The following is a 72089-nucleotide window of genomic DNA, read 5'->3' on the forward strand; positions in this document are numbered from 1 at the left end:
GAGGAACTCTGAAAGGGTTTTAAACAGCTAAAACTATAGTAGGCCATTAGCCAGAGGGAAATGCAGAGGAATCCCACGTGGTTTAAGAGTCACCACTATATCTTTCAACCCTCTTGCTCTGACCTGCAGAGTCCCACTAGTCTGGATTATGCCTCTTCACCACTCAGAATCTAGAACTTATTCCTGCATTAGTTTTGTTTAATTATGGAACCAATCATTATATTTAACAATTGTGTCTGTGGGAACAGGAGACAAGTCCTCAAATTGTAAGGGATCTCCCCAGTTGTCCGTAAGTCTGAGGTAACAGCAACTGGGACAGTTTACAGCAGTGTAAGACAGGGAAATGCCAGGACCTGGGACAGAGTTCTCACCAGGGGGAATGAATTGCCCAACTGATACATTTAAAGGTATCGAAATTATGATGATTACGTGCAGCAGTACATACAACCCAAATCTCAGACTTTCTCTAACGCAGAGACTTTATTTTCCTCACAGCGATGATCATGTGTCGTAGCTGTCTTTGCTTTCAGAATCTTCCAACAGCTTGCACCTGCAAAGGAGCTCCATGGCGGCAGTGCCCGCGTCTGTCTCGGTCTCTCAAGTATGCCCAAAGTCCAGAGAATTGCGGGGGATGGAGCGGGAGCGGCCGCGGCTACTGCCTCCAAGGAGGCCCGGCGGTGCCTCCAGCCCCTGGATGACCTTAGTGTCAGGGCAGCTATGAAGGGCAGGAGGGGCGAGGCCCACGGCCCGCAACAGCAGCAGAAGTGCGCGGGCGGCGGGGCCGAGCCGCCCCCGCGCGGCGCTCTGGGAGTTGTAGGCACTTTCCTTCCACTCTCCTTCAGCACTCCCTCTCGAAAACCAAGGACGTCCAGACGCGACTCGCAAGCTGCGAGCTCCGGGAGCTCCGGCCCCTCCTAGGCGCCCGCGTCCCGGCTGCGGCTTCCGGCGCGCGGCATTGTGGGCTCCGTAGTTCGGCGCGCCCCGGGCCGCGCCGCCCGGCTGCCGGCCGGACTACATTTCCCCTCGGCCCGCCCGCCCGCCTCGGCGCTAGACACGGGCGAGCCGAGAGTCTCCAAGATGGCCGCTTGGGGAAGGAGGCGTCTGGGCCCGGGCAGCAGCGGCGGCAGCTCCCGAGAGAGGTGAGGTCCAGCGGCTTGCTACTGCCGGGAAAGTAGACCCGGGAATCGGGGAGCGCGGCGAGTCCTCCCGGGGCTGCGCGTCTCTTTGCCGAGCCCCGGCTCCTCGTCCCCAGCCGGGCATAAGGGTTCCAGCCCGGGAGGAGCCGGGATCCGGAGGGAGCGGGCGAGCGGCCTCCAGGCAGTGCCGAGGACTCCAGAAGGGTGGCGGTGGGGCAGGGCCATGCGCCCAGCCGTGCGGGCGGGGGCGAGGGCCCGCCGCGCGGGGAGGACCGGCCGCCCCGCCGGGCAGAGCACGTGGCGGTCTCGGCCCCCGACGTGGCGAGGAAGGGCTATCCAGAGAGAAGGGAGGGGAAGGCCTTGCAGAGCCTGGCGGACTGGGGGCAGGGCGCGCGAAGCGCAAGTTCGGCCGGGAGACGAACCTTGGCAGATGTGCCTTTCCCGGCTGAGGGCCGACCGCTTCCTCGAGGGGCTGTGCTTGACTTATAGAGGGCTCTCAGCAAGTGCTCCTACTTTGCAAGTCCTTTAAAGTGACCTTTCCCAATGAATGGTGTGTTGTTAGGACGCTTAGGAGCTTGTTTCTTCCAAGGTGGACCTCGATTTGAATAACCAATTTTCAGAAGATGGTACTGGAGTAGTTTCCGTATCGAACTTGCAGGTTTTGCTTCAGAAAAGCATTTTCAACTAGTAGAAGCTACTAGAAACTGTTCAACCTCTAGAAGTTTGGGTGTATATCAGTGGAGCCAATAGGATTAAACTGTCCTATCCATTTTGCTAAGGATTGATTGGTATCAGAAGAAAGTAAAGTTTTGGTTTTCTTTTTTTGGTCTTTCGATTGTCAGCAAAAGTTTTGTCTGTATTGTACCTTTTCTTTAACTGATTCCATCCCATGTTCATTGACATTGCCTGCAGATGGCTTTCCCTACCTAGAAGATTATTTCTTCCTGTTTGGCAGTGGTGATAGTTTCCTTTTTTTTTTTTTTTTTTATACCAGAGATTGTACCCAGGGACACTTAACCAGTGAACCACATCCCCAGCCCCCCCCCTTTTTTTTTTTTTTTTTTTTTTTTTATTTAGAGACAGAGCCTTGCAGAGTTGCTTAGGCCCTCGCTAAATTGCTGAGACCGGCTTTGAAATTGCCATCCTTCTGCCTCAGCCTCCTGAGCGGCTAAGATTACAGGTGTGTGCCATCACACCCGACTTCCTTTTATTCTTGAAGTCCAAGTATTCTTTTTTTTCATTGACTCTTCCTTAAAAGCAGTGGCAATGAATTTGTCTTTTCAGTTCCCACCTGGTATTTCTTACTGGACTGATTGGACTGTCAAAAGAAGTTACCTTTGTGATTGCCAGATGCCCTTAAAACCTAACACTTTTAAGACCTTTAATGCAAACATTGATTCTTCAGTAATAGCAAATGACCTGACTTAGAAAACTCAGTATCAGAGAGAAAGGCTTTCTTCCTCACTAAGTAAGAACAACTCAAAGGGCCAAATAGAGATGACTCAAACATGGTACAGAAGCTTGCCAGCAAAGATTAAATGTTTATAGACCTAAGAAAATAATATTGGGAATTGTTTTTATTTTGGCTTGAGATAAGTTAATTCAAAACAGTTTTGCCAACCACAGCCCATAGACTGAATAATCCAGTCTTCCATGGTTGGACCTCAACACCTTTTTTTTTTTTTTTTTTTTTTTTGGTAGTACTGGAAACGGAGCCCAGGCATGCTCTACCACTGAGCTACACCCCCAGTCCTTTTTATTTTGAGACAGGATCACACAGAGCTGCAGAAACTAACTTCAAATTTGTAATCCTACTGCCTTGGCCCCCCAGGTCACTGGGATTGTAGGTGTGTGCTACTGCGCCTGCCCCTCAACAGATTTTTAAGAGAATTTGAGTTGCCAAAAGATTTCACATAAAGGTGCCTGCAAAGCTGTATAGTGTCTTTCTCTTTGGTTAGGGCAAGTGCTCTTTAGTTCATTATTCCTGACAGCTTGACTCATTGCAGTTACCTGCCTGGTCTCTGTAGATGTTTAGGCTGTGACCTTTGGTTAGGAACTGTACTTGCACTTGTTGCCTGTCATCCAGGAATGGGCATCTGGTTTTTTTGTTTTCTTTTTTTGTTTCAGAGTCACCATCTGCCCTCTTTCCAGATAACATGGTATGACTGGAGGTCCCCCCCCTTGAGTTTTGCTATAAGGCCCTAGCCAGGTTCCTTCAGAGGAGTCATTTGCCTGTGCACATCTTTCCTAAGATCCTCCCACGCTGAGCAGTGCTTGGAAACTTAACCCGCCCCTGGGCTATGAAGCTGACTTCTGGGCATACCTCCATTCCTCAGTTAGTGGCAAGAATTTGGGTGGAGCAGGCCGGATTAATTGATTGCCCTAGCACCATAGATTATGAGGCCTGAGTGTATTATTGGCTCTCATGACTAAATTAGGCTGTTTATGGCTCCTAAATGACTTTGTTCCATGTCACATTCAGACTGACTCAAATTTCACCTCCACATTATAAGAGCACTATCCCAAGTCACTGCTTACATATGGATGGTATCTGCTTCATGTTGAAACTGAAGGCCACATCGTGTGGTCTGGGATGGGCTGGAGCAGAGCAATGCTTTGGAACAATTTGCTGGATTTGCCAGTGGCTACAGATTCTGCTGCATGTGCTGGAGGGGTTTTTGCTCTGCCTGGCTCTTGAGTGTTTCTAGACTCAATTCTAGATTAGAACTGAATTACTGAACTATCACAGAAATTTCATAGTCATTAGCCACATGTGATTACATTTAAATTAATTAAATTAAATGAAAAATTTAGCACCTCAGTCCCACCAGCCGCATTTCAAGTGCTCAGTAGCCACTTTTGGTTAGTGGCTACCATATTAGAACAAAACTTTCCACCATTGCATTAAGTTCTGTGGCTGTGGACAGTGCTGACCTAGGAGGGGTGGAAATACCAAACTGATAGCTGCTTACATGTTGATTTTTTTTTCTCTGCACTCCATTAAATTTAGGGAATCAACAGTTTTTATAAGGAAGAACATCAGACTCTGAGCTATAACCTAAATTCTTGTCCAAAATTCAGCATACTGGCAGTAAATACATCAAACAGATTGCCACTTGTCCTGCTAGTGTCATTGAGGTACACTCACTCATCTAGGAAAGCACAGAGCAGGTATCTGTGTGTTTTGCCACCCTGGTGCCAGCCTGGACTAGCTCACAGTCCCACCTATCTTATTTGGACTGCTTGGTGCCTCTCTCTCTCAGGACTCCTGAGCATCCCTGAGTTTTCCGTGATTGTTGGAATGTGAGTCTAGCCATGTGCTCTGAGTTCTTGTTCTTATAGTCATGTGAACATGCACCAGTCTGCATCTAATCATGATGCATGGCAGCCTGGAGTCTTCAGCTTTTAGGGTTTGATCATTTTCGGCAACCTTCCCTCCCCTGGCCTATGCAGCCGTCTGCCCAAGCATATGTTACCGGCCAGATTCATGGAATTACTAGAGTCAGCACCACATCCTCCTCTAGAGGGCTGTATTTTATCTGTGCACCCAGATGATGAGGTCTAGGCTGTCAACGTAGTTTAGTGCCCTCTCCAGCTCAACAGATGGCCACATGGGGCAGGTTGGTTCACATTGCTGGGGCTACAGACCCCTTTCTGATCTGATCCTTCCCTTTTAGTGCTGAGGACTGTTGGGGTTTTTTAATGTCTCTTGAGTGATTCCCATTCTGGCCCTCTTGTGTGATGGAAATTTTTTTCTTCCTGGTCTGGATGAGATGAACAGGCACAGGATTTGTACTCATGTCATAAAAAGCCAATAACGGCCTTAACAGTTGAGGTAAGGGCTGTGCAGAAGAACTTGGCACCATGGCAGAAACGTTCTCTATCTCTGTTGTGCATCAGGGCAGCTGTGAGCCACATGTGGCTATTGAATGCTTGAAATGTGACTAGTGTGACTGAGGGACTGAACTTATTTTATCTAATTGTAATTAAATTCAACAGTCACAGGTGCCTCACACTGGGTGGTGCTTTTCAAATTAGATTTGTACACCTGGCCCAGGTCCTGAGGGCATTGCAGTGCTTTGGGAGAACCAGGGCCTTTGGCCCCTTTTGACACAGGGAAACTGGCACAGGTTAGCAAGGTGTTTTGTCCTTGGACACAAAGCTAGTGAGAGAACTTGAACCCAGGCCCCTTGACTTCCACACTTAGTGTATTGTGTTCTTGTTCTTGAGGCAGAATTACTGCTTGATTACCAGACTGAAGAGTAGGAAAGTGGCCTCTTGCACGTGGTTTTCTCTGAGATGGATGAAAGCATCAGGTGCCCTGTGAAAGTTCCTTGGATTTTTGGAACTGTTTTGGGCCTATGTGCCTGTGCTTCTCTTGGTGACACAGGATTTTCCTGCCTAATCTGTTTTCTTTAGGGCCCTAAGGAAGCAGTGGTTGGTTAGCCAAAAACACGTTTCCTGGCCCTGGTGACTGAGGTAGAGTCCCGCACCTCATGTCACACATGGTAATCAAATGACACATATAAAGTAAAAAGCAGGCTGACAGTGGACCTAATTTAATTTTTCAGGCATCATTTCTCTTAATTATATCATTGTACCATCATTTTCTCTTCCTGTCACTCATTAACAAATGTGCATCTACTTTCTTTTGGGAACCTGTTACATTTAGGCCCAGTGCTGGGGTGTCATGATGTAAAGTCTTAGCCTTCAAGGAGCTTATGCCCTTTGTTTTGTTTTTCTTTTGTGATATTGTGGGTCAAAACCAGAAGCATTCTACTACTGAGCTATACTCCCAGCCGTTTTTGTTTTGAGACAGGGTCTTGCTAAGTTGTTAAGGTTGGTCTTGAACTTTCGATCCTCCAGCCTCAGCTGGAATTATAGGCATGCATCACTGTGCCCAGTTCTCCCCTTTTTAGAGGTGAACTCACACTTGAACCCGGCCTGAGAAAGTCTTGATCCCCACTTCAGGAAATGAGCTAAAGACATTGCTTGTACTGTAGTTAGGTTGAGTTCTTTTGGGTCTAGCAAGACCAGGAAATGATGGAAGCATGCAGGGCAGTGTGGCCATTGCTTGCTTGAGTGAAAAGGGAATGGGATTGTCCACCTTTTCTCTGGCAGGACTGCAGGGGTGTGATACCAACATGATACATCAGTCATGAGAAGCTCTCTGCTCCTGGACATCTCTGGACTGGTGGGCTTATTCCTTGTGGCTTCTCCTTGGGCATTGAGAAGTTTCCAGAGCTGGAAGTAAGCTGCCTCCTGCTATCCTGAGCAGTGCAGACTCACTGGTTGTCAGGTCTCTTCACCTCAAGGGATACAGGTTGTTGAGTGAGATTATCTTTTTATGAAAAGGTTTATGATTATTTTTCTTATTATAAAAGAAGTACATTTATTTGTTTTTTAATAAAAAGCAAAAGCATGAAGAAAAATAAATTTAGAGGTGAACTGTTAGGCTACCACCCGAAGAAAAATGATATTGATCTTTTTTGGTGTAGCAATACTTTCCTCATACATCTATCTCTCTTGTGTTTTAAAAAATGATGTAAATACATCAAAAGTTTATATGTTAAAACATGATGATTTTATTTATTTATTTTTGGTCCTGTGAATTGAACCCAGGAGCTCTTCATCATTGATCTACATCCCCAACCCTTTTTTTATTTTGAGATAGGGTCTTGCTAAGTTGTTGAAACTGGCCTTAAACTTGCATTCCTCCTTCCTTAGCCTCCTGAGTCACTGGGATTACAGGTGTGCACCATGGCACCCAGCCACAATGTGATGACTTAAAAATGTAATGATAGGGCTGGGGTTGTGGCTTAGAGGTAGAGGACTTGCCTAGCACACATGAGACACTGATTGATTCTCAACACCACATAAAAATAAAATAAAGGTATTGTGTCCATCTATAGCTAAAGAAAAAAAAATTTTTAAGTGATGGTAAATGAAAGAAGCCAGTTATAAAACAACACATATGATTCTGTTTATATGGAAGGCCCAGAATTGGCAAATCCATAGTCATGGAGTGGAATGTTGGTTGCCAAGGGCTAAGGGAAATGGAAAATGTTTTCAATGGTTACAGGTACAGGTGTTTGGGCTTTGTCATTGTTGTTTTGTGGAGCTGGGGATTGAACCCAGGGGTGCTGTACAACTCTATCCCTTCTTTCTTTCTTTTTCTTTTTTTTTTTTAATTTTGAGGCAGTCTCACTAAGTTGCTGAAGCTGACCTTGAACTTGCTATCCTCCTGCCTTAGCCTCCCAAATTGCTAGGATTACAGGTGTAGAACACCACACCCAGCCAGGGTTTCTTTTTGAGGTGATGAAAGTGTTCTAAAATTGTGGGGTTGATTACACAACTCTGAAAATGCTGAGCTGCTGAATTGTCCACCTTTAGTGGGTAAATTGTATGGCCTATGCATTCTACCTCAATAAAAATACAATTCAAGGGCTGGGAATGTAGTTCAGCATGCTTAGCAAGTGCAAGGGTCTGAGTTCTGTCCCTAGTAGGCAAAGAAAAAAATAACTACAGTGACTTACCACATCACACTCATTATAGAATGACTACTGTTAAAACAAAAGCAGAATCCTAGTGACTTAGGAGAATTGCCAATTTAAGGCCAGCCTGAGCAGTATAGCAAGACCCTGTCTCAAAAAAGGGCTGGGGGTATACCTCAGTGGTAGAGCACCCCTGGGTTCAATCCCAAGGGAAGGAGAGAGGGAGGGAGGAAGGACAGGTATTAGGGAGGATGTGGATAAATTTGTGCACTCTTGGTGGTAAGGTAAAATGGTACCATCACTGGAAAACTACCACAGGTCCATAAAAAATTGAACATAGAATTACTGTATGATCCAGCAATTCCACTTCTGGGCATATAAACAAAAGAATTGAAAACAGGGACTTGAATAGACACTTGTACACCTGTGTTCATAACAGCATTATTCACAATAGTCAAAAGGTGGAAACAACCCAAGTGTCCATTGACAGATAAATGGATAAACAAAGTATGATGTAGCTATACAATGGAATCCTATTCAGCCTTAAAAAGGAAGGAGATTCTGGAACATGGTGCAATATGGCTGAACCTTGAGGGCATTATGCTAAGTGAAATAGCCAGTCACAAAAAGACAAGTACTGTGTGATTCCACTCATAGGAGTTCTCTAGAATAGTCAGACTCATAGAGACAGGCAGTAGAATGAATGATGGTTGCCAGGGGATGGCAAGTTATTTAATGGGAAGAAGTTCTAGAAATGATGTGTTCAATAATGTGAATGTACTTAATGCTGCTGAACTGTACACTTCAAATGACTAAAATGGTAAAATTATGTCCATTTGCCACATTTAAAAATTAATAATAACCTTGTGCTTACCACTGAGTTTAGCAAGTAGAAAACTAGCCTTACCTTGGCCCATATGAGCCTCCCCCCAGCAGAGCTCATGAACCCCCATCTCCTTGTACTTCTTCATAGTCTCCTACAACTTTAACTTTGCATTTGAGTTGTGCACAAGAGGTATCTACGTGTGCCCTCCCCTCTAACACACACACACACACACACACACACACACACACACACACAAGCTGGCATCTATTCATCCTCATTCTGGTGGCGTACAGCTCAGTTTAGTTCTTGTTAGTCACTTGCACTCACCAAACAGTGCTGCTTTGCACAAACTTGTATAGCTCTTGACTTTTTAGGGGGTGTCAACAGACTTCAGCGATTCCCACATTTGAAATTCAAGCCTGGCATCATGGTATGGGCTGGACATAGGGCTGGTCTCTGAGTAGGCTGTCTGGCATACTCTTAGAGTACCCAGGTCCCAAAGAGGATATTTTGTGGCCTGTTGAGTTTTCACTATGGTGCATTTTGACTGTAATGCAGCATGCCCCAGGGCTTCCTTCACCAGCCGATTCCTCTTGGTGGCAAGCCCAAAGGCCAAATGTGGTTGCAGATGGAAGAAGAGAGACAGGTCCATAATGTCCACTCACAAGTGCTGTGAACAGAGGCAGCACAGTGTCTGCAGCAGCCCTTGGAGTTGCTTGAACAGGTTGTCGCCTGCCCCACTGAAGACTCAGAGGCTACAGTGACCCCAGTGCTGGCAAACTGCATTTAGTGATTCTTAAAGTGCCCGATATTATGCCAGGTTTAAAAAAATCAAAAGATCATTTAGTAAAAAGGGACCCCCTTCCTTTTATTTTCCAAACCATTCAGTTCCCTCCTTAGTGACAGATTCTCAGGTCTTTTCGTCTCCTTCCAGAAATGTTCTGTGCATATAAAAGCAAATAGATACCTTAAAAAAAAAAAAAAATACACTATTGATGGCATATTATAAACACTGTTCTATACCTTGCCTTTTCCTTTTAACTTGATTTTCATGGTATTTTCTATTATTATTTCCATCACTTTTTGTTTGCTTTCTTAATGTAGACTCTCGGTCATTTCACATGTCCAGAGAAAAGCAAAATTATGGTTTTAGTAAGCCCTGAGTGCAAAAGATTCCAGCTGGCTATAGGTTGAGCATGCCTAATCCAAAATACTCCAAAATCTGAAAGATTTTGAGTGTCAACATGATGCCACAAGTAGAATATTCCACACTGAACCTCATGTGATAGGTAACAGTCAAAATGCAGGTGCACTAAAAATATTGTATAAATTTACCTTTAGGCTACAAGGTGTGGTGAAACCAAAGAATTTCGTGTTCAGACTTGGTCCCATTGCCAAGACATCTTATTATGTATATTCAGACATCCCCAAATGCTGAACACTTCTATCTTAAGCATTTGGTAAGGGATACTCATAAGAGATACTGTATTGCTTTTCTAAAAAATCTGCTTCCACATCCCAGGGTCAGGCCATGTAGGTTCTAAGGCCTATGGCCTTGTAAGTTGGAGATCAGTTGATGATGCTCTGAATGGTTCAAGGCAGCCTTCCAACTGGGTTCTTAGCTGGGTTGCATTTGACCCAGAAGCAAAAACAAGCTTTTGGGGTGGGTGCTGGCATGGCTGAGCACTGACTGGATTTGGCTCGCTCTCAGAGAATTCAGCAACCAGTTTCTGAAGTAGAACAGTCCAGAGTCCATATTACCAGTGTGGACCTGAGCCCTTTAAAATCCACTTGACAGTAACAGATAGCACCCTGCTTCCACCAGCACACAGGAAAATGGGGTGCTGATTGCTTGGACTGGCCTGATGGACTCTGACAGAGCTTCTCCTCCTTCCTGTGTGTCTGGATTGTTGTGGTCTGAATCTTGCCATCTCCTTCCTTGTATATCATATGGTATCCTAGAAATTTACTTCTTTAGACTTCAAGAGATTTTATCCCAACCTGACAAAATGAGAATTCCTTTCCTTAACTGACTTTCACAGCAGAAGTAGTTATTGGTCCTTGGGACAGTAGAACAGGACACTGTGTTGGGCTGTCTTCAGAACCTGCTCTGGTTTAAGTACCTGGTGCCTTCCGTTGGCTCTTGTTCTTGTTTCCACACCATGTGTTTTGCCCTAGTGGGATAGGAGCAGGCTGAGCTGCTCCTAGTAAGACAGTGGGGCTCCAAGAAGCTGAAGTGATGGCTTGGCAAGCAGTGGGGTGTCATCTATGGAACCAGCTCACAGATGTGTCAGGTGGACACACCTGTGTTTACACTGGCTCACTACAAGCTGTGGCATTCATGAGACCACCTACAGTGAGGGCAACAGATGCCTGGATCCAGTGAGGACAGAACCCACTGCCTTGGGAGCACTTGACTGACCCAGGGTCTGCTTGCTGCTATTCTCATGCTGTAGGGCTGGGATGCAGGACAACAGTAGTAAGGCTGGATCTTGGAGGTCTCTGAAGTCACTCCCAGACATGTTGGGACTTGACACACTCACACAATCTGTCTTGACAAGTGGCAGTAGGTAACCTTGTCCACTGTGCCTGCCCAAGGAACCTGAGGGATCCTGCCATGCAGAGGGCCTGGGGCAGGGTGGGCCTGGGTGGGTGTGGGTACCATCTGGGCTTGGAGAGGGAGCTGGGGACCTGTCAAGGGTTGGAGAGATGACACCTGCCCACTGATGTGTTTCCTAGATGGAGCGTTCCGGCCCAATCCAGGTGCTGGTTTGACTGGACATTCCTCACTGGGAAAAACACCATGTGAAAACTACATTCAGGATGGCTACAAGCCTACCAGGCAGAGAAGGGCAAGCAAGACACCGTGGTGGAATAGGGTTTGGGTGAGAACATTCTGTAACCCCAGCTTGATGCCATCTTTTGTTTTGAGTATTCCACAGGGATGAGCGCTCACTTCTGACATCCCACAGTGAGGTGTCTTTCCCTCATTTCAGAGTCTGCAGAACACACAACTAGTTTGAAAGCAACTCCTTTTTGGTTTCACAGATGAATGCATGATTTGATCCCTTGGGTCTCTTGTTCTCTGGACCCTTGGCCTCTCTTGGCTACACATGACCACAAAGGAAATGAAATCTCTTAGCCAGAAATGCTTCCACTTGGGAGTCAAGACCCTGTCACTCCCACACACCAGGGAGCACAGTCACACCTTAGCACTGACTGATTTCTGTGTGCCTGCCAGAGACTACTCGGCCCCTATTCATTAGCTAGAGTGAAACCCTGATTCAGGCTGGCTTGTCTTTTTAAGGCTTTTAAGATGCTGAATTCTGCCTGAGAGAAACAGCTGCTGTTACCTCCCTCTGAATTTTCTCCAGAAGAAGAAACTTCACAAAGAAACTTAAAGGGGAAACCCTGCTTTTCCATTTCATCAGCTTCCTGTGTGTCTTTGGCAGCCCAGTGACTGACACACCATGTCACAGGTTGCTTTGACCACAGCCCATGTTGAGGCTTCTTATCTGACCCCAGGGAGTAATTTTTCTCCAGTGCACTGTTTAATCAGGGCCTGTGATTTAATTAGCAGGCTTTGCCTTAACTCAGCTTAATTACAGATACTTTTTCAGGATAAGGAGTTCCTTTTGTCTGGGTCCAAGCCAGAGCCTTTTATTAAAGGGGGTCCCATCTGGGAGTGGGATCCCCTCCCTTGGCACATGGGTGCACAGTCTGCTCTTTACTGTGACTTTCATTTTTGATGTGCCCACATAAGAACATTAATCAGTTCATCCAACTAGAGTGAAACCCTGCCTCTGAGGTTTGCTTATCTGTTTACTAAAAATGAATTTTTAAAGTGCTGAATCTTGGCTTGAGGTGTGGCTAATGGTAGAGCACATGCTTAGCATGTGTGAGGCCTTGGGTTTCCATCCCCAGCCCCCTAAATAAATAATTAAAGTGTCAGATCCTGCCCAAGAGTGACAACTGGAAGGAGTCTGTGTTCTGTCGGGCTCTCTGGTTGCCTGTTTCTTAGTGTTTGCCCCTGCAGTCCAGTTTCCACTGCACTCCTCCATGTTGTTTCTTTCAGGGAGGATTGGGATCCTCCTATGGTGAACTGAGAGGGTTCTGGATAACGTCCTTTTAGGTGTCTTCACTAGTCTCTATGGTGTCAGTTGCTAGAGTGCATGCCAGTATGGCTGCCACCGTGTGGGTGCTGGGACTAGCCAAGTAGGCTGTGAACACTTTGTTTGTGCTTGTTGGCCACTGAAGGGGCCTAGTTCCTGTCAGGGAGAATAGCACAGTGACCCAGAGCCCCCTGGTTTGAGGGGCATACATTTGGGTGGGGAAGCAATGACCACCAGCTTTGGGGACTAGGGGCTACTTTTCATTGAAGCATATGATATATAGCTCTGCACAACTAGGTAGTAACATTGTAGGCTAGAAAGCTTGGTTCATCCATAAAGCTATGTCTTTAATGTCTCTGTGGGGCTTTGAAGATGACCTTTTTTTGTGGTGGGGTACTGGAGACCTAACCCAGGGGTGCTTTACCACTAAGCTACATTCCAGCCCCCCCTTTTTTTTTTTTTAATATTTTGAGACAGGGTCTTGTTAACTTGCTGAGTCTGGTCTCAAACTTGGTATCCTCCTGCTTCAGCCTCCAGAGTCACTTGGGATTACAGGCGTCTACCACCACATCCAGCTGAATAAGGCATCTTATGAAACGAGCAGAAGACATAAATCTAGGAGAAGCAGTCCATGCTAGATGACATTATGGAGGCTTAGATCTGAACAGGTCAAAATAAGACCCCAGGAAACATGGAAAGGGGTGTGCAGCCCTGTACTTAGGTTTGCCTGTCCTGGGTGTGAGAAGATTCTGCTTTAGATAGGAAGTCTGTATAAAAACCTTAAATTGCCCAACAAGCCATTTCAGCCCATGCTTGCTGCTGGGGCTGAGACCCAGGGCTCAGCTGTCATCTTGCTTTGACACAGAGCTGAGCCTTTCCATAAGGCTCCTAGGTAAAGAACCTAGTTCAGGGTCATGTCATCCATCTGCAGTGCTGGGGGAGCAAAAGGTTGAACAGTGTCTTTGCAGGCATGAGAGTAGCCCTCAGTGGTGATAGAGTCCTGGGCCTGCAGGGTCCAGCTGGGGCCATCATCTGGGCTGCATGTTTGAGAAACCGCACAGATGCTTCTTGCCCATGAGTTGAGAGCCATTGTTGCTCTTTTCCCAGCTCAGAGAGAGGGCTGCATTTCCCCTGGGATAGCTGCTGTTCCTGGGTCTGCTGTACTGCAGCCTGTCCTCCCAGAGGGCTGGAGGAGTAAGGTTTTCAGGCCCCTGGGGTGAAGTTGTCTCTCTTTATTTTGGGTTGTACAGACCTTGGATGACCACTTTTGAAGTGAGCCAAGGGCAGGTTCAGTATCATGTCCTGGAGGGTGAGTTGATTTCCATAGAAAAACCCTCCTGCAGTTGCCTGATAAGCCCAGAACAACTTCCGAGCTGTTGACCTTGTGCTTCTGCTGTGTTCCGGTTCATGGCATTCTGTGCTGAAATCATGTTTTTCCCCTTTGGGCTGTGTGCTGACTTGTCGGTCTGCTAGGGTGCCACACTCGGCTCCCCAGCAAGCTGGCATGCAGATGGTAGCTTGTCAGATGCACTGGTTACTCCTTTTGCTGCGTCTTTTTTGGTTTGCTCTTTCATTCTTTCAAAAGAAAAATGTTTACTGATTATCTTGTGTGTTGGGTTCTAGAGCAGATAAACACCTAAGTGGCGCTTCCAGCATCTTAGTGAAACCTAGTCCAGTGCTTCTTGGCCTAACTGCCTTGTCTCTCTCCCCCATCAAAGGGTGAGCTTGTCAGCCACGGACTGCTACATTGTGCATGAGATCTACAATGGGGAGAACGCCCAAGACCAGTTTGAATATGAGCTGGAGCAGGCCCTGGAAGCCCAGTACAAGTACATTGTGATTGAGCCCACCCGCATCGGCGATGAGACTGCGCGCTGGATCACCGTGGGCAATTGCCTGCACAAGACAACCGTGCTGGCAGGCACCGCCTGCCTCTTCACCCCATTGGCACTGCCCTTAGATTATTCCCACTACATCTCCCTGCCCGCTGGCGCGCTGAGCCTGGCATGCTGCACCCTCTACGGGATCTCCTGGCAGTTTGACCCTTGCTGCAAGTACCAAGTGGAATACGATGCCTATAAACTGTCCCGCCTGCCTCTGCACACACTCACCTCCTCCACCCCAGTGGTGCTGGTCCGGAAGGACGACCTGCACAGAAAGAGACTGCACAACACGATAGCACTGGCTGCCCTGGTGTACTGTGTAAAGAAGATTTACGAACTCTACGCTGTATGACTTCAGTGGAGCAGGGAGAGGAGCAGAGCCACACAGCCCACAAGAGATGAGAGGATTCAGATTGCCACAGTAATACTTTTTGCTCTGCAAGGCAGCCTGGGAAGGTGTTTGGTTTAATACTTGTTATTTTTAAAAAAGAACACAGATCATGGGTGTACCAAGGGTTTTTTCAGCTCATTACACTAAGATATGGATTTCCATAACCCAGGAGGGGTTCTGAGGCTGTGGAAGTCTGATTGGGCAGTGGAATGTGGATGGAAGCCAGTGCTACTGAGGGGGTGTGAACGTGCTTGGGGGGGGGGGGGTCTTGGAGTATATTGTTTAACTGTACCATTCAGAGCCAACCAGAAGCTATTGACCATTATTAAAATTATGAGAATTTCAACTTTGCTGTTCTCTCTGTCCATAATGGTGCCTGCAGCTGCTGCTGCACATGGGGTATACAGGCACTGCGGACGCCTCGTGCTCCTCACGCAGCCTAGTGTCACCACTTGTAGCAAGAACTGGTCTGGATCTGAGGTCTGGGGCCAGCCCCTGCCCCAATAACCTAGTGTCCTTGCTGTGGCCAGTTCCAACATGCTGGTGTTCAGGGACATGGTAAAGTAATGGGGCCTAGAGATCACAGGTCTTTCTTTGGGTTCCCCTAGGAAATTCTGGGGCACGAGAACCTTTGTCCAGAAATTCTGGTTTAGGAGGACACAGGTGCTAACATCTTTGGTTTTTTGTTTTTTTTTTTAAAGCACCACAGCTGTTCCTGATATGTGGACTGAATTCAACCCATGTACTAGGTCAAGGGAAGAGTCCTGGCTGGTCTTGGGGGCCATTCCACAGCAGCCCAGTCCTATGCTCCTTTCTCAGCCAAAAGGCATATTATGCACCATCTTCCATGCTCCTGTTGAGGTTTTGGATAAATGGAAAATAATTCCCTTTACAAAGGCTGAGGCCTCAGTGGCCCAGTTCTCCCCTAAGAGTCACACAGCACTCATGAAGGACAGTCTTCAAGAGACGGCCAGATTGACCTTTCACCCAGCCACGAAGGATCCATCAGGAGGGTCTGGTCCTCAAAGCCGTGAGGAGGCTTCACCCAGGGTGCACAGCAAGGTTCTGGGGGTGGTTAAGCCGTTTTTGGTAGGGGAGATGCAAAGATTTAAAAAGTACCATAGCCCACAAAACATTTTAAAAACTTTGTTCTAATAATACTAATCATTGAGTGCTGAGTGACAAGATGTTAGGTGTACAGTATGGTTTACATGGTGGCCTTTGGCCAGTGGGAACAATAAAGTGGTAACAGCATTGGGCAAAAGCGATCCTGGACAAACAGGCCTCATCCCAATTGTGTAGGACAAGTTGGAAATGCATTGCCCGTGAAAACTCGCAGGCTCTGACAACTGCTGGGCAGGAAATCATGGTAGGTGTTTTTGTAACAGACAGGTCCAGATTTGGAAAGGGAGCTCCATGCCTGGCCTGGCTGTGCTCTTTCTGCACATCAGATTTCATGGGGGAGGTGGCTAGGATTGGACAGGCTGTGGGACCTTGGGTCAGCCAAGCAGATGACCTCACCAAAAATAGAAATCAGGTCACACTAAACAAAGTGACTCTTGTTAGATGTAGTAACTCAGACTGTGAAATGCCATCTTAGTTATGTGGTCCCTGGTCATGCAAGTGAGGCTGCAGTGCCTCTGCAGACAGCAGGGCAGGGATGAGTGTGACCAAGGCAAGGCCATGGGAGCAACAGACACATACCTCCCTCCTCCACAGAGGAGCTGTCACAGCAGGGATCCTGACAAGTGGCTCATGTTCACCTGTGTCATGCGGGTTAGAAATAGCTTTCAGTAATTGCCAATTGAGAGGAAGCAAAGGTCACATGATGCAGATCCTGTGGAAAATCCACCCAAGTCCCATGCGGGTCATTTCAGGGAATGGGTCATGTAACTAATCCAGCAAATCACTTTAATCTTAACTACCCACCCCATCCAGTTTCAGAGAAGCTAACCAGGAAATGTGAAGGGCAGACCCTGATGCTCTTTCCACCTAGGTCTCCTCCTCAGTCTCTCTTGACTCCTCCAGTTTTCACATCTGGTTTAGCCACTATCACGCCCACCTGTCCCAAAAGGGTGGGAGACTTGCTGTGAACCAGGCTGTGCACCCAAGAAACTGTGTTCTCACTATTTCCCCTTTGCACTTGTTGGCTGGGAAGGAAAAACTGGTTTTAGTTTTCAGTCTGTTTTGGGCAGGAAGCACAAGATGGCACCAAAAGGCTTGGAAAGGAAAGTAGAAAGTGTCTTTGAACTTAATCAGATATCTGAAGGCAGAACCAATTAAACAGTGTGTTTTTCAGACCTACCAGCAGAATTCAAGATTGAAAGAGGGCCCAAAAAACAAAAACAAAAAAACCTCCCAGGATAGAAAAACTAAACTGGAACAGCAGCAAAATGGCTGCCCCGGTGGCAAGTTCTTACATTTAAACACTTTCGAAAAGTTCAAGATTAAAATGAAGGTTGTTCAGAGGCCACAAACTGAAGGCAGGCTGTGCAGGTGGAGGCTCAGTCACAGGAAGATGCACTAGTTGCCCTCCACATGAGAACAGGCTGCCTCAGGAGGTCTCACATTTGTCCAAACCAGTGCTTTCTCCAGAAATGCTTTCTTAATTCCAGAGGTACCTGAAATGACATTTTAGGAGCAACAGAAAACTTGAAGCACACTGATGACAGACCATTTGGACCATGGTCTCTGGGGCTACGGGCATCCATCTGACATTAACGCTCCCCTGGAATTTGTCAGCCTCAAGAGCAGGGAGCTCCACGCTCAGCCTCTAGCAAGTAGCTATATTTTCCTAGATGTTAATAATTACATTTTACATTATACTTTCTATTCATATGGGAAAATTATACATTTTAGAAAGTTTTTAAAAATGTTAGGTAAAGAAACCACTACATGTTGACCACTGGACATGGTTCAAGCATCCACATGGTGAAATGAACGTAAGGTTCCAAGCTTCCTGCACCACAGCTGCAGGCTCATAGGGCTTGGTGGCTCATAGCCACCTGACACAGTGGCTCCCAAAGCAATACCTTGAACAGTGGCTATGAGATTCCCTGTCTTCTGAAGATGGAGGACACCATTGCTGAACTCTTTTTTCTGAGGGCAGTATATCCAATGCTGACCATTTTATTTAGTGGACAGGAAAGGACAGCAGCTGGACATGGGTCATTCTAAAAGTGCCAGTCAACAAATGTCTAAGGAGAGGTGTTCTTTCACTTCACTTAGAGGGAGAGCCCTTTGAACTTGCCACATGCTTGGCAGTTTCACTTGACTTGAGGCTGGACTAATTCTGGAACAGTTGCTGCTGCCTCGGCTCCAGCCCACCCTGGACATTGAGAAACTTTCTTTCCTATGTCAGGAATGGGGTGGTGATTCCTGTGGAAGATGAAGAACCACTCATCCTTGTCTATATTCACACTTCATCCAAGGCTTCTGGAATGTCCACAGGATGTGTTGTGAGCCAGGGCACCAGATCTAATCACCCACTTGTTCTTCTTCTCCCAGGAAACTTGAAAGCCTCCAGTGCCCTAAACCCAGGCTCTTGTAACTATCTTTATCATCTGTCAGAGGCAGCTGTTTAAAACAAGAGCTGAACAGAGCCAGAGTTAAGTCAGTGCAAGACATCAACATCATTTGCTAGGAGACTTTTATTCCAACTTGGGGAAGTCTATAATAGACCTACTATTTAAACTTCAGTTTCATTAGTAGGAAAAAAATTTTCCCTAAATGAAGTTTGACTCACTGAAGAACCTCAACTATGTACTTTTAATAAATCAAAGGTGGACCCAGGCTGCCTTTCTGGCAATAATGAGTGAATGAACTCCCTCCACCAGGAAATTGGCTACTGCTTCAACTCTCTGCTCACCAGGTCAGTTTCTAAAGGTTTCTTTTTCTATCGGATGTCTAGGGCCATGCAGGGGTCTTCCTTAAGGCTGCTACCTCTTTAGGAAATTCATCTGCTTTGAGTGGTGCCTGGCATCCTGCAAGGCAGTGGTTATAGTCAGCAGGAATAATATAGGGAATAGCTTTTGGTGCTAAAGCCAGGATTATTTGGGATGTGCCACATAACCCATCATATACTAGCCCACCATTTTCTGTGTTGAATGGGCTTTCACAGGACCCTGGAAAGGGATATGAATAATGATTTCCTATAACTGCAACCTTCTCTCCCAAGTGCTGGAGGTTGTCTCTGCCAAAGCAAATGAGTTAAGTGATCTTGGATACGTCAAACACAAGAACAACTGGGTCAAGTGATGTTATGACATCTGATTCCAAGATAGACATTTTCTAACAGTCATCAAGGCTGAAATTCAAGGACACATGGTTCTTCTAGTCACTGAGGTTTATGACTCTTACTGTTCCTATCATTTATTTCATATTTTTAGAATTGAAACCCATCTCCATATTTATTCCTTAAGTGTTTATTCCTCACCCCTAGGAAGAAGCTCATTGCCTGTTTGGTTCCTGTTCTCCATCTGCAGAGGCTGCACCATGAACCTGCAGGAGGAATGTTTCTTCAGTCTTTTCCACCTGGAGGGCAAATCACCATTAAAGTTTCAATCACACCTATCCCTGGTAGAGCAGTCAAGCCTGGGAGATATTGCTTCTTATCATAGCTTGAATTGGTTGGAGTTGCTAGCTCTGGCCAGGATTAGGAATTCTTAGCTTTTCGCTCCTTTCTGGCCCTGGAGGCCATGATGCTGAAGAAGAGCTCAGGAGCCAGAGTTCGAACATAAATGGCCAAGGAAGGCAGCAAGTCAGCCAGGATCACATCTTTCTTCTTCTTCCCCACAGCAGCAAGAACATCTTGGGCCACCTCTGCAGGGCTTCGGCCCTGGGCTGTGTTCTTGTCAATAGCTAAAAGAAGAAAAGCAACACATGAACTTGGAAGCAGAGGTCCCTCTCTCGAGGACTGGCGCTGACATGAGCCATTGGTCAGCTTGCTGCACTCCCCTGTGAAGCTGTTCCCAGAGTCTGACAGGAAGCAGATGGCATACCCCTATCCCCGATGGTGTTATATCCTGAAGAAACAAGGAACCATTTTATATTTCTAAGTGGGTAAGTGGGGGTAAGGGAGATGTTGGTGGAACATGGGGACAAGACAGACTGGGGACCCTAGTCAGTGATTGGAACCAATGTGAGTACATCTCCTAGTGATCTAATGGCAAAAGCGGAAGGCCAACCAAGGTAGGGTCTCATAGAGCAAGCCCCTTGCACCTGAGCAGCAGCTTCCTGACCTTGGACATGTTTGCTCTTGGAACAACCAATGAATTGAGAATATTATACCATCTATTGAAGTGGGGAGGGCCTTCTGACCATTATGTGCCACCAGCTCACTGAGTAGGGAGTAGACAGATGTCCCAACTTCCAGGGGCTGGGGAAATAGCTCAGTTGGTAGAGTGCTTGCCTTGTAAGCACAAGGCCCTGGGTTCGATCCCCAGTACCAAAAAAAAAAAAAAAAAAAAAAAAAAAAAAAAAAAAAAAAAAAAAAAAAAACTTCCAATGTTGTGTTAGCTAGACAAGGGACAGGAAGAAATCCATAATTCACTTTAGCTATTGGGGAAGACAGCTATGGGTAGTTTAGAGGGTGTCAGGTTAACTAACCCTTCATTAGTGACCTGACATTCTGCAAGCAGAGCAGGACAAGTTAAGCAGTCACTGGCCACTAGCACACACTGAAATCTTTCAGAAGCTGTCCAGTCTGCCTGAGTTTCCTCACTAGTATCTGTTCTCACTGTAGTTTTGTTAACAGAAGAATGGGAAGTTTTTAATTACTGTTTAAGTGCCACAGATTTGCTACAGGAAGAGAGCAGCTGCCACCCAGGACAGGGCAATCTTGGTTCAAGTCTGGCTGGGGTGGGTGCAGGCCCAGCATGCCTTTGGCAGATACTGCAGCACAGACCTGGGAGGGACCACACCCAGGGAGGTACGACACAGTGGAACATACTGTAGAGATGGGCAGTCCTGTTCTGAGTTCAGACAGGCAAGCAGACAGGCTTCAACAGCTCTGGCACTCATGGGCCAACTAACTTGAGAACCAGCAGCTGATTGCTCTCAGCATGGCTTGCATGCTGGGCTGGGCTGCCCAGCCTACAAATGGTGACTGCAGGTCAGCCTCAGTGCTGCCTCTGACTGACTGACTTCTGCACCACACCCAGCCTCACCCTGAAGACTGGCACTGAAGCCAGTCACTTCTCTAACATACTGAGGCGGGACCATTCAGGCAAGCCACCCACACTTGCCTTAGGTTAATTCCCTTAGTACTGATAGTGAAAATACTGCTTGGGCCTTGGAATCTGGAAATAGGCCAGCTGGATGATTGGGGGCATTTCAGCTTAGGGACCTCATTTCTTTCACACTAAATCTTCTACCTTCAGGGCTCCTGTTCTGAAAGCTTTAGTGGTGACATTCAGGCTAAGGTCAGTTCTTAGTAGTAAGTGAAAATTAAATAATAATCCATACCTACTACAACCAACACCCATGTCAGGTTTTTTGGTTTTAAAAATTATATTCCAAATGAAAAATGAAAAAACACTCACTGGGGTAGGTAAGAGCTGCACATTTCACTAGGGCTGACTGATAGCTTTTCATACAAGAGCAACAGGCCTTACCTCCATATCTGGACCCGTCAGCAGTGATGGCATTTACAGAGAGGTTGGTATGGATATAGCCGGGGCTGATTACAGTCACCTGGATCTCATCCTGTTCCATTTCAGCACGCAGACAGTCAAAGAAGGCCTGGGTTGCATGCTTGGAAGCTGCATCTGCAAACGTGGTCAGAGAGGCAGTGAGAGCACCAAGATGGATAAGGCCCAAAACTCACCTACTTATACTCATTTACTCTCTTTTTAAAACCTGGTTTCATTTTAAGATTTAAGCATTATAGCAATATTCATTTCCTGATTTTTAAGGGGTGCTCTGTGTCCTTATTCTTAGGAAACACTGAAGTGTTTCTTCACTTCAAAAAAGGGGTATCTGCCTTCAGCTTCTCATGTGGCTGAGGAAAAAATGATTGCAAATTCACTTAAAAGAGAATAAGGAAAATGTTAACAACTGGGGAATCTTTGTGAATCTTTAAACCTGAAAACTTTCCAAATTAAAAGTTAAAAAAAACAACAAAAAAAAAACTTAATGCCCATAAAGTAAAAAAGCAAAAGTCCTGCCTTTCAATTTTGTTCCCAGAGGGGACCAATGCTATTTCTCAGGATTTATTTTTTATATGTTATGTACTGATACAGATTTAGGATGGGATCTTACATATCTTTTACAGAAATAAGCTCATACTCTTCCTTTTCTTCCTGCAAGTAGCTTTCTCTGCTGGCCCTGCAGACCCACCCACCACATGGCTCTGGCTGCCCAATCCTAACCAAGTGGTCATCAGGTGATAGAACTGGCCCCATCAGTGGACCTTTATGGATTCCTTCCAGTTTTTATCACTGCAAAGCATGCTACCCATGAGCATCCCTACATGCACACATGTGTATAAAATCCAGGCCTGGCTTCTTATATATTTTCCTTTGTAAACTTCTAGGCAATAACTTTCATCTGGAAAAGCCAGATAATTTGCACCATCTGCAAGAGACAGAGCCACCTGTGCTCCCCAGCAACAACTCTAGAATCTAGGGGAAGGTGCTTTGAGGGGGTAACCCTATATTCTTGGGAAACACACCAGGATTTCCATAGAAAATCTGTTTCCTCTAGTTAAGTCCTAAATGTCTTAGTCTTAATAAAAAAGGGCATTCCTCAATCAAACAGGAAGGGAAAAAGCAAGGAAGTGTCACAGGAGGCAGTTAGACTGTATTTTAGGCAGTGATTCCAGGGCTAGATAAGTAGGTTATAGGGCAATGAAGAGAACTCCTGTCGGCTGTAATTCCAGGGGACAGCCCAGGCCCAAGGGCAGGAAGAGTGGGTCATCCTTGGGGTCTCCAAAATAGAAGGCACAACAACGACTGGGTCTCAAGCTCTTAGGCTAGGTGTTCTCAGCCTGCTGTGCAGCCCATTCCTTCAGCACTGTCATCATCACTTGGTCTCTCTGTGCAGTGCAGTGTTACAACGCATGGATTCTCTTGATGTGGTTCTCTTGATAGCAGCAGAAGGGAGATGAGACTGCTTCCCCCCATGTGTAGAAGAAAAGGCTGCTACTTCTCTGGGTTGACACACTTGCCCAGGAGGCACAGTCAGATTCAGTCTGGTCACTATAGAGCACCCAAACCCTCCTTACACACCTATCATAGTCAGCAGGTCTATTAGAGAATAGAAATCAGTGGGGTTTAATCAAAGTAAAATGTGGAAATATTTTAGTACAAAGAACTCTCTCTCTATATATATCTTATATATTTTTTACCCTGATTTATCTATTACATTCTGCCTCACTTGAATTTTTATCTGGGATTATACATGATAGGTTTTTTTTGCAGGGGAAAGCAGGAGGGGATCATTTCAGCAGCCTTCGGTGTCTGCCTGGGTATGTTTTAAGGGTTTATATTGAGTATTAGCAAAAAGAAATAAACCACAGAAACAAATATGGTTTCCATGGACATCTCTAGTTGTCTCATTTCATCTTGGGACCAGCCCTGGGAAACATGATGACTGTAAGTCTCACTGATAGGTAAGAAACTGAGGGTCAGAAAAGTTAAGTGACTAGTCCAAGGACATAAAACTAGAACCAAAAGGTATAGCTGGAGTTAAGATCTTGGGGGAAAGCTGTTTTTGTTACATCTCCCATTCAGATGGTTGGCTATATCCTATCATCAAACTGAATATTACTGTATTTTCAAAGTGCTGACACAGCACTTCACTGGCCTGGCTATGCTGGGCCCTGGCTGGCTTTGGGAGGTGACTGAGAGCAGATGAGGCTGTACCAAGACAGTTTTTTTTCTTTCAGAGGATAAAGCAAAGGAAGTAGCTACTGAGACAGTTTGTGAAGACACCTTTGAAATCTTAAAAAAAAAAAAACCCAAACTCCAAAAACTACATTCTATGTGTTTGCTAGTATAATGTGAGGGCAGAGAGATGGAAGAAATGACACATTAGACTGTGGTATAGCCCCTCTTCTACATGGAGGGAAACCTGTGAACTGGAAGTCAATTTGGTAGTTTTAATTATTTGGTCCTACCTAATATTTCTGCTTCTTGGAATTTATCTTATTGAAACCCTCCTTTAAGTGCCCAGAGATATAAATACTCAAGGATGTTCTATGTAGCAAATCACTCAAAGGACTGAAAAGGGGAAAAGCTCCTCAAGCATCCAGGAAAATGGCTAAACCAATCATATTATGTCCACTCAGTGGTTTACTACAAACCCACTTAAAAGGGTAAGATAAATCCACATGTGCTGGTGTAGAAAGATAAATTGCAAAGTGGAACAAACAAGCCACAAGAAAGCATGCATGTGATCCCCACCACCCCCACCATTTTGTACGGGGGATTGAACCCAGGAGTGTTCTACCACTGAGCTACACCCCCAGCCCTTTTTATTTTAAGACCAGGGTCTCCTTAAGTTGTCCAGACTGGCCTTAAACTTGCAATCCTGCCTCAGCATCCAGAGTTGCTGGGATTACAAGCATGTGCCACCATCCCTGGCATGATCTCAATTTTGTTTGATTATATATAGGAAAAATCTGGAGGCTAATGCTCCAAAGTGATAAAATGATCTGTCAGTGGGATAATGCTAGTAAATAACAATGGTAAGAGAAGGCAGCATGTGCAGTGCCCAGTGCAGGGCCTCTCCAGACACTGCACTCACAGCTCCGTTAGTCTGGGGCTTGTCCCTACATGCAAATATGGGTGAGCAGAGAGGTGGGGACATCTGCCCAAGGTCACATAGTGGGTAAGGAGCAGTGCTGAGATTTGACCCCAAGTATGTGGCTCCAGAGAAAACATTCTGATGGACTTCCTTCACATTCCATGTAGGTTATTTCTTCAATGTCTGATTTCTGGACAGTAAATGTTATTTTTATAATTAGGAAAACACAAAAATGGTCGAGGGGTGGAGCGGAGAAGGAAGAACTCACATGCTGATCGAAAAGGAATGCTGATTTTGCCCTGGATGCTGCTGATGGCGACGATGTGGCCTTGCCTCCTCTTGATCATGGAGGGCAGGAGTGCTGAGGAGAGAGGGCAGGGATTTAGACACCATTCTTCCAGTCACTGTGTCTGACAACTGATGACAGTTCCTCAGGGTGGAGAATCAGGCAGCAGAGGCAGGAGGGAGTCCACAGACAAACTACCCAAAATGGTCAGCACAGTTCCCTACCCTCTGGGGAGTCTGTCCCATGAACTGAAGTCTGGCTGGACATCAAAATATCTCCACCAAAAAGGAATTTGCAGACACCATAGAAAGACAACACAGGCAATGCTATGCCAAGGAGGCTGTGTCTGAGAAGACCATGATAGAGTGAATAACCCAGATAAAATGCAAATAGAAGTTTACAAAAAGCAAACATCTAAACCATAATGATCACACCCACAGCAGGGTAGAACAGCAGATGTAGCCAGAAAGGAAGTGAGTGAAACAAAAAGGATGCCAACACATCATGCTCTTTCCTCTTTAGGTCCAAGACTGTTTACCTTTTGTTAGAGCAATGGGGCCAAAGTAGTTTGTCTCCATGACCCTCTTGTCAACGTCCACTGTGGTGTCCACAACAGTCCCTCGGTAGCTGATCCCAGCATTGTTGATGAGTATGTCTACATAGCCAAAGCACTGCAGGATCTCAGCTGCTGCAGCAACAGTAGCCCCAGTGTCTGCGAGGTCGAAGATCACTGTGTAAGGCTTGTGCGTCTGTCCCTGGTCAAATACAACAGACACCAAATATACCTGCTAAGTGACAGGCCACATCAGCTACGTCTCTGCTTTTCAGAGTCCAGGGAGTGGCACAATGGGTACGAAATAATATGGGCTACAGCAGCAGTCCTCTTCCTAAGAGATGAGGCCTACAGGGTCCTGCCTACAGTGGTCACCCCTGGCCTGGACAACTCTAATCTTGAACTAAAATTGCCTACTTCCTATGAGGTGTGACCTGACTTCTCTTACCTTCATCAACCCAACTATAAATTCCCCAGGACAGGGTCACATATGGTGTGGACTGCTGTAGCAGATGACCACAGAAGCTATTAACCACAGCTGTCCTTAGAGCTTTGTGCTGTCCAATATCATTGTGTTCAGTGGCTCATAGAGGGGTTCTGTCCTTCTCAGGTTAAGTCACTTTTACTCATTTCTTCATGAAACAATATTTACATGTTCCCTATGTACCATGCACTGGGGACACAGCAGAAACCAACACAGACAATAGTTCCTGTCCCTCTAAGGCACACAGTCTAATGGAGAAGACAGATAAATTCTGTAACTGTAAAGAATGCTATGAAGAAGTCTATAGTGCTAGAGAAATGAGTATCTGAGCAATGCAATGTGGAGGGTCTCCCAATAGAAGTGAAGTTCAACACTGTGCTGGAAGTTCTAACTAGAGCAATTAGACAAGAAAATGTCACCCATATTGGAATGGAAGAAGTAAAAACTATCTGTTTGCAGATAACATGGTTCTATATATAGAAAATCCCAACAAATCCCATGAAAGCTATTGAGAGCTAACTAACAAATTCAGCAAAGCTGTAGGGTACAAGATCAACATAAAATAATCAGCTGTTTCCATATAGGAACAATAAATAGTGAAAAAGGATGTTAGGAAATACTGAGGAATAAACCTAACTAAGGAATTTTCACACTGAAAGTAAGACACAGCTGACTAAAATTTAAAACGACATAAATACAAGGAAAGACAGCTTATGTTCATGGATTGGAAGAGTTAATATTGTTAATTTCACAGTATTACCAAAGTAATCTATTAAGTTCAATGCAATTTCTATCAAAATCCCAATAGCAATTTTTGCAGGGAAAAAAAAATCCTAAAATTGACATAGGATTGCAGTGGGCCCTGAATAGCAAAAAGAATCTGAAAAATAACATAGTTGGAGCACTTTGAAACTTATTACAAAGCTACCACCACCAATAACAACAAAAATACCAAGTGTGGAGAAACAGACCCTGTGCATTACTAGCAGGAATGTAAAATGGTGCAGCTATTCTGAAAAAGCAGTTAGGCAGCTTTTCAGAAGTAAAAAAACTACCCATATCATTGAGTAATTTCTCTCCTAGGTATATTTAAAAAAAAAAAAACAGAAAGCAAGGACTCTAACACCAACACCCATCCATAGTATTGTTCACAAACAATCCAAGTTCATCAGCAAGCTGTTCATTTGACAGATGCATGGATAAACAAAATGTAGAATACACATACAATGGAATCTTATTCATCCTTAAAAAGGGAATGCTCATATATGATACAACATGGATGAACATGGAGGACATTATGCTAAAAGAAATAAGCCAGACATAGAGGGGCAAATACTGTATGATTTCCTTTATATGAGGTCCATAGAGTAAGTAAATTCATTGAGGCAGAAGACAAGTTTTCAGGGACTGGTGGGAGAGGAATTACTGTTTAATGACTACGCAATTTGGGGGGGACATTAAAAAAAGTTTCGTGTAACAGGTACACACATTGCGAATGCATTTAATATCACTGAGTTCTTCACTCACAAATAGTAAAGTGGTAAATATTATTTTAAGACAATTTAAAAATCTTAAATCATCATCAATCCCCACCAGATGAGTGGAGACAAGCCAGGTAAAAGGCTGGGAAAGCATTCTCACAGAGGGAACTTCCTCAACCCACAGCCTATCCAGTGGCAGCAGCATGGGATGTGAAGACAGTTCCTCATCAGGCTGTGGCCCACTTTGCTTGGAGCCTTGCTGCTTTCCCTGGCACAGCATGACCACACAAATGTTCTTCTGTCCAGTAGCCCAAGAGTGGGGCCTATAGATGCCATTCCCCTTGGAAAACATGCCCTGGGCTCACCTGGGAGGCATGAGAAGCCATGAGCTCTCTGGTGAGTTCTTCTAGGGCCTCTACATTCCGGCCACAGAGCACCAGCTTAGCACCTGCAGCATGGAAGGCTCTGGCACATTCTAAGGGAAGAGAAAAGAACCTTGATAACTGAGGATATCCAAAGCCATTCCTCCCCCATGTGATTCAATTCAAATTCATCCAGTGTGGCAGGTATGTTTGTTGCCTCACATGCATGTATTGGCAGGTGCTATGGACTAGTGTGGAGCTAGTTATTAGGGTCCAATGTAGGGCTTCCACCCAGAGATGCAGCAGACATCCACAAGACAATGAGGAAGACAGAAGGGTGGACAGATTTATGGTCAGTTCTATGCTCAAAACTTTCTATGAATAAGTCTGAGTGCTACCCCCATTTTCACAGCTGAAGAAGCTCAGCCAGGCTAAGTGATATTCCTCATGATGAGGCAGGGTGGAACCTATCCCAATGGGATAGGCAAGGCCAGCTGCTATGATGCTGTCCATCAAAGTTGTGTTCTAGTACTACCTGACCTGTTTCCTGAACTGCTCATATGCAATCACACAGATCTACAGGGGACCTGCACAGTTCTGTAGAAAATGAGGCCAGATGACTCTTAAGAAGCAGTGACAAGGTCCTCCCAGGAACCCTGGAGCCTGAGGGGCTATCGCTACTGCTCAAGGCAGAGGGAGCAGGGTGTGAAAAGCACATGAGGAACCATGGACAGATGATGCTAGTGCAGAAAAAGGAAGGTCAAAGGCCTTGTTAGGCTGGGGGAGGGATTCAGGCAGCAAAATGGTGGTGGGAGAAAGGGCAGCAAAGGGTGATGGGGAGGAGGAGAGGATGGTATGGGAGAGAGGAAAGACAGGAATGTCTCTTTTGTTTATTGCTTCCCCTCTCCCAAAACATGTCCTAGTTAATTGTTCAGGGCCCTGAAAACTTATGAAAACTGCTTTGTAAAAGCAGGCAGCCCAGTGGTCAAGGGAACAGATTTGAGCCAGACTTCCTGTGTTCAACTCTAACTTCCCATATTTACTGGTTCCATGATGTTGGGTAAGTTATAACCTCTTTGTTTCTCGCTTTCCTGTCTTTAAGATGCAAATTAAAAATAGGGCCTAATTCAGGGAGGACTGTGAGACTGAATGAATTGAAGTAGGTAATCACTTCTTACAGTGCTGGATAAATAAAAAGCACTATGAAGTACTGTTCTTCATAGTTCTTGTTTTTAATACTTTAATATTTCTAAGCTGCCTTTAAAAACATTCTGAAAACGGAAGTGAGTTGGTGTAAGGCAGGGTACTGCCTGTCCTCACCCACAAATGCTCACAAGCAGATCTGTACAAGACCTTGGTCCCTGGCTGACCATACTGAGGCCAGTGAGTCAACCATGTGGCCCCCACCAAATCTTACAGGCTCAGGTAGTCGAGTGGTTTCTTGGTCTCCCTGTGGTTCATGGAAGGGACAGGCTGCCCTAACAGGGCAATTCCATCTCTGGAAGCCATGCAGCAAGGGGCAGGTGAGGAATGAGAGCTGTCACTTGCTAGGCTGAGAGGGGACAACGTCAGAGGGCTCAGGCAGTATAAATCAAGCTTCCTTAAAGGTAAAAGGTTCAAAACAGGAAGGGAGGAAAAAAATCCCAGTGTCCTTTAGAACATAGGATCCTGAGATGTTGAAAAGGGGCTCTGCCACCTGTCTCATGGTGCAAAGCCCTTTCTGCACCCCACAGCTCCTCTTCAGCCCTACATCCAGTTTTCACTAGCCATGCTCAGGTTGATGCCTCTCTCACACCTCAGTTTTCTGGAAAGAGTTGCCAGGTGAACTACAGAAGTGCGTTTTCAGGGATGCTGCACAGCTTTTGAAGACTTGCTTGGTTTGTTCACTGAAAGGCAGAGGTCCCACAAGAGCCACAGTCATTGCTCTTGTCTGTCCCTAAGTGGTCTGGTCAGGTCACAGCACTAGCCCCACCTGCCCTGGTGTTCCTTCCCAGTGGAACAACAAAATCCTCACCAGATTGACAGTTGTGGGTGGGGGCTGCCCCCAAAGCCAGACACCAGCATTCCTGAGGCTAGAACTGCTCAGCCAATTTACTGAATCATTCCCAAACATCAGGATCTTTATCCTATTAGCTTCCTCACCCCATTTTGTCCTGACCAACACACAGGGCATTTTGTGAGGTACCACCAAAGGATGTAGACACAACCAAAGGTGGGGAGGTACCCTTCTGGAAAAGGATCACTTAAATTCTACTTTGTTTCCTAGTAAAGTCAAAAAGAAAGGAAATCATAGATTGTGTAGGGAGTGGCAGAAATGAAAACAACAGATTGGAAGGATTCTATTTTCCTTCCTTGAAAAAGCTAATGCACTGAGGCAGGAAAGTCAAGGGACAAGGGCTAATAGTTCCAAGGTGCCAGTTATCTAGGGCTGCAAATGAGTGCCCAAAGCTGCCGGGTTACAAATCAAGACAGCTGTGCAGAATCATGTGCTTCAGGCTAACTGAAGTAGGCATCCAGAACATTCTGTTCCTTTGGTCAATGGTGCTACTGTTGTATAAGGACAAAATCATGCAGCTTAAATACACAAGACAGAAAATAAGAGAAATACAGAAAGCTGTCTGAAGATTCATCATATCATCCCCAACCTTCAGGGTCATGGCAGGCAGAGCCACTGAGGGCAGTGTAAATCACCCTCCTCACAAAAGCTAGGCAATGATAGCATGTCCTTGGTAGCATCAATTGTGAGTATTCATACTGAGACAGCCCATTGAAAATCTGTTCCCACTTTATCTGGATGGAGGGACTCCTGTTGAATAGGGTAGAATATAAGCAGTGACTAGAACCCAGAAAGGCCTGACATCATATACTATACCTACAGATTATTTTTCTCAATTATATTTTCTATTTCCTTCACAGTCTTGGTGTCATGAGAGGAGATGCAAAATAAAGAACAGGACAGTGTCCTTCTGAAATATCCACCTATAGGGGCACCTGCAACTCACCATTCCACCCCAGCCAGCTTTCAAATACTCTTCAAGGACTTTTAAAACTTGCTTCTCTCTGAGATCAAGAGAAGCGGCTGCTGACTATACTATTTATAGCAACTGAGTAAGGTCAGAGGAACAACCATGGCAAAGGGCTCAGAGGCAGCTGTCCTTTCGAAGGTCTGGTAATTCAATGACAGATGTGGGTTCACCTATGGAGACCTCACCTAACATGGTGGATGGTGTACAAATGAACCTACATTCCCTAAAGCCTTCCTGGACTTCCCCAGCCAACTGCAAACCCCTACCCTACAGACAAGGTCTGTCTTTTCTTTTGTGTTCTACAGCATCCAGTTGCTCACAACTTCCTGCATGACTATGTTGCTCCCACCCCTGGGCCAGTCAAGAATGCCCACTCTACTGGTCCACATCTTCCTATTACAGAGCTATCACTCCACTCCTCCAATTAAGGCTTTAGGACAGAGTTCTGGGTTTGACTCTTGTCTTTGTGCTTTCTGGCAGGAAGTCCTAAGGCAAGACATAACTTGTTCTACATCTCAATTTTGATTATTCAGTGAGATCCTGGACCTGAATATGTGTGGCACAAGCCAGCATGTATAGATGTGCCTCCCTACAGCAGGCCTGACAGGAAATACCCACTACTGAAATGGCAATATGCAAGATAAGTCCTTGCCTTTATCCGGTATGCTGTGACTTCCTCAAGAGAGAACCCTCCCTGTCTTTAATTTTTTTCCCAGTGCTGGGGATGGAACCCTGGACTTTGTATGTGCTAGGCAAGCACTCTACCACTGAGCTACCCAGACCCAGAGACCCTGTCTTTCATCGATTTGCCCAGTACTTGGCCCAGAGCCTCGGGATTAGAAGATACTCAGTGGGTGCTAGCTTTGCCATTACCAATCAAGATACATAGTGGTAGGTGAGCTTACTACAGTTCTAAGAGCATCTCAGCTTTCCTCCCTGGACACATGCTTGAGTATGGTTCCTGGTGTGAGATGTCACAGCATACACAAAGGCTAAGGAAGAGAGAGGGAGCTTCATGCAGCATACCCTTCATTTAAGCTGCCAGAATCAATGACAGAGCTCTGCAACACATCCATGTGGACTTCCAGAAAAGGAACCAAGCCAAGGTTTTGACTGACACCAGGCCTGTGTCCCAGTACCCCATACCCAGGCCTCAGAAGGTCATAGTGCTCACTGAAGAGGAATGGCACTAAACTGGTAGACCTCACTGAGGAACAGTTGAAGTCTGACTTCAACCTGTCTCCAACCCTGCCACATCTAGGAAGGGAAGGGGAAGGGAGAGGGAGAGTATGCACCAAGACCATGTACCAGACCCAGGGTGTCGGTTGAATCCAAGGAAAAAGGCATGTTTTATTTGGCCCTCACAGAGGCAAAAACACTTGTTAAATGAGGTATTTATCTGAAAATTGGGTAATTTCACACCAAAATCTTTCTTTCAACCATCAGCTGGAGCTGAGTAAGGCTGCTCCTTCAGTGGTTCCTATAGTCATTTATTTTTGCTTCTCCAGTGAAGGGCAGGGGCTGTTTATTATTGTATGTAAGGACCCATTTGTTCCAACTGGACCAAGGACAGTAACATCTCACTTGCATTCCTGTGGTCCCTGTGCAACAGCCTTTCCTCATGCCTGGCTGACTTCCCAACCCCAACAACTACCCCCATGACTCACCTTTTCCCAGTCCGGAGGTGGCGCCTGTTATCACTACCACAGCATTTCGCAGGTAGGCCTTCGTGCGCATCCACTGCAGCAGTCGAAAGAGACCAAAGATGCCCAGGCAGCTAAACAACAGAGGCAGGGTGGCAGTAGAGGTCATCAAGTCCATGACCTTCTCCTTCAGCAGACTCTTCCTGGAAGAACCAAAACCAAATCAACTAGTGAGAAGGTAAGAGAAGTCAAGAGTACTTGCTAAGGCTCCTCCCATATCAGATACAAATCCTAGATCTCCTTTCTGCAGACCTCAGCTCTGAACCCCAACAAGAGTCTCTCCAGGCCCTTCAGGGCACAACAACTGTTCAGCATTGTGGCACTATTTTCCACTTTGCATTGACATGAGCAGATAGCAATACCACAGGCCTCATGATGCCCCTAAGAACAAGCTGAGAATGTCATCTAGTTTAGGATTCAGTGACCTGGTGAGTGCTTCAGGACAGGGTAGCACACCAGTACTCACCTGATTCTCCTTTGAAAATTTGTTTTGGAGAACTTAAATCATACCCTTTATCATTTTCAATCCCTGAATATCTTCACAACCAAAAACATTCTTCTTTAAAAAGAAAAGAAATCATAACAATAGCCAACAGGAATGCAGTACAGGACAGAGCTTCCCCATGCCAAGTATCAGCACAGACTCAGGCTGGTAAGCATGTTCCCTGCTCTGCACAGGGACATGTTCTCAGCATTCTCTAGTGAGTCATGGTTACAACATGAGTGTTTGTGCAACAGTGTGCTGTCAGTTCTTAGGAAACATATCCATTTTGTCTACAACTGCCCTTAATTTCCTTATTTCTCCTGAGCCTCCCCAGCTCCTCATTACCTACCAGGCACCTACAACAGGTAAGTGGGGAGACAGTTTAAAGAAGGTCACAGATGAGCTAGGGAAGACGTCACCGTGTTCTATCACTTTGAAAGAACTGCCCTACAAAGCCACTTGACAAGTGGATCAAAGTCTTCTAGACAAAGTTCCCCCACAGACAACCTCCAGAACAGTGGTGCAATGGGCACAACAACTCACAGGAAGAAAAATGCTAGAAACCAAGAACAGAGTTCTGACGAAATCGTGGGAGCTTTAAATTATTCATCAGCTTATGAAGAACTATGTAAAACCCACCTAAATGTAATCTATGTAATCTACCACCTAAATGTCCCATCTCTTAAGCCCCACATATTTTTTTTCCGAGTTTAAATACTGCATTTTATTATTTATAACTTTCCCATTTTGATTTTGTACATTTTCCATGTTCTTTTTTCCTGTATTTTTATTTGTCCATTATAATTATATGTAATGGTAGGATTCATTGTTACATATTCATACATAAGCACCATATATTTAAACAGTTCTGTTTCCTTTCCCAAGACAACCAAGCTAGGAACAATACGGGCTTCTAGCTTGCATCCACCTACATGCTAAGTTGCTTTGATCCTGAAGTTCACATTCAGGGTGACTATCCTGATGTAAGCTAAGTTACCACCAGCACCCCAAGCAAAATGGTTCTGCTCCAACTTCAACTGTCACTTCAACAAAAGTTTAGTATTTATATTTTTTACCTCCCTTTCCAAATACCCCTAAATTCTTGATAAAAAAAAAAAAATCAATATCCTTGGACTATAAAAGTAACAGTTTCCCATCAACTGCCACTTTACCTACTTTGACCTAACCTAAACTTAAAAGGTTAGAGTTAGGTTAAAAGTCTGGATTGTTACTTAGTGTCAGTTAGAAATAATAATTCCAAACTCTAAGCAGGTCAACTCACCCCTACATTGTGTCAAGACTACACTGGATGAAATGGGAATCAGAGTGACATCTGAAGTGCCACACTCTTCACTTAGGTGCTGCTGGCACCATTCCTGTGTTCAGGAGGATTCCAAACAAATGCTGGAACCCAAGAGTCTTCAGCTGGCACCTGGGAATGTTCAGTAAGTTTCAAAGCTGCCCCAGTGCCCATGCTGGGCATGCAGCAGGTGTTGCCTAGGGCCCTTCATAGGGCCTTTTATCCCTGGAAAAACAGGGATGTAGGAAGGTTCCCCTGAGCAGGAGAGTAACTGCTGAGGCAGGAGGGATTGCCACTTTGTTGGTAAAGCTTTGCCAGAAAATGACAGCAAATGACAGATTAGAATTTGGAGGGAGCGGCAACCCAGCTAGGTGACTATCTGGGAATTTTTTTTCTCACTGCAACCCCAGGTTCTTGTACCAGGCAGATCTCAAAAGTGGCATCTACCCTTCCTTACTCAGAATAGCCCAGGACCCACTCATATCCCAGGATAAGCAGGAAAGTGGAAGAAGGGAAGGTGTGCTGCTCAGGGAAGGACAACAGGGCTCAGCCTCAGGAGCTAGGGTCAGAGCCAGCTATGTTCATTAGGTGGCTACTGTGTATACTCTCTCTCATGGACACCTGAGGAACAGAGCTGGCAACCTGAGGCTAAGGTACAACTCCACCAGAGGCCCTGGGCACTGAGTACCAGTACACAGCCTATCATCTCCCAAAATTCAGAGGTTCCTGAGCCCACTTAAAAAACACTAACTGTAGGGGGGAAAAGGAACACTGACTGTGACATGGTGACAGCAGAGCAGGGGTCCTGAAAATGAACCCTTGAGTCAGTCTAGCTGGTATCACATCCTGCCCCAGTCATTTACCAATATGGAGATAGGACCTAACTGCTTTGGGCCTCAGAGTCCTCATCTCTGAGATGACGGTATGTAAGAACCCACTTCCAAGGTCTATTGAGAGATGTAACAAACTAATCCGTGGCATGGACCCTGGCTCCGGCAAGCACTCAGGGAACACAGCTGCCAGCAGTAGCATCACAAATTCCTGGTCCAGGAAGTTACTTATCAGCAGTCAGATTTCCAAGGTTTCTCAACAAGTTCAAGTTTACAAACATTGGTTCTTCCCAAATGAAATAAACTCATTAAACTACACAGGGTTCAATGTAGTTTAATTTTTATAGCTTCATAGACCCTTTGGTTTAATTAATAAATAGGAGAAAACAGAAGAAGCCAGTATCCCATGTCCCAGCTTTTGTGTCAGAAAATGTTACCAAGGCTAGCAAAACTTAAAAGTTGGCGGGGTGGGGGCCAATGAACTGGCCTTCAACCCTTTTCATACCCAGGGAGGAGCACAATGAACACAAACCAGACTGTGAGGCTCCCAAATGGAAGATAATTAAAGCTTGCAACAAACTGCATTTTCACACAACCTAATTAAAACTCAAGCCAGCAACCTATGACATGAATAAAAGAGAGAAAGCTATACATTGTCCTAGACATTTCTAGGATTCCCTGAATACCTGACACAATATCACATGCCAGCCTTGGTCCCCTGGTCTTGAGGATCACTTTGCCTGGGGCAAACATGGCACAGGGTTAATGGGATCCACCCTCAGTCCACAGCCACCGTCTGTGGGGAGAGCGCACACGCTACATTCTCTGGCAAGCAGTGACAGACATAGTAAATTAAAAATCAGTGTCAACTCTCCCCAGGGGAAAAAGGAAGATGGTGGTGGGAAAAGATAAGAGAATCAGGTTCAATCTTAGCATAATTTCCTGACTGGACAAAACCATTCAGATGAGTAATCCCAACACTTTGCAGAAGATCAAAATTCTTAAAGACCTCCCAACTTTTATTCCACTCTGCAACTATGCTAGGTGCAGTGAAACAGTGATGCTAGGGAAGACCCAGGCTGCTAGGTCTTCCCGGTCTCTCAGAAACAGGTTTACCATGATGGCCAAGTTAGACCATGATCACCCTGATTGTCTTGTTCCAGAAGTCCTCTCCCAGTAAAGGGGACTATTACAAAGTAGAAGAAGAAAATGTGTCCTGCCTGGCCACATTCCAGATTAAAACTAAATTTCCTATATAATTTATAACAAAGTCAAAGAAAAGCAAGCCTGTTTTCTTTGAAAATGGCATAGAAGAGATCCTTTAATATGCTTATAAATTATGCATTTTATATCAAAATGCTTAATAACTGCTAGTTTCAAATATATGGACAGATCATGGACTGGGAAGGCAAGAATATATAAAAAGGAGTGGGAAAAAATATTTTGCTTATGATTTCCAGCACTGGAGATGGAAAGAAGAGACAATCTTCCCAACACCATCATAAGCCATAGCTACGTAGAAAACGAAAGGTCAGAAAAGGAAGGAGATACCTCCATAGAAACCACAGAGCACACATCATCCAAAAGACACACTGTGCAGTGTGTACACCACAGTCATGTCCACTCTCTTAACTGCCAGGGATAGGACTTGAGGCATGCGTTTGCACTAATTAGCCATATAAACTGGCCTGAGGAAGCAATAGATCTTAGGGGTCACATGCTGAGGATGTCTGCTTGTATTTTCATACATTACAAGATTAGTGAGCTCTGGACCTAGGTTAAAAGAATATGAAGGAACACAAGTCCCTTCAAGGGTGAGTATTTCTCAGGTTGAAGCTGAGAGTTCCTGGGTTCTCGCTGTGACTTTGGATTCAGTTTCTCCCTTATTTCCTACCAAGAAGAGGTCAAGGGTTTTCAGAACCTCAAATTAGAAATGAGACTATCACCCCAACATCAACTCTGAACAGAAATATCATCCTTTAAGGAATAGCATACTTTGACCAAAATTCTCCATTGTGATTCAAAGATGGAATCTGTTCCTAAAACTCCTTTCTTCTCTCATACAATTGAAAAACACATACAAAACAAAATAAAAACAGGCAATTGAAATCTACTCAGAAGCCACAACATAGAAATTAAACAACTACATCTGAGAATCAAAGGAAGGGATCTAAAAACACTTCAGAGTTCTAAAAAGCATGATTTCAGGTCTATAAGAAGGATGAGTCATCAATTTGCATGTTATAAGAAAATCAGACTAAAGGGCAGAGAGGGTTCCAATTGGAAGGCAGGACACTGAAGTCACATGGCAAGGAGTGGTTTAGTACCACCAAAGCAGTTAGGATCCTGTCCCTACAAACCTACACCTTATATTTCATAACTGATAAGCAGTTCTAATCAGTTAGACTACTTAAAGTGACATGCTTATGACCTATATCTGAAAATATATTTGTAAATTTTATCTATTTTCAGAAAATAAAAGCAGAGTAAAGCTGCTCTTTTCTGAGAAGCAGCAGCCAAAGTTGTCTTCAACTGGAAAGAAAGAACGATAGCCTACCTCAGATGGCAGCTACAAAGCTAGTGGTGGATCCAGCACCAGTGTCTTCTCTTGCCTTTTGACCTTGAGCCCAGGAGCCAGAAGATATCTGTAAGTCCACAGGACCACCTCCTTGGAATGCTGGAACAACCCAGAGATGAGTGGTCTGTGGGCTGTATTTGGAATAGCAGACTGAGAGCCCCTGCTTTAAAGGACTGTAGGCTGACATCAGCAGAAACAAAACCAGACAGACAGAAGACCAGAGAATAAGCCGCTGAGTGATCAATCCTCGGAAGGGCAACCATGTTGAAGTGACCTCTGCACTGGGCACACATTTCCCAGCAATCCTATCCGGGAAGGGCAGGAAGAGAGGTGCCAAAGCTCAGTCTCAGCCCCTGCAGGGCAGCACAGTAACCACACGGAGGCATAGCACTATGCAGAGATTGACCATTTATTACAGTTCAAAGTCTCAGTTCTCAGGGGTTTTTTTGTTTGTTTGTTTGTTAGGGCCTTCTAAGTTGCTAAGCCTGGCTTTGAACTTGTGATCCTCGTACCTCAGCCTTCTGAACCGCTGCGGTTATAGGCATACTCTACCATGCCTAACCCAGCACTGACTATGGCTACATACACACATTGACATACAAGTTAATTTAGTATTTTTGGAAGACGCTGAAATGATCTCACCCTCTTTTCTAAAAAACACACAAGAGGCACAGGCCCCTCTGGATAAAGACTGAACGAGGCACTTTCTGTGCTTGGCAAAGTAGAAAAGCACCAAGTTGGCAACAGATCTGAGTTCAAGGGGACATACACAAATTTATTCTCTAACCATGACTAAGTACGCTTGTGTCAAAATGGATTGTTTCTGGGCTGGGGACAGAGCTCAGTTGGTAGAGTGCTTGCCTCACATGCACAAGGCCCTGGGTTCAATCCCCACTACCACTTGAAAGGCTGAAACAGAGGATGAAAAATTCAAGGTCAGTCCAGGCAACATAGCAGGACCCTGTCTCAAAACAGAATTTTTAAAAGAAGGCCGGAAGTGTAGCTCAGTGGTAGAGCATTTGACTAGTAGGTGTGAGGACCTGGGTTCAATCCTCAGCACCACAAAACAAAACAAAAACAGCAACAAGAAAAAGTACCAGTGTAAATATGAGTTCAGAATCCAGTAGTGTTTAAAGGAAGCCGCTAGAACCTATATCAAAGTATCTGTTAGGAACTATGTATAGGCATCAGTTTCAGAAACAGGAATAAAATACAACTCATAGTATTTGCATTCAAGATTGAACACAATTATGCAAAATAGCTGTGTAATATAGATTCATCTGGCAACTTATTTACTAAGCACCTACAGTGTGCTGGATGTTCTAGGCTCTGGGGTATAATGAACAAAATAGGGAATAAATTACTGCCCTTAGAGAGATGATGAGCCACTGAGACAAACTAAATCAGGCAGAGGAAGTGATGGGAGTTCTGAACATTTGCCTAAAAACCTGAAGAAGTGTTTATAGTTGATGGATAAAATTCTAACTTAGTACTTTTAAATTATGTCCCTATTCATTTGAAACAATATGTTCTTTGTATTTCACTCCTTTCAGTCAGTCAGTAAATCTTTAAGGAGTACCAACTTAGGATGTGGAGTTAGGGCCCCCACATCATGAATAACTGAGACCCAGGCCCTGATGTATAGTGTTTATGGACTATGGCAGGGAAGCCAACAAGCAGTAAAAAAAATACTTGATTACTGTGTGGCAAGAACTACAAAGAGATGAACCAGTGCTATTTTAAGCATAGAGCTAATCTGGTCATTTGTATTGCTTTCCCCTCTACCAAAACTCCTCATTATGTTCGTAGGGGGCATCAGAATGGGAGAAGGAAGGGACCTCATTATTAAACTTCACAGCAAGCAGACTCAGGGATATTGGTAGCAGGAATAGAAGCATAACAAAAACCAATGTTAGTTTCTGATGTGTTTTTTAAAGTGACTTAGCTCACTGAAATATGGTAAAGTGGCCAGCACATGAACTCAGGAAGTCAAGAACACCAAAAACTCAAGGACCAAATGTCCTCCCATTGTCCTGACAGCAGACCAAAGTCATCTCTTTGAAATTTAACTCCATACTTACATTAAACCTATACTTTAAATGTCAAGGATGCTCAAGAAATATTAAATGATATTTTAAGAGCCTTTAATATAGACAACATTCTTTTAATGCTAGTATTTGGCAAATGGGAGATAAAAGAACCTTGAGTCTCTGGGAATTTACTCTTGCCTGTAGTCTACCTTGATAATGCCTCCTCATCTTTCATGTCCTGCCTGGGCATCATCTCCTCCCTGAAGCCTTTCAAGCCTGGCCTCCATACCTAGGGAGGGTTAAGCATAATGACTTCGCCACACAATTTCCCTTCCTGAGTGGCAGTTCTGAGAAGAGAATTTGGCTTTTTATTTTCTGCCTCCCACCACCTTCTATGGGTGAGAATTCCACAAATGTTGAATGAGAATGAATCATTAAGATAAACTACGCCAGTCCTCTTGGATTACAAAAATTACTGGAGCTCAGATGTGTCATTTTATTTGCCTATACTCACTCAGTAATGAGCAGAAGCCCCAAACCTGAGACCCAAGGAACAAGAGTGCTCACCATCTATTTTAACTACTTACCAGTAGGCATAAAAAACCCAAACATTCCTGAAACTTTGTTTCTGCAAAAAATCACCAGAACAAATAAAAGTCAACAGGTCCTAGAAACATTCAGTGTTATTTCAAATATACTCATGGTTGAAATCAGATTATTTTGAATTCTAATTCTTAGTTTCCTTCTGGATTCAGACAAACCTCCCTTGTCCACTGTGTCTCTCTTGGACAGTCTGCCTTAATAGAGGATGATGGTTCACCCCAAACTCTAAGATATTTTTAGAACTGAATAACATGATTATGAAATTTAACTAAGAAATGCCATTTACTCCAAAGCAGTTTTTGAAAGAAAATATTTATAATAATCCTCCTAAAAATTTGTATTGCATGGCTTTAATGCCAGAATACAGGAAGGCCACATACTGAAAGGGTAATTGGGAAGGAAAGTTTAATAACCTGGGAGGGCTTTGCCATTGCCAGTGTCTATGCTTTCATTTAAAAATAGCCTTGCAAGGGCCCTAACACTTTATTTTATCTGGCATCCTAGCAAATATTTCCCTGAGGACACAGCTGTGTCTCTTCAGGACAATTAAGCCATATATTTCACCCATCATTAGTACATTTCCCACTTTCCACAGATCAATTTTTCTCCCATTATTTCTCTCAGAGGGTCTTTTTAGGCAGGGGGGGGAAAAAACCTAGAAAATTCTGAAATATGTATTAAAAGAAAAAAATACCATAAGTTGAAAACACCATTAACACATTCACCGTAGACAGGCACAGCAGCACACACCTGTAATCCCAGCAACTCAGGAGACTGAGGCAAGAGGATCTTAAGTCTCGGCAATTTAGTGAGGCCCTAAGAAACTTAGTAAGACCTTGTCTCAAAATAAAAATAAAATGGGTTGAGGATGTGGCTCAGCAGGAAAGCATCTCCCATACCATGCCCCCACCCCACAACTAAAAAAAAGTACAGATCTAGTGCTCCACTCAGCCCCAACCTTTGAAATCACTAACACAGGAAAAGGTGAGACCTGAGAATATAAACTCAATAACCTCCTCTGATGATTTTAATGGGTACTAAAGTTTGAAGTTTAAAGCCCCTGAAGATCTCTGCCATTGTTTCCCTGGGGATGTGCCAACCGGGGCACATCCCAGATGATCTACTGACCTCCATCTACAGGGTCAGGACTAACAACACCTTTCCTCCGGTCTGTCTGCAGGAGTCTAGTGGAAGCTCCCACTAAGACCCTCCATCTAGATCCCCATTCCACTGCTCAACCTATCTAGCGCCACATGCCAATAAATCACAGGACCAACACCATCATAGCCTTTACCCCTGTTTACATAGATCACCACAGGTAAGCCCAGGTATCCTGGGACATCCTCTGGGTCTCAAATCCCAAACCACTTTGAATACTCCCTTTTCTGACCCCATCTCCCACCCCTGGTCATATTCAGAAACTCTGTGGTCCTCTTGGTATGTCATCAGCAAAATTCTCTGCATCTTCAACTTCTGCTCTGAATGGTCTTTTCACCTTCCTGTTCTTCTTCACCAGGCTCTTCTTGAGGACCAGGTTTTCCCCACAGCCCTGCGTAGTGGTAGCTGTTTTCTCTCCCACATCTCTCATATAATGGCTCAGAGGTGCAGTCATCTTTGCTCCTTCTACCCATAACCACCCACTGCCCCCCCACTAAAACCATCTATCTTTCTCCCTTTACTCCTTATCATTTAAAGACTGTTAGTTCCTGTCACGGTCCTGCACATCTCATCATAATTCTTGCTAATTTTATACTCACACAGGTGTGTCCAATAACTGAGTCTCCCAGTTCCTCTATATCTGGTCTTCCATCCTACTTCACTCACTCCCGTGGTCACAATTTTCCTTATCATTCTCAGTGACATTATTTAATCTGACCATCCATGAACATAGAATCTCTCTCCATTTATTTAGTTCTTTGGCATTTTTCATCATTGTTTTGTAGTTTTTCTCATACAAAACTTGTATGAAATTTAAGATTTATATCCAAGTATTTCGTTTTGGGGAGTGCTAATTTAAGTTAGTGGTAATATGTTTACACTCTCAAATTCCACTTCTTTACTGCTGATACATAGAAAATTGACTAGCTTTTACAAATTAACTTTTCATCCTACAACTTTGTGATAATCACTAATTAGTTCCAGGAGCATCTGTCTATTCTTTCAGAGATGATCATGTCATCTGTGAATGAAGACTTTGTGATTTCTTCCTTCCCAATCTGTGGGCATAGAGTTGTTAAAATTTTTCCTTTTTTTTTTTTTTTTAAATATTTTTTAAGTTGTTGATGGACTTTTATTGCGGTGCTGAGAATCGAACCCAGAGTCTCACAAATGCTAGGTAAGCGCTCTGAGTCACAACCCCAGTTTTTTATCTCTTTTTGATATCTATGTTATCTATAGTGATGTTCACCCTTTCATTTCTGATATTAGTCATTTGTATTTTCTGTTTTTTCTCAATTAGGTCTGACTAATGGCTCATGGGTTTTATTTATATTTTAAAAGAACCAGGTTTTTGTTTTATTGATTTTCTCTACTGAGCTCCTGTTTTCAATTTCACTGATTTCTGGGTATAATTTTTATTTTTTTTTTCACTTATTGGATTTTTCTTTCTTTTTTAGTTTCCTAAGGAAGCTTAGATTGATTTTAGATCTTTTCTTCTTTTCTCATATATGCATTCAATGCTATATATTTCCCACTGCTTTTGCCACATTCCACAAATTTTGATGTTTCTTAAAAAAAAAATTATAATTTCTCCCATGACCTAGATGCCACTTAGAATATTCTGAGATTTCCAGTCATCCTGATATTGATTTATAGTGGGCTTTTTTGTTGTTATTGTTTTTGTTTTAGAGTCTAAGTTGCTGAGACTGGCTTTGAACTTGGATCCTTCTGGCTCAGCCTCCGGCATCACTGGGATTACAGGTGTGGGCCACCACACCCAACTGATTTCTAGTTTAATTTCATCATCATCTGAAAGCAGTGTGTGATTTTTTTTTTTTTTTCTCTCTCCAATACTGGGAATTGAACCTATGGGTGATCTAACACTGAGCTACATCTTCAAATGTTAATTACATCCAGTTGACTGATGATGATGCTGAGTTCACTAGGTTCTTAATTGATTTTCTGTGTGCTGACCCTATTTGTGACAGAGGGATGTTGAAGTCTCTAAATATGACAGTTGACTCATCTTTCTCCTTGCAGTTCTATCAATTTTTGCCACATGTACTTTGATGATGTATTGTTAGGTGCATCTATACTAAGGATTGCTTTGTCTTTTTAGAGTATTGATCCTTTTATCACAATGTAATGCCCCTTTAACTCTAAAAACTTTCCTTGCTCTGTAGTCTTCTATGTATTAACAGAGCTACTTCTACATTCTTTTGATTATTGTTAGTATGGTAGATATTTTCCATCCCTTTTCTTTTTGCAGTGCTGGGGATCAAAGGCAGAGCTTTACATGTGAGGCAAGTGCTCTACTGAGCTACACTACCAGTCTCATCCCTTTTCTTTTAATCTACATGTGTCCTTACATTTAAAGTGGGGTTCTTATGGTTCATATAGTTGGATCTTACATTTTGATCCACTCTAATAATCAGTCTTTTCATTGGTGTATTTAGATCACTGGCACTTTGAGTGATTATTGATATAACTGGATTAATATCTACCACCTTTGTAACTGTTTTTGTTTATTGCCCCTGTTTTTTGTTCCTCTTTTTGTCTTCCATACTTCTTCTGCTCTTTGCAATTTTCACTGAACATTTTATACGATTCCATTTTCTCCTTTTTAAGGATAGCAATTCTTTTTTCACTTTTCAAAGTGACTGCCCTACAGTTTGCAATGCACATTTACAATGAAGCAAAGACCACTTTCAAATAACATACCACTTCAGACACTCAAAGTATCCTATAACAAAATAGTCCTGATTACTCTATCCCCTCCCTGTATCATTGCTGTTATTTATTTCACAGATAAGAGCACACATAAACTTACAGCTATATAAGCATACATTATCAAATACATTGTTGCTCTTATTATTTTGGACAAACTTATCTGTTAGATTAATTAAGAGAAAGAAAAAAATTAAGCCTATTGATAACCTTAATTTTAGGACTGCTGACCTCCAAAACTGTAATATAATAAACCTGTTGGTTTTTGTTGTTGTTGTTGTTGTTGTTGTTGTTTTTCAGTTCTGGGGATTGAACCCAGGGCCTCCAGCACTCTACCAACTGAGCTATATCCCCAGCCAGACCTATTTTGTATTTTATTTAGAGACAGGGTCTCACTGAGTTGCTTAGGGTTTGTAAGGATGGCTTTGAACTTGAAATCTTCCTGTCTCAGTCTCCTGAGCTGCTGGGGATTACAGGCATGCACCACCACATCTGGCAAGTATGTGAAACTTAAAAAAAAAAAAAAAAATACAATTAACAATAAATGCTGGCAATGGTATGGAAGGGAAAGGAACTCTTAGGCACTGTTGATGGGAATGTAAACTAGTAAAGCCACAATGGAAATCAGTATAAAGGATCCTTAAAAAGCTAAAAATAGAACTATCATATGATCCAGCTATACCACTCCTTGGTATTTATCCAAAAGAATTTAAGTCAGCATACTTTAGAAAAATATGCATACTGAAGATATAAAATGAGACAAGAGAAAGCTCATAATTGTTTGGTGCTGCCTGCCAGAGCTCCTAGAACTCTAGGTTGTACTTGATCTGTTCACGTGTTGTCTCTCTCTGGTGGCTTAAGGTGATTTATCTGTTACCTGTGCTAGGTACAAAGTGGATGCTGAATAAATGTTTGTTGAATGAATGATGAATAGGTGAAATGCATATGTGAAGGGATCAAAATGAACACCTCTCTTATTGCCTTTTATCTCCTAGTTCTCAGCAACTGGTATTTGAGTACCTCAGTTACCATCCCAGAGTCAGCAGACAGCAAGACTGGGAACACTGGTATGAGAATTACTATTTGAATATCACAGTTTATAAATCTCTAAGATGAGAGATAAAAAGCCCATCCTCTGTAAAGACCTAGCAGGAAAAAATCCTGACAGGAAGAGAGACTATGCTCATCTCAATGTTTTTTTATATATTATAGGATACTACAAGGTCTAATATCACAACCCATGATTCCTTTGAACATATGACAACTCCTCAAAAAGAAATACATTTTTATTTCTAATATAATATTTTAACTAGGCGCAATGGAATACACCTATAATTTCAGCAACTTGGGCAGAATTACAAGCTCAAGGCTAGCAAGGGCAACTTAGCAAGAGCCTGTCTCCAGAAAGCAGGGGAGGGTGCAGGGGACGATCTGGGGATGTAGTTCAGCAATAGAGTTCCCCTGGATTCAATTCCAGTACCTCCCCCCAAAAAAATTACTCTTTTGCCTATTCTGTGGCTTTTTTTTTTTAACATACTGACAACTTAGTGAAATGATAATATTACACAGATACCTAAGTTACACTAAAAACAATTTTTGGCCTGTTACCATTCATGACAATTGTGTGTGGGGGGGGGATAAAACATTGATAACAACTACATGTTTTAATATCTGCAATATGCCAGACACTGGGCTACTTCATACTCATGATCTCATTTCTATGAAGCAATTCTGTGAAGTATGATAGATATTAAGAAAAGTACCTAAAGCCACAGAGCCAGCAAATGGCAGAATAAGATGTGAACCCAGATAGTCAGATGCTAAAGCCCACATTCTTAACTCTTAAGTGCATCAAACGGGGTCACATAAAAACAACAATCCCTTAGCTGGCTCCTTGAATAGGATGAATTCTAATACTGTCTAGGCGATGACCAGATCCCTAAACTCAGTTCTAAACACCAAAAAAGAATTCAAATGCTTCTATGCAATAACTGAATATAAACAAGCTAGTTGCTCAACAGGAACTGGGTAATTTCCTTGATTCAGTTTAGATAACATTTTAAAACAATATGGATTATGATGCCATATTTGCAGAGAATTTTTTAACAACAGTAGTTTCCTTATATAGTATCCAATTTACCAACTGCTAAGTACTGCTCACATAAGTATGTTAAAATTTATATCTCCCTATAAAACTCAGTGTTCCCAGTACAAACACAATCTTACTTAATAAAACAAGAGTTAAGTACAGAAGCAAGTTCAAACCACTGACAAGCAGTTCAATAAATCCAGGAGCCATCAGCAGACCTGTCCCTCCATTAGGTAGTTTAGGCTAAGACACAGGTTACAGTGAACTTTGGGGCATGGGAGATCCAAAGAAATTTGTGATTTCCCACCTTGGTTGGTAGCAAGATACTTCCAATCAATTTTCATGCCATTCAATCTCAGTTTTCACCTCCAGGTTTTCAGCATCCCAGAATATACTGAGTTCATTTCTGCATTAAAATGGTAATAGTGCCAGCTGTAGTGGGGCACACCTGTTATCCCAGAGACTCGGGAGCCTGAGACAGAAGGATCTCAGGTTCAAGGTCAGTCTCAGCAATTTAGCAAGGCCCTCAGCAACTTAGTCTCGAAAATAAAAAAGAGCTGGGGATACGACTCAGTGGTGAAGTGCCCCTGGGTTAAATCCCCAGTATCCCTCCCAAAAAAGGTAACATTCCCTATCAAAGACAAGTCTCATATGGATATAAGTGGGTGGGAGTTAGAAATGACATTATTAACATTAATGATAAGACAGGCCCTGGACAGGTTAATAACCAGTCATAGAATTTTGGAAACCAGTCAAACTTAAGTAAAACTACTAGTAATATTTCTCTTTATTTAAAAAAAAAAAAAATCAACGTATAAGAAATTATAGAATTAATCATTTGCGTGCACCCTAACCACTGTGAGAAATAGAAAGTTCAGTGGTCCATTTTCAGAATATAGTATTTAGCCTTAATTGAATCCAATTGTTGCCATTTTAATTATAGCCTTTTCCTTTGCCCACTCCAATTTTTAGATTAGCTACTTGTGTGGACTGTAACCCTGAGCTCCTCCTATCAGGGCAAAGGGCAGGGATGCATAGGGACAAAAACAAGTGGACTACCTGCATTAGCAGCCCAGGTGTGCTGGCTAGCTAGGTTAGATAGTAAGCCCTCTAACAGAAGTTTGCCTTGCCCACCCACTTCCAAGCAGTATTTGATTTCTTGCAGCACCTAGTTATTTCTAACACCACAAACAAGTATATAGTATTCATGAACCATTTCTAGAATAACCCCTGTATGGTACATTTTAGACATTCATTTGGTATAACATTTTACTGCACTGTAAGTCTAAGTAAATTTTAAAACTTGAATTTTCCTTGTTGTGAAAAAGGAAAGAGATCTTATATTCTTAACTCACCCCCACAACACACACACCCATTTTCTTAGAGCATTTCTTTGAAAAACCTAGTGGGTTTTTCTGGGGGGGGGCGGGCAGTGGGTACTGGGTTTGAACTCAGGGGCACTCAGCCACATCTTCAGTCCTGTAGACAAAGGGTTTCACTGAGTTGTTTAGAGTCTCACTTTTGGTGAGGCTGGCATTGAACCTTCCGTCCTCCTGCCTCCACCTCCTGAGTCACTGGGATTACAAGGCATGTGCCACCACGCCAGCTTGAAGAACCTAGATTTTTTTTTTTTTTTGTTCATTTGTTTTTTGAGACAGGGTTTCACTAAATTACCCAAGCTGGCTGCCACCTCCAGAGTTGCTGGGATTATAGGTGTGTGCCCCCATGGCCCAGCAAAACCTAGTACTTTAAATCCATCCTTTGTTTCTTTTAAATGTATGCAAACTTTAGCTAGCTCTAGTCAGCAGTAAAGCCCAGGACTGTTTTTCTCAAGGGCTGGAACCCCATCTTTTAAAATGTAAACATCAAGGAAGACAACCACCCTGGAAGTTTAGTCTGGGTGCCTTGATTACCTGCCTTCCATAGACACAAGATGTTTTCTTTTTCCTTTAGATAAAGGCATTTAAATAGCACAAATGACTACCTCAATCAATTACTAGGCATTAGAGGTGAATTAGTAATTAGAGGCATTACTAGGTGAATTTAGGATGAATTATGAAAGCATATATAGCAAATGGTGCTCTGAAGTGTTCTTACAAGAGGACAAATCCCATTAATCTTGAGACTATGTACATAACCAGCTATATCTGCTTGGCTACAAATGGTGGGATTTCATTTGTCTTTGTAATCTCAGTCTGATTTAGGGCTTATTCAATAACAAAACTAATTTCTGTCTTTTCCACATTTGTGAAAAGCATTTTCTTTCTTCTTTTTTTTTTTTTTTTTTTTTTTTTTGGGGGGGGTGGGTACTGGTGATTGAACTCAGGGGCACTCTACCACTGAGCCACACGCCCAGTCCTATTTTATATTTTATTTAGAGAAAGGATCTCACTGAATTGCTTAGTGCCTTTTGCTGAGGTAGGCTTTGAACTTTCGATCCTCCTGCCTCAGTCTCCTGAGCCACTGGGATTAGAGGCATACACCAGCATGCCTGGCAAGAAAAGCATTTTCTAGGTTGACAAGATACTGTACTTTTAATATTCTCCTCACATACAGGGAACATTATACAACCTGTCCTGGCTCACATCACTGCTGCTTTCATAGTTCCCTCAAAATGGCACCAGACACACAAACTTTAACTTGCTGGCAATAGAAAGGAAAACGAGTCAGGGACATGAATATATAAGCAAGCCTTCAAACAGGGCTTGTACTTGAGAAGGGAGCCATTGCAGTGATGGAGGGTTTCAAGCCAGCTGCCTGGACAAGGGGGAAACCTACTTTTATTCATGCAAGAGTGGGACGGTGGGCTGGAGTTTAGGAATGTTACAGGCTTTAGGTGCACTTTAACAGTGTTTTTTGTTTTGCTTTGTTTTGTTTTCTGGGAAAGCACTTTAACTTTAAAGGAGGGACAGTTGTCCTGTCATCCTGGAGTCAAATATTACATATCTCATATCGACGCCACATCCTCTACAAACATCTCTGCCTTGTGATGAGGAAGAGTTGCTGTAGCTGCTAAGAGGACACATAGGTGGGAAGTGGAAGGATCCTGGAAATTTGCTGTTTTGGTGACTCCTCAACAGTTTTATCCTTTAGGTTGTTTGTCCTTGGAGAGTCATGGTGAGGGTATCCTGGCTTTAATGATGCACCTAGTTTTGAGGAAGATAAAACAGAGTAAGTGTTGAAGCCAGAGTTTTAGATGAAACCAGATGCTCTGCTTTACCAATTTTTTTCTGGGTTCTTGTCTCACAAATTTGAAGAATAAAATCCACAGATGATAACAGAAGGCAAGAGTGAACAGAATAATATTTATTTAAATGAGAACTCCCACAAGGCAAGAGAGGAACGGATAGCAAGATTTTCCACTTAAATGTACTAATCTAAGGGCTCATATAGCTTCCAGGTAGAGGCGCTGATCAAAATTCATGCTAAACAGGTATTAGAAAAGTGTTAAGTCTATTGGCTTGGTCCCTGACCCTCTGACTGGCTGCATCCTTTAGCCCTTGATTTTGAACCTTCCTGTAAGGTCCATTCTGGTCTATCCATGAGTTTAACTAACTCCTTTGTCCTGAAGTGCAGGGAAAATAGAAGTGGTACTTCATATCTCCAAGCCCATTCTCTGAGTTTGGGCAGGTAAGCACGTTTCTCATACCCTTCAAGAGTTTTTTATTCCCTTGAGAAAGGGGTGTCCTGATAAGAGCTTTTTGAGACTAAGAGCCCATTCCTGGATCAAAGAGCTACAAATCAGAACAGAAACTATGCAAGTCCTAGAAGAAAACATAAGGTCAGCACTCCAACATACAGGCACAGGCAATGACTTTCTTAATAGAACCCCAAAAGCTCAGGAAATAATGCCCAGAGTTAATAAATGGGATGGCATCAAATTTAAAAGTTTCTGCACAGCAAAGGAAACAATTAGGAATATGAAGAGAGGACCTACAGAATGGGAGAAAATCTTCTGAAGAAGGATTAAATCCAGAATATGTAAAGAACTCAAAATACACTTTAAAAATCCAATTAGCAAATGGGCAAATGAATTAAACACTTCTCAAAAGAAGAAATACAAATGGCCAACAAATATATGAAAAAACGTTCAACATCATTAGCAATTAGGGAAATGCAAATCAAAAACTACACTGACATTTCATCTCACACCAGTCAGAATGGCAGTCATCAAGAATAAAAATAATAACAAAATGCTGAAGAGGATGTGGAGAAAAAGGAACACTTTCACACTGTTGCTGGAACTGTAAATTAGTACAATCACTATGGAAATCAGTATGAAGTGGCATGGAACCACTATATGACCCAGCTCTACCACTCCTTGGTATTCATCCTAAATATTTAAAGTCAGCATCCTGTAGTGAAACGTGCATACCCATGTTTATAGCAGCACATTTCACAATAGCCAAACTATTGAACCAGCCTAAGAGTCCATAGATGGATAAACAGATTATTTTAAATGTGTTATATTTACACAATGGAGTTATAGTCAGCTATAAACAATGAAATTATGTCATTTGCAGGAAAATGGATGGGACTTGAGAACATTATGTTAAGTGAAATAAGTCAAAGTCAAAGATCATGTGTTTTCTCTTACGTGCTAAGAGGGAAAAGGAAAGATGGTGGCTGAGTAGAGGAAAGGGACCAGAAGGAGTGAGGAAGGGAGGGAAAGGGGAAATACTGGGGGATGATATTGGCCAAATTATAGTTATATCATGTTAATGTACAAATATGCAACAAATCCCATTATTATATACAATTGTAATGTACCAATAAAATAAATATGGGCAGAAAAAAGAGCCCATTCCAATCATTTGCCTGTATGACACCTCCACATAGATTACTTCAAAGGCATCTTATTCAAAACTGAACTCCTGATCTGGGGTTTCCTACAACAGATGTACAAGCTAGAAAAGAATCAGCCCAAACCGCTTTCCCTTTTCACCCAATGCCAACCTATCACCAAGCCTCGCTGATCACACCTTTTAAGTAGCCCTCAAATCCATGACTTCTGCATCCATCTGAAGAGCCAGAATAATTTTTCATAAACACAGACCTGATAGTACTACTTCCTGACTGAAACTATTCAATGGCTTCTGCCGTTCTTAGGATAAGTCCTGAATCCTTGGCATGGCCTACAAGGCTTGCATTGTCTGACCCCTGCCTACCTATACAATCTCATCTCAACTCTCTCCTTCCCTCTCTGTTCTCCATCTCCAACTGTGACATAACTGCTCCACAAGAGCAGAGACCATGCATATTTGCTCACCACTGTATCCCTAGCACATGATAAATAACTATTGAGGAATGATGGTGATAAAACAACTGTATTATCTTAAGTGGAAGCAAGTGAAACATTCACTAAATTATACACAATAGAGGGAAAAGGTGTCTCATCCATGTTTGTATCCTAGGTAGCCAACACAGGGCTTGGACCATAGTGGAGCTTAAAAAAAATGTTAAGTCAATTTACAAATCAGAGACAAATATAATGAAATACTGGCACTCTACGTCTATTTAGCTTTGCACTGCAAATTATCACACACTGATTAAGTCTCACATTTAGGTATTTATCTCTCTTTCCATCCCAATTCGCTCCTGTGGGGGAGACTGAAGTCTAAACACATTCTTGAAGTAGAAGACTGGGCTCTAAGACAGAGCTAAAAAACAGACATGGTTTGTGAAACTGACTGCATGTTCTGAGAAGCAAATAAACAAGAATGGGACTAGGAGAAGGAGTTGGGGGTTATTGATCTTAGGATAAAGATCCCTATCTGCACTTGGCATCTGATCTTGCAACATTCTCCACCCTTTGGCCACACAGGTCTTCCAATAACCACAACATACAAGATCCTCTTACCTTCAAGCTTTACCACATGACCTTCCCTCACTGTTACAGCTCTTTGCCCAATTTAACTCTGAAGGATGAGGGAGGAAGAAGATAAAATATTGTTCTTTCCCCAGTAAATCCTTTCCCAGTGACAAGGCAATCCCTGGGAAGGAGACACACATCAGTCCTAAAATGGCAGTCCCTGGTAAGAAAATAAACATTGATCCTTTCCCTGAAATTCCCTCCCAATAACAGTAAAGCTACATATTAATTCTGCCGCAGCGACAATATGAAGATCCTCCCCCAAATGACAAGATAAGCACTGGGCACTGAGAACTGAACCCTCCATGTGTACCCAGTAAAAACACTGCCCAGTAAAAACAAGTTTCAAATTCTCACAACTTCCTGAATGCCCAAACTAACATTCTGTTAAAGACATTAAGTCACCTCTCAACACCTATAAAAACCCAGATCCCTTCTGTAACCAGGAGACATTTTCTACACAGAAAGTGAGCCCCTCCACACCTTACTCTGCTGCTGAATAAAACTCATAGCTGATCCATGAAGTCTGCTCCCATCCCGGTTATTTGCACTTTAATTATGGTGTCGAAACCGTTTTGGTTATTTTTGTTACACACTCCAACTCAATCCTTGTGATCTCAATAAATATTATTAAGACATTTACTAGAGGCAGTCACACCTGTCTCTCCCAACTCCCTCCCCCTTGTTAGCTATGTATTCTCATGGCGCTCTCTACTGTCCTCCACAGCAGGTACAACAGTAATGAATATTTAGTTTTAATGATATGGTATCTCTTGGTAGATTTATAAAAAATCTTACTTTATCAAGTCATCATTGTATCCCAAACACCTGTACACAGCTTGAACATAGCAGGTATAAATATCTGTCAAATAAGGAATGGGGGTTAGGGGTAAAATTTGAAGATAGAGCAGTTGCCTAGCATACATGAGGCCCTGGGTTCACCAAAATCAAAAACAAAAAGTTGATAATCATCAGGTTTTAGAGTGACATAGAATTGTCTCTGCCTTTACTATTTCCGTACCTGTGTATAAAATTCTTATAAACTCTCAGCCCACTTTCTTCATCTATAAATACAGTAGTTCCTATTTTACAAAGTTATTATAGGATTGAATAATACATAAAGTACTTAGCATAGTGCCTGGTCATAGCAAATGCTCAATAAATAGTAACTATTACAGGTTAGGCAAAAATCTGAAATGTTCCAAAGTCCAAACCTTTTAGGTACCAACACAGGGAGAAAATTCCAACTCTGACCTCATGTGATAGGTCACAATAAATATAGAATACTGACCTACTGCAGTGGTCATGAGCATGCCAGTCTTGCTCCAGAATTGGTGGTTTAGGTTACCTTTACTCAGCAGTATATCTGAATTTATTCCATTTTATTCAGTTTGAAAGGGAGCTGAAGGAAAGCAATTTGCAATGGGTGAATATAACCAAATGTTGCAAAGGGGTAAAAAAAAAATTAGGTAGTTCATTGTTTCTTTCTTTCTTTCTTTTTTTTTTTTTTTTTTAGTTGTTTTGGACCTTTATTTTTTTATTTACTTATGCGGTGCTGAGAATCAAACCCAGTGACTCACACATGCTAGGCAAGCACTCCACCACTGAGCTACAACCTCAGCCCCTCACTGTCTCTTAAAAAATATCATTTCAGGAAAACATACTTGAGGTATATCTTTTTTTTTCTTCTTAATGGTACTGGGGATCAAACCCAGGGTCTCACACATGCTAGGCTCTACCACTGAACCATATCCCTAGGCCTTTATTTTTTTATTTTGAAACAGGGTTTCACTAAATTGTCCTGGCTGGTCTCAAACCTGCAATCTCCCAGGCCTCAGCCGCCCAGCAGGTGGGATTACAACTGTGTGCAACATATATCCATTTTTATAATGCAAACCCTATAAAGCAAGCCCCCACACCACTACATAGCCTTCCAGCCTACTGTTAATTCAGAAGCCTCACCACATTATTTTTGGGGTTGTCAGAATAACACCTCAGGAAATCTCAGCAGAAAAGAGCTGCTACAGGTCATCCCTGTCCAAGACCCAGATATGACCCTTCCTTTCATCTCCATTTGCTCCTATCATAAGCCTCTGAAGAAACACCCATCTTGGGGGAAAAAAGTTGGGTAGCCTTCAATAGCCTGATTAAGTTACTAGAAAGCTACATTTTTTTTTTTTTTTTTTTAAATACTGGGGCTTGAACCCAGAGGTGCTTAAAAACTGAGTCATATCCAGCCCTTTTTTAGATTTTACTTAGAGACAGGATCTGGCTGAGTTGCTTAGGGCCTCACTAAATTATGGAGGCTGACTTTGAACTCCTGATCCTCATGCCTCAGGCATTCGCCACCGCCTAGCTCTTCTTTCTTTGATTTGAGACTGGGGTACGTTAATGTTGCCCAGTCAGACCTCCAACTCCTGGGCTTGAGCAATCCAGTCTCAGGCTCCAGAGAAGGTGGAACTACAGACTCTACCAGTGTAACTGGCTTTGGGGGTAGTGCATGCCAGGGATGGAACTAAGGGCCTCCAGCATGCTAGGCACCTGCTCTACACTGAGCTAGACCTTCTTTATTCTTCCCCATCCACCTCTTCTTTTTTTGGTACCATACCTAGGGGCATTTTACAACTGAGGTACAACCTCAGTCCTTTTCATTTTTTATTTTGAGACAGGGTCTCACTAAGGTGCCCAGGCTGGTGATGAACTTGAGCCTTGTCTGACTCAGCTTCCCATGTAGCTGGGATTACATCACACCTGGCAAGACCTTAATTTTTTTTAACATAATTTCTTTAACAAAGCCTTATGCAAAAACAACCATTGTACCTGAATAATCACATATTTTTGCAAAGAGTCCTTCATCTAAAAGCTTGCCTCTATCACTAAATTGCTGTAGACAATTTAGCTTCCATAGCTCTCCTGTAAACACATAGTGATACCACCCACTTTACTCATGTGTTCAGGAATAAGAAAAATATCTTTATAGCCATTCCAGTGAGTGCTCAAAAAGATTAGTTCCTCTCCCTGCCCTTTGAAAAAGTAGATTTTTTTTTTTTTTTTGCTAATTCAAACTATTACGAAGCTAAGGATCTCCCTTTCCACCTGCCACTTAACTAGAAACTGACTTTTTCCCCCCTTCCCTATACAGGCTGGGAGACGTGAAAAGCACTTCCAAGCAATTCCACTACGAGAAGCAAGTATAAGTTCACTAAGCACATGCATAAATGAAGCCTAAGTTACTTTGAGACCCGGACTCAAAAGAAGAAGGGAAAAAAGATATCGTCTCAATCTCAAATCACTATACCAAAGGCTTGGGAACTAAAAAGAGAATTAATTCTACAGGCACCATTGTTGAGTACCTACTGTGTGCCAGCCACCAGCTAAGGATCTTACAAGAACAATCATTTACACTTCATCATAGCCTTACGAGTAGGCGTATTACTCCCTACCGCTGAAAAAACAGGCTCTAAGAGTTCAAGACATTTTCCCACCGTCGCACAATCAGAAGCAACCAGACAAGAACTGGAGAAATAAGATATGTAAGACAGTCATTCCCGTGAATGTTCAAAAGTCAGTACTCTCCCCTACCTTGTGGAAAGTCGAATCTCCTTTGCTAGTTCTAAGTCTCCATCACTAGGCTAAGATGCCACCAGCCTCCCGTGCCCTAGCCCTGAGTCACACCACCTGCACACGCTGCAGGACCTCCGATCCGTCGGTGTAGAATTGGAGAAACAGACCCTCGCCAAGCGTACTTTGGTTGCAGTCGCCTTTCACACACTTCGCCTTCGCAGAGCGATGGGCGGCACCGCAACATCACTACTCCCGCTTCCGGCCACGAAAACCAACACGAGACCTTGGTGACAGGCAGGGGGCTCCGCCAACGAGACCACATCAGACACAAGATCTCAGTGTCCGAGCTGAGCCTTCCTTCAGAGTTGCTACCGCGGCGATACGAAATGCATTCGGGCCGGCGCGCCTGCTCAGAGCCCGCGACCTTCGCTCAGCCTCCACGCTGCTTCCCTTCCCTCAGACGGGAAAATATTCATTCGAATCCAGATACGCAGTACTCCTCAGCCCACGCCGGACCCTATCACCTTCATCCAAAAGGTTCCTTCCTCCCCCTACCCTACCTGGTTGCCGGAGAGGCCATAGTCAATCGATTTCATGCTCCCGCCTCGGAAGTGACATAAACTCAGAAATCTGGAATTGACCAATCCCAGTGTTTGGGCTGCGCATGCGCCTCCAACATGAGCCGGCCCCTCGGAAGCGTAGAAAATCGAAGTAGAGTTCTGCTTGAGCACTTCCCTTCATCTTCCGGACGGAAAATCTTAAGGTTACCCATTTGGTTCCGAGCACTTTCGGGGAAGAAAAAAGTTGGAGCATTTACGCTACAGTTATCAAGATTATTATAAAGCTGTAGTAATGAAAAAGAGAGAAGCCGGAAACAGACCCAGGCAGTCACCGCACAACCACCACAACCAAGTAACCATTATGGTGGAACTACTTCTTTTCAATAAATAATGCTAAGCCAGTTGAATGTCGACTCGGGGAAAATGAACGTTGACTCTACTCCATACAAAAGAATCAATTCTAGACAATGACTAGCAGAATGTTGTAAACGAAGATACTCCTCAGCAGAACATAAAAGTACCAATTCTAAACTTATTAGTCCCTGATAAGTTGCTGGTAGTTAAATCTGAGACGTTGCAAGCAATAGAGCAGATTTTGGAATACATTTATCTGAAAATGACTTACTCAGAATATATGTCTTGCAAATAAAATTTTAAAAGACCCGAATTGGCAGAAGAGGAAGCCTAGAAAGAGTCTGTTGGCGAAACTAAGGGGAAATTTCATAGTTCAAAATTTGAAAGATAGCAGAAGTATGATAGTAGAAAATCTTCCTCCCTGTTTTCCAGTCGCCCAATTCACCCCTGTCGACAACAATATGCGTCTTTGCAGAGCTCTCTCCTTCATAATTAAGCAGTATCCTCCCTTGTTATACAAATAGCAGCATACTGTAACTCCTCTGTTTCTTGCTTTTATTCACTTTAGTCAATATATCACGGAAATACAGGTATCCACAAAACCTGGAAATGGGTACATTTTATTTTTAACTACATTAGCCACATTTTCAAAAAATATGTTTAGTATGTTTTACTTTGACATATCACAGACGTTTATATGCTGTTCTGGAAACTTTGGACTCCTGTTTTCCAGTTCACACAGTTCACATATTCAAGTAACAAACCCAAGCATGATCCTTCCTGCAAAAAGGAGCCAGCCTATAAGGGTTCATTTTCCAGACCTACCATCTTCTTAACCAACCCATACTTTAGTTCTGATTGGAGTTTGGTCTACAAGCAAGACAATAAATTCTGATGATTTTGTAGCCAATTTGAATTGGATCTGTAAAGTGACAAGAACTTGAACTTCCTAGCCAGGATATTATACAAATAGAGCCAGTAGCACAGTAACATGACCTTCTGTGAAAACAAGACAGGGGGCTTCTGCTTCCAAGAAGAGGAAGTAGACACACATTTCCCTATTCCTCTCACTAAGTACAACTGCAAACCTTGGATGTCATATACAAAACAAGTGTAAGAAGACTGAAAGGTGGGGAAAAGGTAAACCAGCTAGGAACCTCAGGCCTTAAAATACAAACAACAAGGTAGTAGTTGTTTCGTATATCACAAACTGGGTACTGGAGGAGCCGGCAAATTGGAAATGCCAACAGGCACAGACAAAGCTTCTATAACACTAGTCCCCTTGCCCAAAAAGATAAATTCAAAGAAATTCACCCAAGACATTTCATGATAAAACTTGTTAATGCTAAAGACAAAAATCTTGTGAGAAGCCAAGAGAGAAATTATGCACTACTTCTAACAAAAAAAATGTAATGACAGCATATTTCTCATCAAAAATGATAGAGGTCACTAGGAAATGGCACAATACTTTTGAAATGCTAAAGGAAATGTTCAACTCAGAGTTCTACATCCAGCAAAAATATCCTTCAGGAAATACAAATGGCCAACAAATATATTTTTTAAATGTTCAGCATCGTTAGCAATTGCAAGTCAAAATGAAACAAGTATGAAGTTTCCTCAAAATAAGCATGGAACCACCTTATAACCCAACTGTTCCACTCTTTGGTATTCATCCTAAAGAATTAAAAGTCAGCATGCATATCTTGTTTGTTTGTTTGTAATTCACAGTAATCTAACATTGCTGGGGTCTGGAACCCTGGTCTCCAGGGTAGGAGGCAGGCTCTCTACGTGATGGGCTATATCACCACCTCTCAGCATGCATATCAATACATGCATACCCATGTCTATAGCAGCACACTTCACACTAGCCAAACTATGGAACCAGCCTAAGTGTACCAATGAATGGATAAAGAAAAGGTGTTATATATACACAATGGAGTTTTATTCAGTCATAAAGAAGAATGAATCGTGTCATTTGTAGGAAAATGTATGTAACAGAGACCATTAAATTAAGCAAAATAAGTCAGACTCAGAAAGTCAAGGGTTGTATTTATTCTCTCATATGTGGATGCTAGAGAAGAAAATGGAAAAGAAAGGGTGGGGGAGAAATCTCATGAAAAGTAGAATAGAGGAAAGGGACCAGGGGAAGAGAAGAAGGGAGGGGGGGAACTGGGGAATGATATTGGTCAAATTATATTATTATATAATAATATAATAATTATTATATAAATAATGCAGCATCAACAAAGGATTCTTGAGTAGGGGTGATGGGAGACGAAGAAAAACAGAGACAAAGAAGACAAAGAGATATTTTCATGAAAAACTGGGGCCAGGTGAGACACTGCACTCTGATGGAGGAAGAGTGACACAGACTAGGTCCACAAGTTTATTACATAGGGTCTCATAATCAGGAAGTTAAACTGTACGGGCATTGTAGATTGTTTAAGGCTTGTAAGTTGTCAAAGGCTTTTTTGTGCACTAAAAACATTTTTTCACAGCTATAATACTATTTCAGAGCTAGGAACATTCTGCTATTATCCTGCTGTACCCAGGGCACACAATGTCCTGGATGGCTGATAACTGTTATCACCTAGAGTCAAAGCTGATAACATCTTTGTCTTTGGCAAGGAATGTTTCCTGGGCTTGACTTTTTGCCCACACCACAGATTCAGCTGATAACCAGAGGCTCAAAAGAACCAAGGGTCTAAGCTGTTAATATGCTCACCTGTGGCAAGGAATGTCTCCCAGGCTTGGCTTTTAACCAACACCACAGGATCAGTGGATGACCAGGGGTTCATCCACTCTCCACAATATTGTGTGCATGTACAAATACATAACAACAAATCTAACCATTATGTACAACTGTGGGGAAAATATTTTTCAAGAATGAAGGAGACCTCACACCTGTAATCCCAGCTGGGAGGCTGAGGCAGCAGGATCTCAAGTTCAAAGCCAGCCTCAGCAAAAGCGAGGTTCTAAGCAACTCAGTGAGACCCTGTCTCTAAATAAAATACAGAATAGGACCAGGAATGTGGCTCAGTGGTCAAGTGCCCTTGAGTTCGATCCCTGGTCCTCTCCCCAAAAGAAGTATAAATAAAGTCATTCTTGTTTAAAGGAAAATCAAAAGAATTTGTCACCAGCAGAAGTACCCACAAGAATGGCTAAAGGAAATGCTCTAAGCAGAAAGTAAATTATAAAAAAAGATCATGGAACATCATGAAACAAGAAAAACATAACCAAAATTAAAATATGGGTAAATAAAATAAACTTTTTCTCTTCTAGAGTTTTCTGAATCATTTTGAATGCAAAATCATTTAAAGCAAAAAATGTAACACTAATATGGTTCTTGATATATGTAGAGGAAATATTTAAGACAATTATGGATATGAGTGGTTAAAGAGACACAGAGGTAGGTGAAGTTCCAATACGTCACTTGAACTGGTAAAATGTGGACTATCAGTTATGTGTATGCTTGCAAGCTCTGGAACAACAGCTAGAGCCACATAGAGTGACATATTAAAAAATCCTATGGATAAATAAAAATTCAGGAAAAAATGTTTGAACAAACCACAGGAAGACAGAAGTAAGAAAAGAGAGATATGAAAAACAAAAAATAAAATAAAATGACAGACAACATGGATGAAACTGGAAATCATTATGCCAAGTGAAATAAATCAGATACAGAAAGACATATATCACACGATCTCAATCATATATGGAATCTTAAAAAGTTGATCTCATAGAATTTGAGAGTACAACAGTACTTATCATGGGCTAGGGAAAATAGAGAAGACAGTACCAATAAATAATAAGTTACAGTTGGATAGTAGAAATAAGTTCTAGTGTTATACTATAGATAATGGTAATAATACTATAGAAAATAATGATGTACTGTATATTTCCAAAAAAGCTAGAAGAAAGGATTTTTGAATGTTTCACTACAAAAAAGATAAATGTTTGAGCAGATATGTTTACACTGATTTGCACATTATACAATGTATGTATTATGTAATGTATAACCTGATTTGAAACACCATAAATATGGTATCTCATAAATATGTACAATTTTTAAAAAATATCTTTTTTAAAATATTTTTTAGTTGTCAATGGACCTTTATTTTATTTATTTATTATTATTTTTATTTATATGTGGTGCTGAGGATTGAACCCAGGGCCTTATACATACCAGGCAAGTGCTCTACTGCTGAGCCACACTCCAGCCCAATATGTACAATTTTTATATGTTGATGAAAAAACAAAAAACTAAGTGGTAAACTTCAATTTTAATAAGTCAATAAATGAAAGAACTTTAAATAAAAAAATTAAAAGACTGAAATTGGCATAGTGGATAAAGGTAAAAATAAACCCTCAAGAAACTCATTTATATAGTTAGACCAAAAGTTAATGCTATAAAAAGATAAACCATGCAAACATCAATCAAAAGAAAGCAGGAAATGCTTTGTTAATACCAGAAAAAATGCAGGGTGGTGATGTACCTCAGTGGTGGAGCACTTGCCTAATATGTATAAGGCCCTGGGTTCAATATCCACAACACAAGCATAAACATATTATAAAAATAGACTTCAGGGCAAAGAAAATCACTAAGGACCAAAAGGTACATTACATCATGTTAGAAGAGTCAATTCACCAAGAAAATATAGCAGTCCTTAAGATGTATGCACCAAACCAGACAGGTACAACATATTCAAAGAAAAAACAGAATAGTAATTGAAGGTTTCATACCTGTAAGCGCAAAAAGATAGGATGCAGACCTCAATGGTTTCAGAGAAGTGCACTTGGGTGCCGTAGGGGCACATTTTCCAAATGAAAAAATGGCCATCGGTTACAGAGGGGATTTTGGTTTTATAGGGTACAATGATATAATCAATGGAAGACATGTATGTGCAGTTTTGACCATCAGGGGCTAGTTGAACAGGTTAAAACTTTAATTTAGGAAGGCAGATGTAAAAAGGTTGATACTCATTGTTGACTGGGGAGATAAGAGTCCCAATTCCAAGGGATGAGTACTCAAATCTTGCCTGTTATTTGCTGTGCCTCCATTTAGGACTTTTTGCCGTGGGGAAACATCAAGGTTTTAGGGCCCAGCATTCAGTATCCACCCCTTTTCCCCAGGGACCCTCGTTATTAACTTCTGGGAGGTTAATCCTTGGGTAGTTTCCCCTCCCTCCTCCCAAGCCACACCTCTCTCTATTTTTCTTTGGGGTGCTATCTTGCAGGAATATTATTTTTCATAATCCTGCCATACCCCTCTCTCAACAATTGATAAAACAAACATAAAATAAGCACATATACAGGATTCAATGATACCATCAACCAACATTATCTAGTCAACATTTGTGGAAAACTCCACCTAACAACAGAAAACACACATTTTTTTTTAAGTGTTGACAGATAATGTGCCAATGGCCAGCACAGTGGTGCACACCTGTAATCCCAGCGGCTCAGGAGGCTGAGGTAGGATCATGAGTTCAAAGTCAGCCTCAGCAAAAGCAAAGTGCTAAGCAACTCAATGAGACCCTGCGGAATAGGAGAAAATCTCTGCCATCTGCACCTCAGATAGAGCATTAATCTCCAGCACATATAAAGAACTCAAAAAACTTTAACACCAAACACACACACACACACACACACACACACACACACACACACACACACACACAAATAACCTAATCAATAAGTGGGCAAAGGAACTAAACAGGCAATTCACAGAAGATGTTATACAACAAATATATGAAAAAATGTTCAATATCCTTAGCCATTAGAGAAATGCAAATTGAAACCATACTGAGATTCCATCTCACTCCAGGCAGGATGACAATTGTCAAGGATATGAGTAACAATAAATGTTGGCAGTCTACAGTCATAGATTGTTGGTGGACTGAAAATTGGTGCAACCATTCTAGAAAGCAGTATGAAGAGTCTTCAGAAAACTTATAATGGAATCACCATATGACCCAGTTATCCTAGTCCATAGTATATACCCAAAGAACTTAAAATAAGCATACCATAGTGATGCAGCCATATCAATGTTTACAGCAGCTCAATTGACGATAACTAAGCTAACCAACCTAGGTGCCTTTCAACAGATGAATGGATAAAGAAAATGTGGTATATATTCACAATGGAATATTATTCAGCCATAAAGAAGAATGAAATTATGGCATTTGCTAGTAAATGTATAGAACTGGAGAGTATCTTGGTAAGGGAAATAAGCCAATCCCAAAAAACCAAAGGCCAGATGTTCTCTCTGATATGTGGATGCTAACACACAATAAAGGGAGTGGGGAGGAAAGAATAGAAGTTCACTGGATTAGACAAAGGGGAATGAAGGGAAAAGAGGTGGGATAGGAATAAAAAAGAGTAGAATGAATTGAATATAACTTTCCTATATTCATATATGAATACATGACCAGTGTAATCCCACATCATGTTCAACCACAAGAATAGGATCCTAATTAGAATAAGTTATACTCCATGCAAGTATAATATGTCAAAATACATTTACTGTCATGTATAAATAAGAACAAATTAAAAATATAAGATGAAGCACCAGGGTTGTGTTTCAGTGGTAGAGTGTTCGCCTACCATATGTGAAGCAGGGGTTTGATCCTCAGCACCACATAAAAAGTAAATAAATAAAAATAATAGCAGATGGAGGATTCATTAGGGAAGCGGTGATCACTTATAATAAAAGAAAAAAGTTCAACATAAAAAATTAAAAAGAAGGGCTGAGGCTGTAGCTCAGTGGTAGAGTGCTTGCCTAGTACATGTGAGGCACTGGGTTTGATCCTCATATAAATAAATTAATTAAATAAAGGTATTGTGTTCATCAAAAACTAAAAAAAAATTAAATTAAATTAAATTAAAAATTAAAATGTAGCTCAGTGGTAAATTGCCCCTGGGTTCTGTCCCTAATACCAGAAAGAAGAAAACTGAATGAAAATGAAAACACAATAAATCAAAACTCATGGATGCAGTTCAAATTGTGCTGAGAAGGAAATTTAGAGCACTAAATGCTTACATAGTATTAAAAGAGAAATGTCTCGAATTAAATGAGCTAAAAAAAAGAAAAATGCAGAGCGAAATAGACTGAAAGAAAGTAGAAGGAGGGAATACTAAAGCTAGAATTCAGCAAAATTTAAAATAGAAAAATGGTGCTGGAGGTGTAGCTCAGTGGTAGTGAAACGGACTGAATTTGCCCCCTACCCTTCTGAAATTGGGAATGGCTCCCTCATGCTGAGAGTGGAGGCTGGAAAGGCTGAGATCCCCTCCCAAATGTGTCTCCAATCTATTCCTCCATTTCTAACATTTTCTCTTTATTTATTTATTTTTTTTGTATTCTAAATTCTAAAGAAAGCTTTCTTAATACCTTTTCTTCTGCTCAGTTAAAAAGAATTATGTTTATTTAAAAGAAAGATGCAGATGCCGGCCTCAGAAGTCCCAGCTCCTTTTGACATAAAAAGGTTCCTGGGACTCCTGATATCAAACCTGTGAAACTCTTTCCAGGGTCAAGGACAGGGGCAGAACCTGTGAAACTCCAGTGTTTTGTCCTAACACACCCCTTCCCCCCTTAAAAGCTTTCCTCATCCCAGAGCTTTTCTGAAGTGGAATTTTTGAAAGAATGAAGTTTCTTCCATCTTCCTTTAGAACTGGTTTTCAATGAAACCTCTTTTCCTACCACTGTGACTTCAAATATTTATGAACAGTGACAATTATATCCTAGCCCCTACGATCTATGCTACCCAGTAGGAGAAGAGTGCTTGCCTAGCATGTGCAAAGTCCTGATTTCCATCCTCAGCACTGCAAGTATAAATAAGGAAGGAAGGAAGAAAGAGGGGAAGGAAGGAAGGAGGGAAGGAAGGAAGGAAGGGAGGAAGGAAGGAAGGAAGGAAGGAAGGAAAGGAAAGGAAAGGAGGGGGGGAGGGAGGGAGGGAGGGAGGGAGGGAGGAAGGAAGGAAGGAAGGAAGGAAGGAAGGAAGGAAGGAAGGAAGGAAGGAAGGAAGGAAGGAAGGAAGGAAGGAAGGAAGGAAGGAAGGAAGGAAGGAAGGGAAAGGAAAGGAAAGGAAAGGAAAGGAAAGGAGGGAGGGAGGGAGGGAGGAAGGAAGGAAGGAAGGAAGGAAGGAAGGAAGGAAGGAAGGAAGGAAGGAAGGAAGGAAGGGACTAAACATGCCATCCAACTCAGCAACTGTATTTATCCCAAAGAAATGAAAACATATGAACAGACCAAAACCTGGAAACAATTGTTCATAGAAGCTTTATGTGTATTAGACAAAAACTGGAACCTAACAAAACATCCCTTAGTGTTAAACAAACTGTATAATGTTAGGTGACAGACAGATGAGGATGGTGGGAACATGAGATTAGGAGAATAATTCTATAAAACGGGCCCACTGTGCTAACCCCTACATATTTTCTTTTCCAAGAAGCAATTTACCTGCTAAGTCACATTCCTCAGCAAACTTCCTGTTCACTGCAGGAGAAATGCAGGCCCAAAATAATGTTGGTAAAAGGAATCCAAGTTACCCTGAAGGAGACTTTTTTGACCAGATACTGAAACTCTGGAAGATAAGGCCAGTTCCTCCTAACCATAAAATCTGTAAGAATGTATGGTTAAAAATCATTAGAACCAGTAAGCATGGGCCAAGGTGCCTGCACAGGCCAAGGTGACCTATATTGTCATGACAGTGGGGACTTAAAAGTCTGATGTCACCCTGCTGTCAGTCAAAAGTCTCTATAACAATACCATAGAATGCTGCTTAGCATCAAGAAGGAAAGAACTATTTATACATGTAATAATTTGGATGAATGTCAAGGACATTATACTGAGAAAAAGTCAATCTCAAAATGTTGCGTACCCACAATTCCAACTGTACAGTGGTTTTGTGGGGGTTTTTGGGGGGGACTGGGGTTTGGGGTTTTTTGCTTGCTTGTTTTGTACGGGGGATTGAACTCAAGGGTTACTCTGCACCTGAGCAGTCCTTTTTATTTTTTATTTTGCTAAAGGGTCTCACTGAGTCACTCAGGCTTGCCTCAACTTCTCAAGTTGCTGGGATTATAGGCCTGTGTCATCATGTCTGCCAATATAGCATCCTTGAAATGATATTTAGTGGTTTCCAGAGGTCAGAGATGAGGACAAAGGAGAGTGAGTGACACAACAAAGGGATAGCAGGAAGATCTTTTGTACACAAGAAAACAAAACATCTACCAGAAACTTGTGATGGTAGAATAATTCTGAACCTTTTTTTAGTTATAGATGCACATGATATCTTTATTTTTGTATGTGGTGCTGCTAAGAATTGAACCCGGTGCTTCACACATGCTAGGCATGCTAGGCAAGTGCTCTACCACTGAGCCACAACCCCAGCCCAATTCTGAACCTTGATCTCATTTGTAGTTGTGTGAATCAAGCCATGTAACATAGAATTGTGCGCTCTCTCTCTCTCTCTCTCTCTCTCTCTCTCTCTCTCTCTCTCTCTCTCTCTCTCTCTCTCTCTCCCTCTCTCTCCCTCTCTCTCTCTCTCTCAAGTTCCTGAGTTTTATTTGTTTGTTTTGCAATACTAGAGTTTGAACCTGGGCCTAGCAAGTGCTCTGGATCACACACCCAGCCCAAATTCCTGGTTTTGATATTGCACTATAATCATGGGGAAACTGGGTGAAGATTACATCTTTGTGCTATCCACATTTTGCAGCTTCCTGTAAATCTATAATCTATTCAAAGTTTAAAAAAAAAAAAGACCCGTGTTGAATTTCTTACCACCTCCAAAATGAAGCATTTCATCCTTCAAATGAAGATAATAAAGTGATCATGAGGCCAGTAGTAATAACATTTGTAAAGTGCCACATGAGTTAGTACTCAATAAATAGTAGTTGTTGCTTTTCTTGTTGTTGGTGTTGAATTTGTTGCAAGAGTGCTGGGATGCATAACCATATTTTTCCTCAGATGAAGGCAGATAAATAAAACCATTTCAGAGGTAACTACATTTGTTTAGTATAGCTCTACTCTACACCTCCTGCCAGGAACTTTAAAATGAAATTTGTTGTTGTTTTTTTTTTTTAATCTATCTTTTGTATGATGTCACTTGGATCTGGGGAGTAGTACGAAGTACCCTCAAAGCTGCCTCCACCACTAGGATGCCCTCTGTCCTTGAACTGTAAGGAAAAGACTGCCACCTTCCTAAAGTCCTTGGAATTGAGTTCAAAGTGCCTGTATTTGCACAGGGCATCATTTGCTCCTCTGGGAGATGTACTGGTGAGCATAACTGTTATACATAAACAGTTACCAGGAGCCTATCCCAGCGACCCTGCTTGGATCCCAGTTGACTGGATTTGACTGACTGCCTACATAAGAAATAGATAAAAGATGGGAAAAGGAAAAATGAACTTCAAACGGTATGTTTGAACAATGGGAGAAGTAGCTAGATTCCTTCTCCCCTGAGGTCCCACAGAAGCAGTTACAATGTATAGAAATAAAAAACAAGTGATATTGTTAGGGTTAGAGTTAGGGTTAGGGAGGGGGGCAAGTATGGAGGAAGGAAGTACTGTATAGAGGGTAAAGAGGGGTGGGAGGGGTGGGGGGAAGGGAAAAAATAACAGAATGAATCAAACAACATTACTCTATGTAAATTTATGATTACACAAATGGTATGCCTTTACGCCATGTACAAACAGAGAAACAACATGTATCCCATTTGTTTACAATAAAAAAAAAAGGGAAAAAAAAAAAAAACAAGTGATATGAACATGTAGCTTTAGTCAGCCTAAAGAGGGGGCAAAATGGGACAAAAGGCAGGAAATGCACATATCTAGATTTAGTTAGCGTGTGCTAGACAGGCCTGGGAGGGGGCGATCTCTACCCTCAGCTTCCTTGGCTTCCATCAGGTCATGAGGAGGGGACAGTGAGCCCCTCAGCCTCCACTCTCAGCCTGAGAAATTTATTCTGAATTTCATAGAGGTCCCCCAAATTCATTCATTACCAAATGATCATAAGAACAACTGAGAAGTGGTAAAAGAAATAAAAGCACTGAAGGTGTAACTTAATGGTAGAGTGTGTGCCCAGCTGAAGGATGGGAGGTGGGGTGAGAAAGAGGAGAAGAAGGGGAGAAGCAGAAAAGCAATGCCCTGTTTAGAACATCATCAGTTGAGACCAGAGAACATGAAGCAGACGCACGAACAAAATGTTTTGCTATTTGTGGTGACTGGAAAATGCTCAGGTTCTTCCTGAGGAAGGAGTTTGCAGCCACTCACTGACACTTAGAAGAATGTCTCATGTGGGTGACACTGTGAGAAATAGAAAGTTCAGTGGTCCGTTTTCAGAATATAGTATTTAGCCTTAATGGGATATAATTGTAGCCATTTTAATTATAGCCCTTCTCTTTTCTAAGGGAATTTTAAAATTAGATAATCACTTAGATTGTATCCCCGAGTTCCTCCAATCAGGACAAGGAGGAGCACTGTGTCGGAATAAAAAGCAGTGACTGCCCACCCAGCTCTACTTGCTAGCCAGGTTCAGTAGCACGCCCTTCTGGCAGCAGTAAAGTCTGCCTTGCCCACCCACCTCTGAGCATGTGTTTGATTTCTTGTGACACCTTGGTATTGCTAACACTCATGCACAGAAATTTTAACTCTTAGAAATAAGAAAGTTCATGTTTCTCCTCTTGGAGGAAGGATTAATGAAATTTTATACAAAAATTTCTTAAGTGTGGATTTCATAAAAGTAAAGTGTAGAATGTTTGTCACTAGAGGCTGAAAATGGGAGGATGGAGAGCAGAAAGAGTTTGCATGATCAGCACCAAAATACAATTAGGTACAGTGAGTTCTACCGTAGTAAGAACTACAGTTCACAACATTGTATATTTGTACATATACACATAGGTATTTATGTATATTTATATATACATAGAATTCATACCACTGCATGTATGTACAATATATATGCCGTATGTGTGTGTGTGTGTGTGTGTGTGTGTGTGTGTGTGTGTGTGTGTGTGTTTATGCGGAGAGAGAGAGAGAGAACACAAGGCTATCTTGTAGGGCCAAAGCAACCACAGATGCTTGCTCTCACCACTTCTTGCAACCATATTGGAAAAGATTTCAGTAACATTGCACATAATAGCAGGTGTGAGTTTATTAGAAGGGACAGGAAGCAAAGAAAGGAGTGAGTGGGTCCTCTTGGAAGACAGACAGCATGCCTCTTCTGCCTTCCAGTCTAAGGGAAGTTTCCAGAGAGTCCCATCCTGGTCCACCTCTTGACTGACAGCAGGATTGCACCCTGCTTTCAAGTCTCCACTGTGCACAGTCTCAACCATGGAGAGGAAATTATATATCATTAACAGCATGCTAAAGATCCACGGCAATTCTGTGTCACTTTGGCCCACGCTGACTGGTTCTAATTGAAACTTGTTCTTACAGTTTTCATGGTTAGGGGGCTTTGCTTCTAATGATCGAATCTCCCCGAGTTCTGGAATCTGTTAAAGTCATAAAAGTTATTTCAGGGTAACTCGTGTCCTTCTTATTGGCAGGGTGGATCTTTCAGGACTACATTTCTCCTGTTAGATAGCAGGTTGTTTGCTGAGGAATGTAAATACAAAATAAGGCTGGGGATATGGATCAGTGGTTGAGTGCCCCTGTATTCAAATCTTGGGTACACACACACACACACACACACACACACACACAAAAGACCCGTGGATACAGTTCAGTGATAAAATGCTCATAGGTTCAATCCCCAGTACCAAAATAAAAATAAATAAATAACTGAGGATGTATGCATCTCAGTGGTAGAGCTTCCTGGGTTTTATCCCCAGTACCAAAAAAACAAAACAAAACAAAAAAAAAAAAAAAACCCACAATAATAATAATTAAAAAAACAACAGCAACAAAAAACTATTTATTGGGTAGAAACTGATGTTGTGATTTATGAATAGGTATGGAATACATATAATAAGCTAACTAACATACCCATCACCTCAAATACTTGGTTAGTGTGTGTGTGTGTGTGTGGTGTGTGTTGAGAACATTTACTCTCTTGGCAAATTTGATATGTACAATAATACACTATTATTAACTATATCCTCCATGCTGTGCAGTAGATGTAGAAAACATGTCTTTCTCCTGTCTGAGGCTTTGTATCCTTTGGCCATCATCTCCCCATTCTCTCCATTCTCCAGCCTCTGTAATTACCATTCTACTTTCTGCTTCAATTGTTCATTTCTTTTAGATTCCACAGATAAGCTAGAAACTGTGGTACTTATCTTTCTATGCCTGGCTTATTTCACATGCCATAATGTTCTCTGCGGAATTTTTTTCAATTTCCATTGAACAAATCAATTGTTTTAACTTGCAAATAAAATGTAATGCATTTGAGTTTTTTGCGCCACAATTTCAGGATTTATGGAAAAATCTAACTGGCAGTGCCCCAAGGCTGTGCCAGTGCTGTGAGGATGTGAGAAGTGACATTTTCTCATGTGTGCCACACTGTCTTTCTGTGACTCCCAGCCTCCCACAGCAATAATGTCAGAAGTCTAAATCTGCAAGCCTTTTTGAAAATGAAACCAGGGACAAATGCCTTGCCCATCCCCTGCAGCGTTCCTTCCTTCCTTTGTAAAGCAGTACTGGCAAAAGGGTGCATTCCAAACTCTTCCAGTAGGTGGCGCGTGACACTGCAGTGTGGCCAGAGGAGACATCTTATACTGGTCCTTCCAGATTCCATTTTCTCCAGTTTACCAGCAGGCTTATGCCTTGATATTCCAAAGGGGCGTGTCTGACTTTGACTCCCTTTCCTCCTCACTCTTGCCAACTATTCACTATTCCTTCTAGAATTGTGTACAAACACTTCTGGGCATGGAGCAGATTTCTTCCATTCTTACTATCCCCAGAAGGCAACAGCTCCACGGAGGCACTTTTCTTTCTCCTTCACTCTTAACAAAGGACATTTAAAGGAAGTTAAGAAAGACTTGTTTAGTTCAATGTATTTTTTTAATGTAATACTGTTTACTTAATTTCAAAAATATTTCTGCATTCTAAACATACAAAAAATAACAATGTTGCAAACTGTATTGAAGTGCAGAAGGTTCTTGAACTTTCACTGATGCAGTGGCTCTTTGCTGACAATGAAGAGTCCTACAGTATGTTTGAAAACAAAGTTTAAAACCTACTCTACTTAACTAAAAACAATTCATGCCAGCTTCTCATGCCAGCTGACCCCCCTTTTTCCACAACTAAGAAAGACAGCAGAATGCTATTATCACTATATATAAAAACGAGACAACCTGAAGCTAAATGGATGCCCACTGCAGTGTCAACAGGTCCAGACTCACAGTGCACACCGTGAGCTACAGCCCCTCCAAAAGGCATACTCCCCCACAGCCACAAGGCTAAGCAAGAGTTTTTCTTGGTTGTTTTGTTCTTTTTACAGACCATAAATATGTATAGTTGATAACTGAGAATTTCTAGCCAATAACCATATAGTTAACACCACCTTACAAATATTCTTCCCATATTTCTCCTTCAACTTTGCAGCCTTAGTGATATGTGGCTGCTTTTTGCTCTTGCCAGTTTTTCTGCCACATCTCCAATGGAAATACCAGGATTTGAGGACTTGATGTTGGGGCAGAATTCTGAACAGAACAGGAATAATTCAGAGGATGGTGTTTGGGGGCATTAGGGTCCTTTTTCTTCTTGCCTCCCTTAGCTGGTCCATAATCCTTCATTTCCCGATCATAGTGCACTTATCTGCCTTTGCCATTTCATCAAATTTAGATTTTTCTTTCCTGGACATTGACTTCCACCTCTCAGAGCACTTCCTGGAAAATTCTGCAATATTGACAGGGACTTCTGGATTTTTCTTCTTATGTTCTTCTCTGCACAAAGAAGGCATAAGCAGACATCTTGCCCTTTGGTTTCTTGGGGTCACCTTTAGCCAAACTGACTGTATTGTTCGCTAGTCTGGGCTAATTCAATGTATTTTTTAGCACATATTTAATCCCCCAAAAGAGGCCCCAAGGTTACAGAGCTTGCACCTTCTAAGAAACTGAGGCAATGTGAAGATCCCCCCTTCAAGCCCCAATTCTTGTGATCAAGTCAGAAATATTTTAGACATGTAGCTCAGAGTAATAGGCATGAGTTTATTGAAGGGATAGGAAAAGGGAAAGGAGACACTCTCAAGGAAGAAAGTGGGTCCTCTCAGGAGCGGAATACTGTGATTGTCCTGCACTCCAGTTTTATTGGAATCCCAGAGAAGTTTCCAGAGAGTCCCACCCAGGTCCACTTTTGACTGACATCAGACTTTCAAGTCTCCATTGTCATGGAAACTGTAGGTCACCTTGGCCCATGCTGACTGGCTCTAATTGAATTATTTTTTATTGATTGATTTATTTTATCGTGCTGGGGATTGAACCCAGGGCCTGTGCATGCAAGGCAAGTACTCTACCAAATGAA

General features: G+C 42.5%; 2 protein-coding genes and 1 long non-coding RNA gene across 7 annotated transcripts; 2 read left to right on the forward strand and 1 right to left on the reverse strand.

The window, feature by feature from the left end:
* The first annotated feature begins 459 nt into the window (after positions 1–459).
* TMEM11 (transmembrane protein 11) lies at positions 460–15188 on the forward strand. 3 transcript variants are annotated; one of them, XM_079134351.1, is made up of 3 exons: positions 1033–1139; positions 11196–11341; positions 14287–15188. In XM_079134351.1, exons 2-3 carry the CDS (start codon positions 11280–11282, stop codon positions 14801–14803), a joined length of 579 nt encoding a protein of 192 aa, XP_078990477.1. In that variant the 5' UTR covers positions 1033–1139; positions 11196–11279; the 3' UTR covers positions 14804–15188. The 3 variants fall into 3 exon arrangements, with proteins under 3 accessions (XP_078990476.1, XP_078990477.1, XP_078990478.1); XM_079134352.1 differs by lacking the exon at positions 1033–1139 and adding an exon at positions 9548–10409; XM_079134350.1 differs by lacking the exon at positions 11196–11341 and having other exon boundaries at positions 460–1139.
* DHRS7B (dehydrogenase/reductase 7B) lies at positions 14896–56427 on the reverse strand. Of its 3 annotated transcripts, XM_079134349.1 has the most exons (8): positions 56280–56299; positions 52144–52276; positions 32449–32627; positions 27759–27868; positions 25414–25630; positions 24858–24950; positions 21457–21609; positions 14896–19702 (listed from the first exon to the last, which is right to left on the reverse strand). In XM_079134349.1, exons 3-8 carry the CDS (start codon positions 32600–32602, stop codon positions 19497–19499), a joined length of 933 nt encoding a protein of 310 aa, XP_078990475.1. In that variant the 5' UTR covers positions 32603–32627; positions 52144–52276; positions 56280–56299; the 3' UTR covers positions 14896–19496. The 3 variants fall into 3 exon arrangements, with proteins under 3 accessions (XP_078990475.1, XP_078990473.1, XP_078990474.1); XM_079134347.1 differs by lacking the exon at positions 52144–52276 and having other exon boundaries at positions 56280–56427; XM_079134348.1 differs by lacking the exons at positions 52144–52276; positions 56280–56299 and adding an exon at positions 37656–38406.
* LOC306657892 lies at positions 47778–50279 on the forward strand. Its single transcript, XR_013762914.1, has 2 exons — positions 47778–48283; positions 48321–50279. It is a non-coding gene; the product is annotated as an uncharacterized lncRNA (long non-coding RNA).
* Positions 56428–72089: the final 15662 nt, after the last annotated feature.

This window comes from Sciurus vulgaris (genome assembly GCF_902686455.1).
Source record: "Sciurus vulgaris genome assembly, chromosome: 3".
NCBI classification, from domain to species: Eukaryota; Metazoa; Chordata; class Mammalia; order Rodentia; family Sciuridae; genus Sciurus; species Sciurus vulgaris.

Excerpts from the sequence above, each read along its gene's own strand:
- TMEM11 (XM_079134350.1), top strand. The coding sequence starts at position 1,078 with ATGGCCGCTTGGGGAAGGAGGCGTCTGGGCCCGGGCAGCAGCGGCGGC. Across the intron at positions 1,140-14,286 it reads GGCGGCAGCTCCCGAGAGAG|GGTGAGCTTGTCAGCCACGG; the intron begins GTGAGGTCCAGC and ends CCCCCATCAAAG.
- DHRS7B (XM_079134347.1), bottom strand. The coding sequence starts at position 56,299 with ATGGCCTCTCCGGCAACCAG. Across the intron at positions 27,869-32,448 it reads CACCTCCGGACTGGGAAAAG|AATGTGCCAGAGCCTTCCAT; the intron begins GTGAGTCATGGG and ends CTCTTCCCTTAG. Across the intron at positions 19,703-21,456 it reads TGACGGGTCCAGATATGGAG|CTATTGACAAGAACACAGCC; the intron begins GTAAGGCCTGTT and ends TTCTTCTTTTAG.